The sequence below is a fragment of the Oncorhynchus tshawytscha genome, linkage group LG26 (genome assembly GCF_018296145.1).
Source record: "Oncorhynchus tshawytscha isolate Ot180627B linkage group LG26, Otsh_v2.0, whole genome shotgun sequence".
Lineage (NCBI taxonomy): Eukaryota > Metazoa > Chordata > Actinopteri > Salmoniformes > Salmonidae > Oncorhynchus > Oncorhynchus tshawytscha.
The window spans coordinates 10,653,570-10,725,658 of record NC_056454.1 but is presented as its reverse complement, the minus strand read 5'-3'; the positions used below and the strand labels follow the sequence as shown (position 1 = coordinate 10,725,658).

Sequence of the window (72,089 nt, the reverse complement as noted above, 5' to 3'; positions counted from 1 at the left end):
ATGCAAAACAAGCGTAATAAATAATTCTATAGTACAGTGTTTTCTAAATGTTAGCTCACAACCACTTCCGATTGGATTGTGACCTAAGGCTAGCTTGAAGGTCACAAGAAAGTTTGAAAGACTTTAGATGGGTCATTAACAGCACCAAAGTCACCAAGAAGAGTTGTCAAAAAGAGTAATTGATTCACCAAGTGCCCAAGGATACAGTGGGGATTGTTAAAAGTTGATATAGCACGGTAGTATTAAAATGGAGTGTGAAAGCAAAAGTAATTTGACAAAAGAGGGATCAGAGGCAACATGGTTGACTTGAGTAATGGAACACATACTCAAGGAAGTCCAGAAATATTCTTATATCAAAGTCAATGTCACAACAGTCCCTTTGAATGGGTCCAAATTTGATAGTTAAATATTTTATTGTGCGATTTACTACTAACAAATTGTATAAATGTGTATGCCAACTCCTTCAATCTTGACAAATGATGGATGATGTGCACATCAAAAGATGAGTGAGTGTGTGGAAATAAACCTTCCAAAATACACCTTTGAGAGTGATTTATCACCCCATGTGCTAGTATTGTGACTCAATGAAGAGATACGCTTTTTAGATAGATATTTTTGTGTGACGTATTTGACTAATGCGTATCTCTACTCTAAAACCACACTGTGCAGTGGCCTAGTTGTACCGACTTACCCCTCGTATGGATATCTGGTGATGGGGACGGGAAACAGAATGATGGCAGGAAAGGGAAAAGGGAAAAAGACAAATGAGGAGAAACAATGATAGGAAATTATCAAATTTGCATGCACCACTTCCATGCATAGGGTCCCTGGGGGATCCCTCCCACTCACAACAGCATGTCCTGCTGGTTCTGCTGGAAGACTGCCCCAATGTGTTGGAAGATCTCAGGGGTAAACAGGTAGATTCCACAGTTGATGATGTCACTCACAAAAGTGCTAGGCTTCTCCACATAATGTAAAACCTGAAATAAGAGCAAGAGAAATACTTTCTGGGTCAAGTAATAATTGTAAATATAGAAGCGTGACTAAAATGTGCTGCATCACCTCATTCGTTTGCTGGTTTTCCACGATACATCCATAGTTCATGGACTGCTTTCTGTTTGCCTGCAAAATAAAGAAAAATAAAACAAGTGAGAGACAAATAACGATATCCCATTGTCTCCATCAAGCATATTCCCAACTTTTCCCTGTATTGTTGAAGGCCTAAGCCATAGAAATCATGGATGTCTCCTCACAGTTGTCCCCAGGATGACGAAACTGCTAGACTCTCCGTGTTCCTTCTGGAAGTTGAGCATCTCTGGTAGAGGAAACTCAGAGCACACGTCAGCATTCATAATGAAGAACGCCTCAGGGCCACCAGATAGAATCTGATCTCTGAAATGGTAGATGCCGCCTCCAGTGCCCAAAGCAGCATACTCCTGCAAATACCTACATATTTTCAACAAGTTCATCAATTAGACTACTGTCCATCCATGTGTTCTAGGCTTTGTCTTATTATGACAACGTTGACACAAAATTACTATGATCCTCTCCTTTACCTGATTGAGATTTTGAATTCCTGCTGTGCGCTAGACATGAATCTGGTAAGTTCTTCATTTGGCTGGTAAAAGCCAATTAGCAAAATCTCCTTCATATTTGGCACCTATGGGAAAAATGCAAACCATGTTTCTTTCTACCAATGATGAAGAGAGGGACATTTATTATTTTTGTCAGTGCTAACCTACCTTGGCACATTCTTCAACGTGATGCTGAAGCATGGGCACACCAGCCACTGGAAACAAGGGTTTCGGGACCTCAAAGGACAATGGTCGAAACCGTGTACCTGTATGACAAGTAGGGCAAAAGTCACCTGCTCAGTTGATCATAATTACATTTTGATGACCTGTCTATCCTCGATCAGCACGCCAGTTCTTTCTGGAAATAATTAGAAGATACCTTGGAAAAATTAAAGAAGCTATACTATCCTAGATTATATTATATGGAGTTGAAAGCACCCCTATTCTATTATTTTCTGTTCTATTTTGGTCTAGTGTTGAAAGCCCCAACTTGTGCAATGGGACAATTCAAGTATCTAGCACAGAATGTCTATGCCAGGCTATATTGACAGCTAGCTGTCAGCCTTTTTTCGACAACGCTCATCCGAAAAATTCTTAGATATGGCAAACTGCACCTGAGGGTTTCCATGTTCACGCCACGTCATTCATTAGCCTACAACTAGGGTGTATTCATTATGCAGATTATCTTGCAAAACGTTTTGCTCCAAACGCTCTTCAACGTGACGGAGAAGCGGTTTTCTTAAACGTACATTGTCGTTCATTTTAATTGTATGGTTTCCACGCGTTGCCATTCAAATCTGTAATAGTCTGCGAAGTGTTTGGCACAAGCACCTATCGATTCGGCTATGCGGTGAAGTCCGCTTATTTTTTATGAAGAGAGACACGACTTCACTTCAACTTCCGTTTATGAACCAAACAGAACTCAACAGCGTTTGGAATAAACGGTTTCTGTTGCAAAACGTTTTGTAACAGAATTGTCGTAACGAATACACCCCTAAACTAGCCCTTCAGAGCCAGGCTAGCTAACAGCTAGCTAGATATGTGGCTCTAGATAGCAGAACTGGAGGAATTAACATGTATGAATTTAGTAATTTACTTAACACTCACCTTTCTGTGGGCCTCCAATGAGAATCACAGATTTCAGCATCTTGAATTTGTTGTAGCTAATGTTAGCTGTCTACTAGTAATCTGGATCAAATCCTGACTTTGTCTTCTTCCTGTTTGTTTGTTTTTGCTTAAACGTCATCACGTAAAACGGAGGATTGTGGGAAGTGGTGTTTTGTATACCTTTGTATATCAGAGGCATGTCAAATAATGAGTGGATGAATGCTGTGATGTTATATTCTGCTAGTTGTGACATGAATTATATTTGATTGTAAAACTTTAATGGGGGTATTACATGAATGTATCCTGCTCATCACATTCTCTTCTTCCCACTACTAGGATTCCTTCATGTCTCAAAGTCAGTTCAAACCAGGTCAAACACCTGCTTCACACTGATACCTGTTGTTTCACATCATATTTATGCATGAAAACTGCCTAAGGTCAAAGAAGATCATGAACTTCAATAAAAGAGAACTATACATAAACAGATACAATAACAGAGGAGTTTACTTTCTTATTTGCTCATTAAAATGTAACCTGCAGTAAAATGATCTCCCAAGTGGTTTCTAAAGCACATCTTTTCTACGTTAACTATAACATATGCAAAACCACAGATAGTGTTTGTATCAAACGGATGGAACACCATACTCTGCAATGATCATAAAATTAGATATGAGTCTCTTTGGAGAAGTTAGGCCTCTTCAGCACTCAAAATGTTCAATTAGAGAGACATGCTTAGAGCAGCAGTAAGCATGAGGTTGGATCTGCTGCTATTCTTAACTCCGTGTCATATATGACTTGAATTTGAATAAATCAGCACATGTAAAGTACTCTATCTACCCATTTCCCTACCCTTCACAAGAACCAAAGGATTAACCACTAGGGTGCAGCAGCATAATAAGATTATGACATCTCAGGATGTCAGTACTGCGTATGTTTAGTTAACGACAATGCAAAAAGTCACCTCCAAAATGTTTGGCACCTATGATAAAGATTAACAAAAAACATAATACCAGTAGTAAACTGTCATTGTCTAACATGTGGGATTATATTTTTCTCTATTGATGATTCAATGGAATTAAACAAAATTACACATCAAATAAAATGAAAAAAGTAACCAAAAATGAAGTAAAATAATTATTGGCACCCCTGTTTTCAATACTTTGTGCACTGAGACTTTTCTATAAGGTTTTATGAGATTGGAGAACACATTGGGACAGATCTTAGACCATTCCTCGATACAGAATATTTCCAGATCATTGATATCCTTTGGTCTGCGCTTAATGACTGCCCTCTTCAATTCAAACCACAGGTTTTTAATGGGGTACAATTCAGAAGAATTAGATGGCCATTGCGAAATGTTTACTTTGTTGACAACTAAACCATTTCTTTGTGGATTTTCATGTGTGCTTAGGGGTCATTTTCTTGCTGGAAGATTCACTTGGGGCCAAGTTTAAGCCTTCTGACAGAGGCAACCAGGTTTTTGGATAAACTGACATTTTTGGGCACATTCTTACCATAATTCTGTAAACAATTTAAGATCTTCATACTGTATATCTGGTACACCTGGGTCATTTGGTTTTGTATTCTACATCACTGTAAATATGTGTATACACACACTCTACCTTTCAAAAGCTTGGGGTCACTTAGAAATATCCTAGTTTTTTAAAGAAAAGCATATTTCAAAAAACGCTGTGATCTCGTACAAACACCCGTCTCAACTTCAACAGTGAAGAGGTGTTGCACCAGATCTTCAGTTTCTTGGCAATTTCTCACATAGAATAGCCTTCATTTCTCAGAACAAGAATAGACTGATGAGTTTCAGAAGAAAGTTCTTTGTTTCTGGCCATTTTGCTTCTGTAATCGAACCCACAAATGCTGATGCTCCAGATACTCAACTAGACTAAAGAGGGCCAGTTTTATTGCTTCCTTAATGAGAACAACAGTTTTCAGCTGTGCTAACATAATTTGCAAAAGGGTTTTCTTTTAAAATGATGAACTTGGATTTGTTTACACAATGTGCAATTGGAACACAGGACTGATGGTTGCTGATAATGGGCATCTTTATGCCTATGTAGATATCCATATCCATTTAAAAAATCTGCCGTTTCCAGCTACAATTGTCATTTACAACATTAACAATGTCTACACTATATTTCTGATTATTTGATGTAATTTTGAAATAAAATTGCTTTTCTTCTAAAGCAAGGAAATTTCTCAGTGACCCCCAACTTCTGAACGGTAGTGTTTATACAGTTGAAGTCGGAAGTTTACATACACTTAGGTTGGAGTCATTAAAACTTGTTTCTCAACCACTCCACAAAAGTCTTGTTAATAACAAACTATAGTTTTGGCAAGTCGGTTAGGTCATCTACTTTGTGCATGACATACTCATTTTTCCAACAATTGTTTACAGGCAGATTATTTCACTTATAATTCACTGTATCACAATTCCAGTGGGTCAGAAGTTTACATACACTAAGTTGACTGCCTTTAAACAGCTTGTAAAATTCCAGAAAATGATGTCATGGCTTTAGAAGCTTCTGATAGGCTAATTGACATCATTTGAGTCAATTGGAGGTGTACCTATGGATGTATTTCAAGGCCTACCTTCAAACTCAGTGCCTCTTTGCTTGACATCATGGGAAAATCAAAAGAAATCAGCCAAGACCTCAGAAAAAAATGTAGACCTCCACAAGTCTAGTTCATCCTTGGGAGCAATTTCCAAATGCCTGATGGTACCACGTTCATCTGTACAAACAATAGTACGTAAGTATAAACACCATGGGACCACGCAGCCGTCACACCGATCAGGAGGGAGACGCGTTCTGTCTCCTAGAGAGGAATGTACTTTGGTGCGAAAAGTACAAATCAATCCCAGAACAACAGCAAAGGACCTTGTGAAGATGCTGGAGGAAACAGGTACAAAGTATCTATATCCACAGTTAAACGAGTCCTATATCGACATAACCTGAAAGGCCACTCAGCAAGGAAGAAGCCACTGCTCCAAAACAGCCATAAAAAAAAGCCAGACTACGGTTTGCAACTGCACATGGGGACAGAGATTGTACTTTTTGGATAAATGTCCTCTGCTCTGATGAAACAAAAATAGAGCTGTTTGGCCATAATAAACATTGTTATGTTTGGAGGAAAAAGGGGGAGGCTTCCAAGCTGAAGAACACCATCCCATCCGTGAAGCACAGGGTGGCAGCATCATGTTGTGGGGGTGCTTTGTTGCAGGAGGGACTGGTGCACTTCACAAAATAGATGGCATCATGATGGAGGAAAATGATGTGGATATATTGAAGCAACATCTCAACACATCAGTTAAAGTTAAAGCTTGGTCGCAAATGGGTCTTCCAAATGGACAATGACCCCAAGCATACTTCCAAAGTTGTGGCAAAGTTGTGGCAAAATGGCTTAAGAACAACAAAGTCAAGGTATTGGAGTGGCCATCACAAGTCCCTGACCTCAATCCTATAGAAAATTTCTATAGAAAATTTGTGGGCAGAACTGAAAAAGCGTGTGCGAGCAAGGAGGCCTTCAAACCTGACTCAGTTACACCACCTCTGTCAGGAGGAATGGGCCAAAATTCCCCCAACTGATTGTGGGAAGCTTGTGGAAGGCTAAACGTTTGACCCAAGTTTAAAGGCAATTTAATGGCAATGGTACCAAATACTAAGTGAGTGTATGTAAACTTCTGACCCACTGGGAATGTGATGAAAGAAAAATATAAGCTGAAATAAATCATTCTCTCTACTATTATTCTGACATTTCATTCTTAAAATAAAGTTGTGATCCTAACTGGCCTAAGATAGGGAATTTTTTACTAGGATTAAATGTCAGGAATTGTGAAAAACTGATTTGAAATGTATTTGGCTAAGGCGTATGTAAACTTCCGACTTCAACTGTATATATTGTGGCGTACAGCAGGTCAGCCACCAGGGGGAGACTCGTCGATGCGATGGCTCCATCTGCTGGACGTGCCAGGTCTCTAATTGGGGCTGATTGGGAGCTTGTGAGTAATCAAGGGCTGATTGCTCACCAGCTGTGCAAGGCCCATAAAGCTGCCAGAAGGGCAGGGGAGAGCAGGGGAAGAAAGGACTCCCGTATAGTTGAGGGCGGTTGCAGAGGTATGTGCAGGGAGTACAGTTTTTGTGCCCAATAGGATACAGCAAGATCCGGAGCCCAGAAGACGGTATCCCGGAGAGGGTCTCATGGGGGAGACCTATCCTTTTCTTTTTGATTTATTATTTAAATAAACACCCTTGAAACTGAGCTAATCATACTTTGTCCGTGTCTGATCTGTGTAAACATCTTGACCAAACCCCCTGGTCTGCCACAAGTGGTGGAGAATACGGGCATTCTGATAACGTGGTCAGATCAGGGTTGACGTTTACACAGCATCAGCATGGACGAGTTGATAGCTCAGTTCGTCCGGGCCCAACAAGCACAACAGGCAGTTCAGGAACGAACGCTGGAGGAACAGTGACAGCAAAACATCCGCCTCGTTGAGGAAATCAAGAAGCTGCAAGGAGGAGCGTCTCCTAAATCACATCCCAACCAGTTTTTAATCAAGCTAACAGAAGACGATGACATCGAAGCATACCTCTGTACGTTTGAACGGACAGCGCTACGGGAAGGATGGCCAAGACCAAAGTGGGCTAGTCTGCTGGCCCCGTTCCTCTCTGGGAATGCCCTAAATCTGTATTGGGATCTGAACAACGAACAGGCAGCTAACTACGACGGACTCAAATGGGAGATACTCAGCCGACAGGGGTACAGCCTGGCCCATCGGGCTCAACGGTTCCACGACTGGAGGTTCGTACCCTATGCATCCCCGTGAGCCCATATGAGCGACATGAAGAGGGCAGCGAGTCTATGCACACCCCAGACTGAGTGGGAGCCGGGATGAGTCGGCGACCATTTCAAGGGGATGTAAGGACAGCCCCACTGCTGTATCCTCCAAACCGACAGTCGGCAGTGCCAAAGGACCACAAACCCGTGGAGAGACGGCTGGGGTAGGGCCGACCCGCCACCGACGACCCCAGGTAGATGGAGACCAAAGAAAGTGTTTTGAGTGTGGCGCCCAGGGGCACATTGCCGGGAATTGCCCGGCTCAAGAGGAGTCGATGCCATCAGCTAGCCCTGGACATGAGGTGGGTCACGCTGTAAACTATGTCACCTCCTGTTGGGCGCACCACAAATCAACTGCACCCATGGTCCCGGTGAAGGTTGACGGACACGACACGGAAGCGCTGTTAGACTCCGGAAGTATGGTTACGCTCGTAACCACGAGCCTGCTGAACCAAGAGACCGAAGGGGGTAGGGAGATTTGTGTCACCGTGTTCATACCATATGGACCAACCTCGTGACGCCACCAGGGAGCTGCCAGATTAAGGTGGGTGCAGTACCAGAGTTGCCGGTACCTCTCCTAGTGGGACGGGATTGACCGCTGTTCGCAGCCCTATGGGGGCACGAGTTGAGGAAAAATATACGAGCCGGCCGAAGAAGAGAGCGGGGACGACCCATCGCCTATGCGGCCCGGAAGCAACTGGTTAACCAACCTGTATCGACGGGTCCGGAGTCGGAGGCGGATGGGCTCGTCAAGTCCTTCAATAAAACACTCAAACAAATGCTGCGGAAGTTCATCGAGCAGGACGGGAAGAACTGGGACCAGCTACTACCCCACCTACTGTTCTCAATCCAAGAAGTACCCCAGTCCTCCACTGGGTTTTCCCCTTTCAAACTCCTCTACGGGAGGATGCCACACGGCCTACTGGACATCGCCAAGGAGGTGTGGGAAGCCCAACCGACCCCATTATGCAGCGTGGTAGAGCATGTGGACATCATTGGACTGAGCTTGTTGTCATTGCAGGCAATCCCAATGCTGTGCTTTACAGGGAAGACATTCTTCTCCCTCATGTGGTACCCTTCCTGTAGGCTCATCCTGACATGACCCTCCAGCACGACAATGCCACCAGCCATACTGCTCATTCTGTGTGCGATTTCCTGCAAGACAGGAATATCAATGTTCTTCCATGGCCAGGCGAAGAGCCCGGATCTCAATCCCATTGTGCACGTCTGGGACCTGTTGGATTGGAGGGTGAGGGCTGGGGCCATTCCCCCCAGAAATGTCAGGGAACTTGCAGATGCCTTGGTGGAAGAGTGAGGTAACATCTCACAGCAAGACCTGGCAAATCTGGTGTAGTCCATGAGGAGAAGATGCACTGCAGTACTTAATGCAGCTGGTGGTCACACCAGATACTGTTACTTTTGATTTTGACCCCTCCCTTTGTTTAGGAACACCTTATTCAAATTCTGTTAGTCACACGTGTGTGGAACTTGTTCAGTTTATGTCTCAGTTGTTGAATCTTGTTATGTTCATACAAATATTTACACATGTTAAGTTTGCTGAAAATAAATGCATTTGACAATGAGAAGACGTTTATTTGGGCAGTCTACAATTATATTTCATACAGGTATGGTCATGCAAAAATGTCACAAAGACCTCATTGAGTTGTTTGATGGCCATTTTGAAAAAAGGCTTCTGTGGGGTTAATGTATAAGTTGTGTGATGGCCCTGTATCTACACATCTTTTCAAAGCCCTGTTCTTGCTGTGTGTGCACAATTTGGTGCCTCTATCACCAAAGTTACAATCCAAAAACATAGCTGCCCCAATACATGGAATTCTATGGCTAAACTTCCAACATTCTAATTTCAATGCTCAATGGCACAATATGGGGGATTTTTTAACTAATAGTTGTAGCTGGTGCTTTACAAAGTTTGTTATTTCATTGATCATTTGAAAGGTAATTTCATGGCCTTTCAGAACCACTTGTCAAACTGGTAATTCTGATATGCACCCTAGAGGTCAAACGACAATGTTCTGTTGACCAGAACATTCTGAAAATGAATGGGATGGAGGGATGAAAGAAAGAGTGATTACACAGAAAGCTAACATTGCTGCACTGCTATCACACATTTACCAACTCTCAGGACATAGACTTTCAAACAAATCACTATGCAACATCGTTGGCCCAAGTGAGCCCGATGGTCCAAATTTGGGGGTCTGGCTCATGGACTATTTGGTTTAGATATTAGATACAAGCATCATGAAACTGATGGGGTCACCTTGGTGTCATGATAGGAGCTGCACCAAATGATTGATGTATTATAATAATTGATTATGCTTATGATGTATTAATAGAAGGAGAATGGCTATAAGACCCTCCCCCCACTACATGTATAGGGTCCTGGACCACAGATGAGCAATATATGCATCATAAGGTTTAATAGTGTTCCACAGTTCTTTTCTAGTCTCTGCCTCTTTTAAGAAATGGTCTGAGCAGATGTGTGAGCCATTGCAGTCAAAACAGGGTGTCTGTGAGAAAGCACCTCAAGGCTAAAAGAGATACATAGACAAAGACCCCTACAGGGGAGTAAATAGATATGAGACAAGTCAGACATACCACTGTAAGCCACACGTGAATGGAAAAGTACTGCTGAGCCCTTAGAAAACACGGGACTATTGTTTTCTCCTTTAGGTTTGTATAACAGTATATGCATGGTCTTGGTCTCATGAGTAGAAGGTGTTGACGTAAGCAGTTACATCACTAGGGGTTGACTGCAAGTATATTAAAGCAACTTTGACCTTTTTTATTTAGCAGAACTTACTCTGAAACATGTGTGCTGTGTTTCCATTGTCAACTTCTGTCTGCAATTTCATTAATAAAGGTTTGATTGATTTACTTAAAGAAGATATTGTCTGATTGCCGATTTCACCAATAAGCCAATGATTGACAAGGAACATGCAACCTACCCCAACAAAACCTTTCACAATAAATTATTTTGACTTGGTGAAAATGCAGTTTTTGGACATAACTTGCTCACCACTTTTTCCACGTGATTTCTTCCTTCACAGACTCCATGAAATGACCTCTTATTAAATATTTGGTTAAATTATTAATTTTGTGTATGGTTTCCTCGAAACAAGGGCAGCTCAACTTACCCCTATGACTCAACTTACCCCACTCTCCCCTGATAAGGTCCATGATGTAGTTGACCTTAGGTGTTTTTAACAAGGCGGGTGCATTTACATACAATTGAAGCAACACTAGTGTATTTGGTTGCATGAAAACAGTCCATGGGAAGCCAGAAGTTAAATATAATTCCATTTCAACTCACTGTGCCGGTGGGCATGGTGGTTGGTCATTATGATGGGTGGAATTTGAAACAAAATATCTAAAGGATCAAATTATTAAACAGACTTTCCAAACGTGGGTCTGTGGTAGACCCACTTCCTCTCTGCTTACCTGTAAGAACTAACATATCTATCTGATCATACCACCATTATTCAAGTGCCAATGCCTTTTAGCAAACTCCAGGCGTTAACATTTGTTGGTTGCTCTCAATAGGCTTTTTTCTGGCAACTCTTCCAAAGAGACTATTTTCATGGAGGTGGTGTCTACTTGTAGATTTGGAGACTTGATGACCCCAAGATGAGACCAAGTTCTGTAATTCTCCAACTGTGACCCTTAGATTTTTCTTGGCCTCTGGAAACATCTTCCTCACTGTGTTTGGGGACAAGATACACTTGCATCCTCTACCGGGCAAGTTTACCACTGTTCCAGTGGTTTTAAACTTCTTAATTATTGCCCTAATAGCGGTAAGTGGTATATTTAAGCAACAAGGCCCAAGGAGTTGTGGTCTATGGCCAATATACCACAGCTAATGGCTGTTCTCATGCACAACACAACATAGAGTGCCTGGACACAGCCCTTAGCCGTGGTATATTGGGCTTATATCATAAACCCTGAGGTGCCTTATTGCTATTATAAACTGGTTACTAATGTAATTAGAGCTGTAAAAATAAATGTTTTGTCATACCAGTGGGATACGGTCTGATATACCACGACTGTCAGCCAATCAGCATTTTCAGGGCTTGAACCACCCAGTTTATAATACATTTTAAAAATGTACTACATTGGCTGATCTATGAATGTCAAGAACCATTTTTGTTTGTGAGTTCTTTGCCTTTCACCATGGTGAAGGATGACATTGGGAGATTCTCAATTGTGTACGCCTCGCATCCTCCCTTTTTTTAAACCCATTGGATAGGAAGCCGATTCTAGATTTAATTTTGGATTAGAGATGTTAAATATGAGTCTGGAAGGAGAGTTTACAGTCTAGCCAGACACCTAGGTATTTGTAGTTGTCCACATATTCTAAGTCAGAACCGTGCAGAGTAGTGATGCTAGTCGAGTAGGCGGCTGCGGGCAGCGAATGGTTGAAAAGCATGCATTTGGTTTTACTAGCGTTTAAGAGCAGTTGGAGGCCACGGAATGAGTGTTGTATGGCATTGAAGCTCATTTGGAGGTTAGTTAACACAGTGTCCAAAGAAGGGCCAGATGTATAAAGAATGGTGTCATCTGCATAGAGGTGGATCAGGGATTCACCAGCAGCAAGAGCGACATCGTTGATATATACAGAGAAAAGAGTCTGCCCTAGAATTGAACCCTGTGGTACCCCCATAGAGACTGTCAGAGGTCCGGACAATATGCCCTCCGATTTGACACACTGAACTCTGTCTGGGAAGTAGTTGGTGAACCAGGCGAGGCAGTCATTTGAGAAACCAAGGCTGTTGAGTCTGCCGATAAGAATGTGGTGATTGACAGTCAAAAGCCTTGGCCAGGTCGATGAAGACGGCTGCACAGTACTGTCTTTTATCGATGGCGGTTATGATATTGTTTAGTACCTAGAGCGTGGTTGAGGTGCAACCGTGACCAGCTCGGAAACCGGAGAAGAGGAGAAGGTGTGGTTGGATTGTAAATGGTCAGTGATCTGTTTATGAACTTGGCTTTCGAAGACTAGAAAGGCAGGGCAGGATGGATATAGGTCTGTAACAGTTTGGGTCTAGAGTGTCACCCCCTTTGAAGAGGGGGATGTCTGCGGCAGCTGTCCAAACTTTAGGGATCTCAGACGATACGAAAGAGAGGTTGAACAGACTGGTAATAGGGGTTGCAACAATGGCAGCAGATAATTTTAGAAAGAGAGGGTCTAGATTGTCTAGCCCAGCTGATTTGTACAGGTCCAGGTTTTGCAGCTCTTTCAGAACATTTGCTATCTGGATTTGGGTGAAGGAGAAACTGGGGAGGCTTGGGCAAGTAGCTGCGGGGGGTGCGGAGCTGTTGGCTGGGGTTGGGGTAGCCAGGAAGAAAGCATGGCCAGACGTAGAGAAATGCTTATTGAAATTCTCGATTATCGTGGATTTATCATTGGTGACAGTGTTACCTAGCCTCAGTGCAGTGGGCAGCTGGGAAGAGGTGGTCTTATTCTCCATGTACTTTACACTGTCCCAAAACCTTTTGGAGTTAGAGCTACAGGTTGCAAATTTCTGTTTGAAAAAGCTAGCCTTTGCTTTCCTAATTGATTGTGTGTATTGGTTCCTGACTTCCCTGAAAAGTTTAATATCGCGGGGACTATTCGATGCTAGTGCAGTCCGCCACAGGATATTTTTGTGCTGGTCGAGGGCAGTCAGGTCTGGAGTGAACCAAGGGCTATTGAAAGTAACGCAGGCATTGTTTGACAAAGTAACCGTAATAATATTAACCAATTTGAAAAAGTAATTTGTTACTTTACTCCGTTACTCACAAAAATGATCTGATTAGGTAACACGTTATTTTTTTAAATACGTTGCCCCCCAACACTGATCCCAGATTAAAATCCCACCCACAGCTCTAATCTGGAACGCATTTCAATGTTGGAATCTTCCTCTGCTAACTTCAAAGACACTGGCAGGGTGGGATCACTGATGGGTGGCTATTTTTTGTCTCCTACATGTAGGTTTCATAAACATGAGCTTATGAGAAGTGATATATACCTTTTAACATGTTCGGCATAGATACAGTAGATACACTGTCCGTTGCACCACCAAAAAGACCTGTACATAATGGGAGCATTCAGAAAAGTGCGAAGGCATCCTGACAAAGCCTGTCCTCTGGACCACTGATGAGCCTCTCTTCCACGTCGCCCAGGATGGTGAATACCTTTGGGATTTGTTGCCAGTAAGGAATAACAATGAGGATGGATTGTTCTCTGTACCGTACACAGCTTTTGACCTCTCTGTTGTAGGATACACTGATGTTTGTTTTCCCTGGCAGTGTTGTCGGGCTCCACCTCAGCTGCAAACATCAGGTATTCCTCTGCATACTCATGGCCTGGGAAATACGAGTCCACACACGGAACACAGACATCAATACAATTCTTACAGAAGACTGGTGCAGAGATAGTGTTTCTAATTCCCATGTGTCCGTTTGAATTTAATGCACAGAAAAGAAGGGGGTAATTTCCCTACCAGGCCATAAGAGGGTTTCAGACTGTGTCTAATGATGACAACATTGTTGAGGCACTGCCTTCATACATTTCCCCTGAATACCAAATAAATATTTGTTGAACTCATACGCAACAAATAGACCTATCTACCATCATTACCACGATATATACGACACAGAGGATGAAACTCAAAACAAACTGCAGCATAGTGCAAAAAAACAAAAACTCGAAGTATAAAAATCCTTGTTTTTACTCTTACCATATACAGTGGCAAGAAAAAGTACATGAACACACACCTTGTAAACATTCACAGTGCAGGGTGGGAAAAGTATGTGAACCCTTGAATTTATAACTGGTTGACCCTCCTTTGGCAGCAATAACCTCAACCAAACGTTTTCTGTAGTTGCGGATCAGAGCTTCACAACAGTCAGAAGGAATTTTGGACAATTCCTCTTTACAAAACTGTTTCAGTTCAGCGATATTCCTGGGATGTCTTGTGTGAACCGTTTTCAAGGTCATGCCACAGCATCTTAAATAGGGTTTAGGTCAGGACTCTGACTGGGCCACTCCAGAAGGTGTATTTTCTTTGGTTGAAGCCATTCTGTTGTTGATTTACTTCAGTGTTTTGGGTCATTGTCCTGTTGCATCACCCAACTTCTGTTGAGCTTCAGTTGGCAGACAGACAGCCTCCTGCAAAATGTTTTGATAAATTTGGGAATTAATTTTTCCGTCGATGATAGCGTTTTTTATAGGGAAGGGCAGCTCTAACCAACATCTCAAATCTCATCTCATTGATTGGACTCCAGGTTAGGTAACTCCTGACTCCAATTAGCTTTTGCAGAAGTCATTAGCCTAGGAGTTCACATACCTTTTCCAACCTACACTGGGAATGTTTAAATTATGTATTAAATATAGTGTCACGCCCTGACCTTAGAGATCCTTTTGATGTCTCTATTTTGGTTTGGTCAGGGCGTGAGTTGGGTTGGGAATTCTATGTTTTGTGTTTTTATGATTTTCTATTTCTATGTGTTGGCCGGGTATGGTTCTCAATCAGGGACAGTTGTCTATCGTTGTCTCTGATTGGGAACCATACTTAGGTACCCTTTTTCTCACCAAGACTCTTCCTAGAGCTGGCCACCCGGCCAAACTGAGCAATCGGGGGAGAAGGGCCTTGGTCAGGGAGGTGGGAGGTTAACTTTGTTTGATGGCACATAGCCTTAGGCTTCACGGTTTGTTTTGTTTATTGTTTTGTCGTCGTCGTCATTTTGAATAAAGGAGAAAATGTATGCTCACCACGCTGCACCTTGGTCCTCATCCTTCAACAGCTGTGACATATTAGTTGAAACACACTGTGTTGTCTATTGTTGTGACTTCGATGAAGATCAGATCAAATTTGATGACCAGTTTCTGCAGAAATCCAGGTAATTCCAAGGGTTCACATACTTTTTCTTGACACTGTATACAGCAGTGGTGGAAAAAATACCCAATTGTCATACTTTAGTAAAAGTAAAGATGCCTTAAAAGAAAATTACTCAAGTAAAAGTAACCCGGTAAAATACTACTTGATTAAAAGTCTTCAAATATTTGGTTTTAAATATACTTAAGTATCAGAAGTAAATGTAATTTCTAAAATATACTTAAGCATTAAAAGTAAAAGTGTTAATCGTTTCCAATTCCTTATGTTAAGCAAAACAGACGGCACCATTTTTATTTTTTATTTACGGATAGCCAGGGGCACACTCCAACACTCAGACATCATTTACAAACAAAGCATGTGTTTAGTGAGTCCGCCAGATCAGAGGCAGTAGGGATGACCTGGGATGTTCTCTTGATACAGTGGAAAGTATTCAGACGCCTTGACCTTTTCCACATTTTGTTATGTTTTAGCCTTATTCTAAAATTGATTACATTCTTTTTTTCCCCTCATCAATCTACACATGGGGGCAGCAGTAACCGAAAGGTTGCTGGATCAAATCCCCGAGCTGATAAAGTAAAAATCTGTCATTCTGCCCATGAACAAGGCACTGTTCCCTGGTAGGCCATCATCATAAATAAGAATTTGTTCTTAACTGACTTGGTTAAATAAAAATTTTAACACACAATACTCCATAATGACAAAACAAAAACAGGTTTTCAGTATTTTTTGCAAATGTATAACCCCCCCTATTTACATAAGTATTCAGTACTTCATTGAAGCACCTTTGGAAGCGATTACAGCCTCGAGTCTTCTTGGGTATGACGCTACATGCTTGGCACACCTGTATTTGGGGAGTTTCTCCCATTCTTCTCTGCAGATCCTCTCAAGCTCTGTCAGGTTGGATTAGGGAGCGTCGCTGCACAGCTATTTTCAGGTCTCTCCAGAGACACTACAGGTAACACTTAGCACAGGCCAAAGAGTTGAATCTTGATTTCATCAGACCAGAGAATCTTGTTTCTCATGATCTGAGAGTCCTTTAGGTGCCTTTTGGCAAACCTCAAGCGGGCTGTCATGTGCCTTTTACTGAGGAGTCCCTTCCGTCTGGTGGTGGAGTGGTGGTCTTCCGTCTGGTGGTGGTCGGGTGGCCAGCTCTAGGAAGAGTCTTGGTGGTTCCAAACTTCTTCCATTTAAGAATGATGGAGGCCACTGTGTTCTTGGCGACCTTCAATGCTGCAGAAATGTTTTGGTACCCTTCCCCCAATCTGTGCCTCGACACATTCCTGTCTCGGAGCTCTGTGGACAATTCCTTTGACCTCACGGCTTGGTTTTTTGCTCTGACATTTACTGCTGTATTTAACATTCAGCAAAAAAAGAGCTGGCGTCCTTCCTGGAATAGTCTATAGTTATAAGAAATGCAAAAAAAAATCCAGAAAGCTATTCAAGTCTAGTTTTTCCTGCATGGCACTACAAGAGCTAAGTAGCGTTTTTTTAAAGAGGCCAGTAGAGCACAGGTACTTGCGTATTGCACAAGAGACAAAGGCTATAAGTTAAAAGCTTATTATGCATAACCCATCATTAATTAGATACATATCAGGCTAATACTCCATTGAATTTATTACCTGAAAATGGTAGGCTAGGACATCTATATATGTGGCAATATATCAATCTAGAACAGGATATTCTATTTTGGATGCAATTTTAATGGAGTTGATGGAGAGAGAGTGCTCAAGCATGCACTGATTTAAAGCAACGATATTCGAGTGATGGGCTTTCTTAAAACTCTGCAGCTACAATTAAAAATAAAACGTCTTTACAATTAAAAATAAAGGTGAGGCCAGGGGTTTTCAAACTGACCCCCGAAAGCCAGATGGAGATGGGTAAATTAGACATGAATTATATTACTGTAGCATACGCTATGCTGCAGCAAATGTATGCCTACATGTCACCAGAATAAAAAATTCCAAGATGAGATAAGTCTACATGCATTGTGAACTGCGCTGGCTGTCCCCACCCTGAGCGTTGATTCATCATACAGAGGCCGTAGAGAAACTAATTTCATTTCACGCCATGGTGTTCATATAAATCATTTACAGGTTTCTCGCAGTTATTTATCTCAGGAAAAGATAATCGCGTTCCCGCCATTCAACCCTAATTGACTCCGCCTCTAGCTTTGCAGTGGTCATAGACCCTGCAGACCCACAGAGAGTTGAGGTGGGTGATGGGTCATGGTTATGCCTACTTTGTAACTATTACTTTTTCTCTCTTGAAATAATACTCCCTCTTGAAATAGTTGGGACACTATGAAGTCTATATCATGTTAATAAACAACACATATGGTGAGGTAGGAATACTACAGGCTATACAGTGGATTTCAGGAAATGAGTCACCATCCATAAGGTTATTTGGGCAATTGAGGAAACCCAGAGTAATACACTTTTAGATGCTCATCCATAAATTTACCTCTGGAAGGGCTTTTACTGACTGTCATAATGCCTCATCAGTCGAATGAAGCACAGCAACTGGACGCAAACCATAGTTTGCAGTGCATCAGTACCACTGTCATGGAGGACGTAAACTCAAGCACCGAAGTAACAACTGAGGTGGAACCAACAACAGGAGTGGAACTCACCCAGCCTCCCAGACCTGCAGGAGAGATGAGACTACCAGGGCACAGACCGTATGTGAAGTGGCCTGGCGCCAGTGACAAGAAGTTGTGGGAAACAGTGAATACTGACCTTACCTTGATCCTCGAGAAACTTCGAGGCACAGTGGAGAAGAAGTTGGAGAGGATGGGGGACATCATCTATGAGTACGGGGCAGAAAGCTTTGGAGTGCAAGAGGCAAAAGGCGGGAGAAAGGTTCCAACCCCACCAGTTTCCAGGAGGCAACAAGAAATCAAGCGCCTCATTCAAGAAAGGAGACAGCTTAAGAAACAGTGGAAGAAGGCCTCTGAATTGGAAAAGGAGGGCATAGAGGCACTCATATTGAGACCAGCCCTCCGACACGGAAAGAGGTGGAAAACACAGTTCGACGGGCAAGAACAGCATCAGCCCCGGGGCCAAATGGAGTCCCGTACAAAGTGTATAAGAACGCACCAGACGTCCTGAGGTTCCTCTGGAGGCTTATGAGAACAGCTTGGCAAAAGAAAATAATACCCAAAGTGTGGCGTAGGGCAGGCGGGGTCCTGATCCCTAAGGAGAAGGATGCAGTGAACATCAGCCAATTCCACCCAATCTCCTTACTGAATGTGGAGGGTAAAATCTTTGTTAGGGTCATTGCCCAGAGGATGGCCGAGTACCTGCAAAGGAATGCGTACGTCGATACATCTGTACAGAAGGCAGGAATATCAGGGTTCTCTGGCTGCTTGGAACATTCCAGTATGATCTGGCACCAGATCCAAATGGCCAAGGTGGAGAGAAAAGGGACCTCCATGTAGTCTTCCTCGACCTCGCCAATGCATTTGGCTCTGTGCCCCATGAACTCCTGTGGTCTGCCTTCAGATTTTTCCACATACCGGACACCATCACCACCCTGGTGAAGTCTCACTTTCAGGATCTGCAGTTCTGCTTCACCACCTCGGAGTTCACCACCTCATGGCAGTGCCTGAATGTAGGTATAATGGCGGGATGTACCATTTCTCCGTTGGCATTCATAATGGCAATGGAGGTTATCATTAGATCCTCAAAATGGGTTGTTGGTGGACAGCGAGTCAACTCTGGTTTCCGCCTCCCTCCACTCAGAGCCTATATGGATGACATTACAACATTGACCACCACTGTCCCATGCACCAGGAGACTGCTCAGAAAACTTGAGGAGAACATCAGCTGGGCCCGTATGAAGATTAAACCATCCAAGTCACGCAGCATCTCGATTGTGAAGGGAGTACTCTCTGACCTGAAATTCTTCATCGGAGATGACCAAATCCCAACAGTGTCTGAGCAGCCGGTAAAAAGCCTTGGAAGGTGGTATGATGCAAGCCTGAAGGACAAAGACCAGGTGCAACAGCTGCGCAAAGACATCAGTAGTAGCCTACAGTCCATCGACAACACCCAACTACCTGGAAAGTTAAAGGCCTGGTGTCTGCAGTTTGGTCTCCTACCCCAGGTGTTGTGGCCCCTAGCAGTGTATGAGGTTCCAATCTCAACAGTGGAGAAGATGGAAAGAGGAGTCACAGGCTACTTAAAGAAGTGGCTCGGAGTTCCACGATGCCTTACCACCATAGGCCTCTATGGAGATGGTGTCCTCAAGCTGCCCCTCACCAGTCTAACAGAGGAATTCAAGTGTGCAAAAACCAGGCTCCAGATGACACTGAATGAATCTCGAGACCCAGTGGTGAGCAACAACGCGCCGACCTTGGCAACTGGGCGCAAATGGAGGCCAGGAAAAGCAGTCCAGGAGGCAACAGCAGCCCTCAGACATGCTGACATTGTGGGTCATGTTCAGCAAGGGAGAGGAGGCCTTGGGCTAACTAGCCGTGCTACTTGGAGTAAGGTCACTGCACCAGAGCGGCGGAAGATGGTAGTGCAGGAAGAACGCCATCAGGAGGAGGCTGCAAGGTGGGCCAAGTCAGTCTCTCTTGCCAAACAGGGACAGTGGACTCGATGGGACAGTGTGGAGAAGAGGAAGATCAGCTGGAAGGATCTGTGGGCCATGGAAGCGAGGAGGTTGAGCTTTTCCATCAGAGCAACATATGACGTCCTTCCAACACCAGTTAATCTTCACCAATGGTATGGTGAAGATCCGGACTGTGCCCTCTGTTCCATGCCAGCCAACCTCAGGCACATTTTCACAGGTTGCAAAACAAGCCTCACCCAAGGATGCTACACTTGGCGTCACAACCAAGTCCTTAAAAACCTTGTGTCCGCCCTGCAGGACAAGCGAGCTGCCACCAACTCCCTACTACCCCCAGCAGCATCACACCCCTTACGGACGACCTTTGTCCGCAAAGGGGCTAAACCACCAAAGAGCGGCTCTCCACAATTAGAGCGAGACCAGCTGCATTTGGCCCGCAACTGGAAAATGCTAGCTGACATTGGCCGGCAACTTGTGTTTCCTCCGGAGATCGCAACCACCACCCTAAGACCTGACATGGTGCTCTGGTCCCGTTCGCTCAAGAAGGTCTTCATCATTGAGCTCACAGTACCCTGGGAGGACTCAGTAGATGAGGCTTATGAGCGAAAACATCTGCGCTATGCCGATCTAGCTGCCGAAGCACGGCATCATGGCTGAAACACAGAAGTCCGACCAGTGGAGGTGGGCTGCAGAGGTTTTGTGGCAACATCTACAACCAGACTGCTTAGAGACCTGGGAATTAAGGGCCAGAGCCAGCGTTCGGCAATCAAAGCTGTATCGGAGGCGGCAGAAGGCAGCAGTCAGTGGCTCTGGATGAAGAGGAAAGACCCCAGCTGGGCCCCGAAGTGAGAGGGCCAGGAGGTATGCGGTCAACAATGCTTGACTCAGGGAGGAGGACGCCCCTGCCATGCATAGTCCCATGGGATGTTGGCTATCAGCAACAAGGCAACTCCTATGACTAATTGGGAATGGGACGCAAGCTTAGGATTGATCACCCTGTCGCTGGCCGCCTTTGGGGAGGGTGTATAGTGTGAAAGGCCAAAACACCCTAGGAACCAAAGGTACACTACTGATGATGCGCTCCCCAAATTTCACCAGGCTCACTGTTCATGAACTCTTGGAAGTGCTTGCACAAAGGATAGTAACATCTCATCCTGTGTTCTTGGAATCATATGTGGCACTTCCTCTTGGCTGGAATAAAACCCTCTTTGATTGGATGTAGCCAGCTCTGGTGCCAATCTGGCCTATGTCCCATATGCATACAATGATTGCTTAGTCTGGATTAGGCCAGGGGTTTTCAAACTTTTCTTGCCCAGAGACTGCCGCACAGGCAAACCAGTGACCCAGGACCCCCATCATGTCAGCAAGAAAAAAAGAGTCACGTCTTGTCTTATCATTAGGTGAATGATACTGGCAAGTAGAAGTAATCAACGTTTTAAAATGAATACATTTGGTAGACAGTTTCATTATTTATACCTCCCCATAGTTCATTGGAAGAGGAAGTGTAAACTCTAGCGTAGTGTATTAGCTAGAAAATCATCTTGGCGGCGTAGAGAATGTTCCTGTTGTAAAGCACATTTTCAGCAATTCTACACATATTTCCAATGAACTGAGCATTTTTTTGTTGTTGCACTTGTTGTTGTTGCACAGGTCATTTCCAGTCATTTAACACTGTTTGGCATGAAGCAGAGAGATAATTTGGCGGTTTTAAAGCTATTTTCCTGCAATTATACCAAACAAAAACATAAACGCAACACAACATGTAAAGTGTTGGTCCCATGTTTCATGAGCTGAAATAAAAGATTCCAGAAATGTTTCATATGCACAAAAATCGTATTTCTCTCAAATTTTGTTCACACTTCTTTTTTACATCCCTGTTAGTGAGCATTTCTCCTTTGCCAAGATAATCCATCCACCTGACAGGTGTGGCAAATCAAGAAGCTGACTAAAAAGCATAATCACTGCATTATCACAGATGCACCTTGTTCTGGGGACAATAAAAGGCCACTCTAAAATGTGCAGTTTTGTCACACAACACAGATGTCTCAACTCAAAGTGCAATTGGCATGCTGACTACATGAATGTCCACCAAAGCTGTTGCCAGATAATTGAATGTTAACTTCTCTACCATAAGCCGCCGCCAATGTAGTTTTAGAGAGTTTGGCAGTATATCCAACTGGCCTCACAACCGCAGACCACATGTAACCACGCCACACCAGGACCTCCAGATCTGGCTTCGTGAGCTGTGGGATCGTCTGAGACCAGCCACCCGGACAGCTGATGAAACTAACTGGCTAAATAAAGTTGGCTTTACTTCACATCAAATCAAAGTTTATTTGTCACATGCGCCGAATACATTATAGTGAAAAGCTTACTTACAGGCTCTAACCAATAGTGCAAAAAAGGTATTAGGTGAACAATAGGTAAGTAAAGAAATTAAACAACAGTAAAAAGCCAGGCTGTATACAGTAGCGAGGCTAGAAAAGTAGCGAGGCTAAATACAGACACCGGTTAGTCAGGCTGATTGAGGTAGTATGTACATGTAGATATGGTTAAAGTGACTATGCATATATGATGAACAGAGAGTAGCAGTAGAGTAAAAGAGGGGTTGGCGGGTGGTGGGTGGCGGGACACAACGCAGATAGCCCTGTTAGCCAATGTGCGGGAGCACTGGTTGGTCGGCCCAATTGAGGTAGTATGTACATGAATGTATAGTTAAAGTGACAATGCATATATGATAAACAGAGAGTAGCAGCAGCGTAAAAAGAGGGGCTGGGGGGGCACACAATGCAAATATTCCTGGTAGCCATTTGATTACCTGTTCAGACGTCTTATGGCTTCTGGGTAAAAACTGTTGAGAAGCCTTTTTGTCCTAGACTTGGCACTCCGGTACCGGTTGCCATGCAGTAGTAGAGAGAACAGCCTATGACTGGGGTGGCTGGGGTCTTTGACCATTTTTATGGCCTTCCTCTGACACCGCCTGGTGTAGAGGTCCTGGATGGCAGGCAGCTTAGCCCCAGTGATGTACTGGGCCGTACGCACTACCCTCTGTAGTGCCTTGCAGTCAGAGGCCGATCCATTTCCATACCAGGCAGTGATGCAACCAGTCCATATGCTCTCGATATATTCCTGTAGTCCACAATCATCTCCTTAGTCTTGGTTACGTTAAGGGATAGGTTGTTATTCTGGCACCACCCGGCCAGGTCTCTGACCTCCTCCCTATAGGCTGTCTCGTCGTTGTCGGTGATCAGGCCTACCACTGCTGTGTTGTCTGCAAACTTATTGATGGTTTTGGAGTTGTGCCTGGCCATGCAGTCATGGGTGAACAGGGAGTACAAGATGGGACTGAGCACGCACTCCTGGGGAGCTCCAGTGTTGAGGATAAGCATGGCAGATGTGTTGCTACCTACCCTCACCACCTGGGGAAGGCCCGTTAGGAACTCCAGGATCCAGTTACAAAGGGAGGTGTTTAGTCCCAGGATCCTTAGCTTAGTGATGAGCTTTGAGGGTACTATGGTGTTGAACGCTGAGCTGTAGTCAATAAATAGCATTCTCACATAAGTGTTCCTTTTGTCCAGGTGGTAAAGGGCAGTGTGGAGTGCAATAGAGATTGCATCATCTGTGGATCTGTTTGGGCGGTATGCAAATTGGAGTGGGTCTAGGGTTTCTGGGATAATGGTGTTGATGTGAGCCATTACCAACCTTTCAAAGCACTTCATGGCTATGGACGTGAGTGCTACGGGTGTGTAGGCATTTAGGCAGGTTGCCTTTGTGTTCTTGGGCACAGGGACTATGGTGGTAGGCTTGAAACATGTTAGTATTACTGTCACGAGAATTATGTTCTCAGTGTTCATAAACCCAATTGAATTGATTACTCAGCCTGAAACCCAGAATTTGTAGGAAACTGGTTGGAATGAATCAGACGGAGGCCCAGCTACAAAGTCATGAATGTTTATTTAGAGAGCTCTGCCATGCATATACAAAGACATTCCTTTTATAATATTCTCTTAACCTACACACATACATACACACTAACCTTGGGATTTTCTCATGAAGTCTCACCACAGTTTATTACCTCTCAGCTGACAGTTCCAGTCTCCCCCAGATACGAGAGCTCCTGGAGGGGCTCTCCCTGTCCTATATTATCTCCCCAGAGTTACAGCCGGGTCGGTTCAAACATAGGTTAATGTCCCTCTTCGTTCTCTTTCGACACACACATACATTCCTTTCTTCCTAGGTCTATGCTACATAACCCCTTCCTAATGAACAAACATTATTTGTCATTATATAAAGACAGGGTAGAATTCTGTTAGTTATAGTTCTACATTAAACGTATACATCATTTAGTCATTATTCATAAAAATCCCATAACAATTACAGACTCAATTAGGGACATGTTGAAAATGTCAGTGAAGACACCTGCCAGTTGGTCAGCACATGCCCGGAGCACACGTCCTGGTAATCCGTCTGGCCCCGCAGCCTTGTGTATGTTGACCTGTTTAAAGGTCTTACTCACGTCGGCTACGGAGAGCGTGATCACACAGTTGTCTGGAACAGCTGATACTCTCATGCATACCTCAGTGTGGTTTGCCTCGAAGCGAGCAAAGAAGTGATTTAGCTCGTCTGGTAGGCTCGTGTCACTGGGCAGCTCTCAGCTGTGCTTCCCTTTGTAGTCTGCAATAGTTTGCAAGCCTTGCCACATAAGACGAGTGTCGGAGCCGGTGTAGTATTCAATCTTAGCCCTGTATTGACGCTTTGCCTGTTTGATGGTTCATTGCAGGGCATAACAGGATTTCTTGTAAGCTTCCAGGTTAGAGTCCCGCACCTTGAAAGCGTCAGCTCTACCCTTTAGCTCAGTGCGAATGTTGCCTGTAATCCATAGCTTCTGGTTGGGGTATTTACGTACAGTCACTGTGGGGATGACGTCCTCGATGCACTTATTGATAAAGCCAGTGACTGATGTGGTGTACTCCTCGATGCCATTGGAAGAATCCCGGAACATGTTCCAGTCTGTGATAGCAAAACAGTCCTCTAGTTTAGCATCTGCTTCATCTGACTGCTTTTTTATAGACCGAGTCACTGGTACTTCCTGCTTTAATTTTTGCTTGTAAGCAGGAATCAGGAGGATAGAGTTGTGGTCGGATTTACCAAATGGAGGGCGAGGGAAAGCTTAGTACGCGGCTCTGTGTGTGGAGTACGGGTGATCTAGAATTTTTTCCCCTCTGGTTGCACATCTAACATCTTGATAGAAATTTGGTGAATATCCATGTCGTCGTTCAGCCACGATTCCGTGAAACACAGGATATGACCGTTTTTGATGTCCTGTTGTCTAATTTATTGTCTAATGATTGCACGTTGGAGAGTAGTATTGATGGTAACGGCTGCTTTCCCACTCGCCTTCGCCGGGTCCTGACGAGGCATCCGGCTCTTTGTCCTCTGTACCTGCGTCACTTCCTCTGTGGGGTGTTTGGAGAATGTCCCGTGCGTCCTCCTTGTTGTAGAAAAGAATCTTAGTCTAATCCGAGGTGAGTGATCGCTGTCCTGATATCCAGAAGCTTTTTTTGCTGTAAGATACGGTTGCAGAAACATTTATGTACAAAATAAGTTACAAATAACGCGAAAACCCCCCACATAATAGCACAATTGGTTGGGCGCCCGTAAAACTGCTGCCATTTCTTCCGGCGCCATTTTTAGTACTTCCAGACACAAACGAGAGAACACCTCACTCTAATAATTTGATTCGCCCTTGCAGAGCTGGTTAGGCTGTTTTCATGTTATCTAGAGCGTTGGTGACTGTCACTGTGCTGGGGGCAACAATTTAATTGCGTTTTTTTACGACGTTCGCTGACACCGGTCATATTCAACAGGTATTGTGTGTTCGTAAATTTATCAGCGCTCTGGCACAGTCAGATGAGAGTGCTCTGAAATCATAGTAGATAGCTTGAGTGAATTCTGGCCATCTACTCCGATATCAGAGCACTCTCCTCAGAGTTTGCCAGAGCGCAGAATAACTGATGAATTTACGAACGCTCAACACCCATTGAATATGGCCTGTGTCAGTAAACGTCTGCAAAAGAAAGTAATCTTCTGAAGAGCACTCTGACACTCCAGACTGAATTTACAAACACACCCTTAATATATGGTTCTGGTGTAGCCTATTTAGTTATTTTAAAGTGGTGGGTTTAGCCACAGGCATGATATGAATGTTTACCCTGTTGATGATAACTGATGCTTCTCTAAACCTTTAGGCAGTCATTGAGGAAGACAGGGTGATTTTAGAAGCAATCCTCTGCACACAAAAACACGAGTGAGAACAGAGAGCACCATTGCTTTTAATGGAAATTACCATGGATCTATTCAAATATTAAATGCAATGTAATATTAAGTTTACATGTTCTGTTTAGGTTCATTTCCACACATTTATAATGTGATATAAAGTACCTTTTTTATTAACATTATTCCATTTTAACCCTAGGGACCACAGTGAGGGTGACAAAAGACTTTAAAAAAAAAACTCCACAGCTCATGTCGTGTTTATGGGAAAGCGACAGATAACATCCTTGGCCTCACACAGTAAGTCTTGGCTACAGATGCTTAGTAAATCATGATTCTATCTCTTGACTGCTTTTTGTTGTAGTGAAAATTCTAGTTAAGGCAAACTTTTTTATGGGAAATTGCATGTAACGTGCCCAATTCTGTGATTCAAAGTCAAAGGAAGTTGGAATATGTACTTGATGATATTGAGCCAGAGGGCAAACATGCATTTCACTTGCTTAACAGAATGTCAACAGCAGTTTCCATAGCATTGTCTTTTAATTGGTCTTCTATAGATATCTAGAATAATTTCTTCTTCTCCGATGACAAAATCTGTAAAAGGTTCAATTATTCACTGTGATATCACAGTTTCTCAGTATCATTGGCTTGTATTTACCATGTGAATCAGTAAATATGAATCCATTTATTCAGATTTAGGCCACATGAACTACTGTATATCAGTGGTGTAAAGTACAAAAACACTTGAAACTACAGCTTAAGTAGTTTTTTAGGGTATCTGTACTTTACTATTTATATTTTTGACAACCTTTACTTTTATTTCCCTACATTCCTAAAGAACATAATGTACTTTTGACTCCATATATATATTCCTTGACACCCAAAAGTACTCGTTACATTTCGACAAATGTCTAATTCACACTCTTACAGTGCATTTGGAAAGAATTCAAACCCATTGACTTTTTCCACATTTTGTTACATTACAGCCTTATTTTAAAATGTATTAAATATTTACACCCATAACAACAAAAGGGAAATTGAGCTCAGGTGCATCCTGTTTCCATTGATCATCCTTGAGATGTTTCTACAACTTGATTGGAGTCCACCTGTGGTAAATTCAATTGATTGGACATGAGTTGGAAAGGCACACACCTGTCTATGTAATGTCCCACAGTTGACAGTGCATGTTAGAGCAAAAACTAAGCCATGTCAAAAGAATTGGTTGAGGTAGAATTTTCAATTGGATTTTCCATAGGTGAACTCCAATGAAGTTGTAGAAACATCTCAAGGATTATCAATGGAAACAGGATGCACCTGAGCTCAATTTCAAGAGATCTTCCGGCGCCGACAGAGATGGCCGCCTCGCATCACGTTCCTAGGAAACTATGCAGTATATTTTTAATTTTATGTAGCCAGTGGCGATTTTAGCATGTAAATCTTGGTGGGACAAATTCCCCATCAAAGCCACTCCAAAAAAACAACACTAAACAATGCATTAATTGCACTATAACGGTGACAAACGGCGCCCACAAACTGTTAAGGCCTGCATAAAGCTGTCCCAACAGCAGAACTTCCTTTTCAGCTGAGTCTTGTCTGGCAGCAAAACAGTTCATTCAGCCTCATTTACTGCCTTTAAAAAAAAAACTGCAGTTATGGCTGACTTGCTGAAAACAAATGTGGTTTCTACTGACAATTGAGATGTACAAACTATGGCATAAGACTTGGTCAATAAAACTAATTATTCAGCACTTTTGAAATGTACAGTGACCAAATTCAGAACATGGGCCATTCTTACAGTATTCTCCTTGTACAGCAAGTCAGAACCGTATGATAAATAAAGAGGGCATATAAGCAGACGATGAAAGTTCTTACAATATTCAATGATGACATTTCTCTAAAACAGGCTATAGGCTACATGTGCACCACCATGTCAGAACAGTAGGCTAAGTTATAAGGGGGCAAGAGAACAAATTATTAAGGTGAGACACATGGGCTACTAACAGCTTACTACACAACATACACCTATTATTACTTTCGTAGCTACAGTATGCATCTCTCCCAGGCATATTACATAATTTATTTAATAATTTATTCATACTCACCTTGTTGTGCTGTGCTCACTTGAACAGGAAGGTGGCATGGCGATCCTTTTTGTGGACAAATTTTGTCATCAAACTTTATCATCAAAGTCTGGGATTCTCTGGATTTATGGTGCTTTTAAGACAACTGGGAACTCGGGGGAAAAACAAGGTTGAATCATGACGTCAGTGATCTTCAGGTCGGAGGTCTATGAAGAGGCTAGAGTTCCCGAGTTGGATGACTGTTCAAAACATATTTTCCCAGTCGGTTCCCAGTTGTCTTGAACTAACTGAGGTCTGAGATTTCCCAGTTCCGAGTTTCCAGTTGTTTTGAACAGGGCAGAAGTCATGCTGGATTGACAGAATGGCCAATGCATTCTATATTTTCTGGCACATTGTTTTGCATGTGAATGTTTATCCTTTTAAACTTGGAAAGGAGAACGTTAAACCCAGACTTGGTCCACACACCCACTCCACTGAATAGCAGGCTAGTGATTGCTTTGCAACGCTTGCAGTTAGCCACTGATTGCTTCCAAACCACTCATTATTGAATTTGCGATTTCCAACTTGTGTAATGTTTATGTCCTATGGCCAATGAGCAGTGATACGTTTTATCTAGAATTTCTCTTCATATGACAAGTATTGAAAAGGATTTGCCAGTCGATTGTCGACTTGATTCATGATGATGACTGCTTGTCTAGCTGGCTAGCTAAGATTTTGAAAGTATGATGTTGACATGATATGTCCAATCAAAACTACGGTAGATATAGTGTGATTTGATGCCATTTTATCTGTGACCAATGACCTTGAGCCTTCTTGGATAGGCACTTCTAATGTAACTCTATGGCAGCACCCAAGGGGCTTGAATTTTCGAGCTCTTCCCGTAGATTCTGCATTGACGCAGTGTCCCCATGAGTGACAGAACACTGAGCCAATCACAGCACAACTAGAGAACATTATCAACACCTATGCTCTGTATTTTCCGCTGGCTGCCCCACCACCACAGAATGCGCTGAGCTAGGCTAAAACATTTGCATTTTGGAGCGGCCTTAGACAAGAAATCAAAAGAGACCACGTTTGTCTGCAGCTTTATTAACTCAATGATTTTTTTTGTACATTGTTTGCAAACTCATATGTGACACGTATTAATGCCAAAATAACATGCCAAACCAAAAAATAGATCTGCCCCACCTGCCCTGAACGACTGGTCGCCACTGCCTGTAGACAAAAAATGTGACGTGTAAGTAATATACTAATCTTTACAGTAGCTAACATTAATTGACTTAACACGAATAACCTGTTGTTAAAATCACATTTAGGTTTTACTTCCATGGGCTGTGCTCTGGAATGTCCTGTGGGGAACAAATCGCTATACTTTCTCATCTGTTTCTTGTAGTATATATAAACAAGTTAAGATCTATGTATACCTACAATTGAATAGCTTGTCTTAGTAAGTTGTTTTCATACATTATTTGCTGGCAAAAATACAATAACGGATGTAGCTACCTAGCTAACAACAAATGTTCCCACAACATTAGAGAACGTTCCTGTCACGCCCTGATCTGTTTCAACTGTCCTTGTGCTTGTCTCCACCCTTCTCCAGGTGTCGCCCATCTTCCCCATTATCCACTGGGTACTTATACCTGTGTTTTCTATTTGTCTGTTGCCAGTTCGTCTTGTTTGTTCAAGTCAACCAGCGTTTTGTCTTAGCTGCTTTTTCCCAGTCTCTCTTTTTCTTGTCCTCTTGGTTTTGACCCTTGCTTGTCCTGACTGAGCCTGCCTGCCGTCCTGTGCCCCTACTCTGGATTACCGACCTCTGCCTGACCCTGGGCCTGCCTGCCGTCCTGTACCTTGGCCCCACTACTCTGGATTATCGACCCCTTTCTGCCTTGACCTGTCATTTGCCTTCCCCTGTTGTTGCAATAAACATTGTTACTTGAACACAGTCTGCACTTGGGTCTTACCTGTGCAGTTCCCTGATAGTTCCCTTAAGAGTCTCCTTATGTCAGTACCTAACATTTTCATAGGAATGTTCCAGTGATGTACACATACAATGTGATATTCTGGATTTTTGTTTTAGATTCCGTCTCTCACAGTTGAAGTGTACCTATGATAAACATTACAGACCTCTACATGCTTTGTAAGTAAGAAAACCTGCAAAATTGGCAGTGTATCAAATACTTGTTCTCCCCACTATATATGAAGTTAGAGTTCATAGCCCATTCTTGTGCCATTTTATGAAACATTCCAACAATTGGACCTTATTGTCGTATGACCAATGATGTGAATATCATGTAGCTATGTCTATGCTTACGGCGGGTGGATTTTACATCTTGTGTGTGGGGGGGGGGGACGACATTTAGGTATTCTTGCCATCGTAGTCTTAGTTACTGGGATAATCACCGCCATAGTACTATCCTTCACGTATGTAAGTGCCTCGGTGTAGTCAAATGTTGAACTATTGAAAAAAAAGCTGAAATAATAATATGCTTGCATCTTTTTCACATCAAATGCACTTCAATAGTAGGGCGTATCTCTATTTGTAAGTACACTATATATACAAAAGTAGGTGGACACCCCTTAAAATGAGTGGATTTGGCTATTTCAGCCACACCCGTTGCTGACAGGTGTATAAAATTGAGCACACATCCATGCAATCTCCATAGACAAACATTGACAGTAGAATGGCCATACTGAAGAGCTCAGTGATTTTCAATGTGGCACCGTCATAGGATGCCACCTTTCCAACAGGTAAATTCAATAAATTTCTGCCCTGCTAGAGCTACCCTGGTCAACTGTAAGGGCTGTTAATGTGAAGTGGAAACGTCTAGGAGCAATAACGGCTCAGCCGTGAAGTGGTAGGCCACACAAGCTCAAAGAAAAGGACTGCCAAGTGCTGAAGCGCATAAACATCATCTGTCCTCGGTTGCAAAACTCACTACCAAGTTCCAAACGGCCTCTGGAAGCAACGTCAGCACAAGAACTGTTTGTCGGGAGCTCCATGAAATGGGTTTCCATGGCCGAGCAGTAGCACACACATGCCTAAGATCACCATGTGCAATGCTAAGCGTTGGATGGAGTAGTGTAAAGCTCACCGCCATTGGACTATGGAACAGTGGAAATGCATTCCCTAGAGTGATGAATCACGCTTCACCATCTGGCAGTCCGACTAACGAATCTGGGTTTGGTGGATGCCAGGAGAACGCTACCTGCCCAAATGCATGGTGCCAACTGATTTTCGTGGTTCGGCCTAGGCTTCTTAGTTCCAGTGACGGGAAATCTTAATGCATACTATGACATTCTAGATCATTCTGTGCTTCCAACTTTGTGGCAACAGTTTGGGGAAGGCCTTTCCTGTTTTAGCATGACAATGCCCCTGTGCACAAATTGAAGTCCATACAGAAATGGTTTGTTGAGATCGGTGTGTAAGAACTTGACTGGCCTGCACAGAGCCCTGACCCCAACCCCATTGAACATCTTCGGTATGAATTGGAACGCCGACTGCGAGCCAGGCCGATCACCCAACATCGGTCCCCAACCTCACTAATGCTCTTGTAGCTTAATAGAATTAAGTCCCTGCAGCAATGTCTCAACATCTAGTGAAAAGCCTTCCCAGAAGAGTGGAGGCTGTTAAGCAGCAAAAGGGGGACAAACTCCATATTAATGCCCATGATTTTGTAATGAGATGTTTTCATTTAACTACCGGTAGGCAAGTCAGTTAAGAACAAGTTCTTATTTACAATGACGGCCTACACCGGCCAAACACGGACGACGCTGGGCCAATTGTGCGCCGCCCTAATTGTGCGCCGGCCGATACCACATACTTCTGGTCATGTCGTGTATCTGATACATGTAGGCCTATACATACAGTACAGAAGGTCCTGTGTTTTCTTCCACTCGCAGGTCCCACGGCTTCACATGCTATACGTTGCAATCGGAGCTGTCGTTTACACACTGGTGAGTTCATTGAAAACCCTCAGTATTTCAGAGGGAATTGGAGAAATGTACATTTCTCTTGAACCAACCTGTATGGAATTAACCATTTCTATTTTGACATTTTTAGCACCTAGCTACTCATCGGAAAACGTGAGCTTTCTGTCATCCCAGAGGAGTGTTTTTTGGAGCACTTTCACTTTATGTTAACATCGTCCAGATCTTTATTTTCGTCTTGCAACTAGTTGGCGCTTCCACAGAACAAAGGCAGGAGGATGACGTTCGACCTGGTGTGGATCATCCTTCTATTGTATTTATTCGCCCAATCTGTCGCTGCTCCTAAACAAAACAAAAAATGTCTGTCTTTTGACGCCGTTAACATGGTAACCTTATGAGAGTGCTGCACAATTTCAATTAAGATTACATATATACCACAGTATATTTATTATTCCCCGAATGGATGTTATGAATGCAACAGGCTTGTCTGAATGACATATGACTTGACCCAAGTATTTTTTTCAAAAACTTTGTCCTTACATTGCCTTTTCTCTTGAAACAGTACACATTTAAAACAATTAAATATGAATTGTCAATACATTAAATGTTAAAATAGCTCAATAAACTGTGTGCTTGTATGCATCCATTGATACTATATTACAAATGACAGTATATTCTAACATCGCTTCTCTTAGAAATTGAATGTGAAACACTAGAAAGGGATGAACTTTCCTTGAGATATACATTTCAGAACCCCTCCTTAATCGAGACAAGTACATATCAAAAGGTCTCTGTAGTTCTGCAGTTCGGTCTGTGAAAAAGCAATTATTCCATGGGGACTTAATTACAACCCAATCACCAACCTAACTGATTTAGGATGGAATAGAGGGGGGATGTAATGAAAAAAAGCATGTTCTCATATACAGCTTATCAGTATAGGGACTTTTCCAATTATGAGCCTACTGATGAGTTCTTCCCTTGAGTTGATTTCAGACACTATTCCTTTCAGGTGCCATTTCACCATGGTGCTTTTCCTGACAAAAAGAGCTTTATCATGTCCACCAATTATAAAAAGTATAATGAACCCTGAAATATGTTTCAAACATGACATCAGCCGTCCCCACAGGTAATCAAAAGACTTCTACATTGTTTCTCAAGTAACCAGGCTTGTAGTGATAAAAACGCCCGAATGAATCAGTGGAGAAAAGCAGCACCGTAGCACATTGTCTATAGCAAAGAATGTGTTGAATACGATAGGGGTTGTTTCTCCCATAAAAGAACAAAGTGAAATGTGCTTTTGAAGTTCTTAATACTTTTTACTTTAAAAACATCAAACAATTACAACAAATGTCAGCAGACCATGATTATTTATTAGTCATACCTCTGTAGTGTGACAAAGACTGGTATCAAAGTTGATCTACCCCATAGAAAAATGTTAAGAGATACAACACAAGTTAAGTAATCCATAGGTGAGCCTAAGCCAACACATCCCTTAATCATATTCCACTTCTGTATTGTGTATTAAGACTCTTTCTCCCTTATATTATCAATCTATTTCTTCATGTGTCATTTTCTATTACTGAATACTGTTGACCGTAGTACCTTGGCTTGATTCTCTATTTGTTAATCGCAGTAGCACTTCAGTGTAGTGGCACTAATTTCTCAAATCTGTCTGGTGTATTGGAGATGAATATAGATTCCCCATGTCCTGCATCTGTCTCCAGTGGCGATGGCCGTTCAGGGGGTCAAGCGTTTGGGGTCACGGGGGAACATGGAGACCTGGCGGACATTGTGAAGACCCAGGTAGAGCATGCAGACTCTTTCCAGCCCTGAGGGAGAGAACTCACCGTCACCGTCACAGTACACTAACGATGAGTATATTTAGAGTACCGTTACAATGTTTTTCATAATGACTATATTTGCCATGAGTATATTTAGCATATATTTACATTGGATTTCATATTGAGAGGGTATGGGTTTAGAATATGTATTTAATGTCTTACCAATGCCACCACCTCCGTGTGGGGGAGCTCCGTAACGGAAAGAGTCGATGTAGGACTTGATCTTCTCCAGATCTGCATCAACACTTTACATATCAGCACCAGCCACCAGTGTATTTGTAACATAGTAAAAATATGCTTATTCTCTAGCAATCGCTTGAGAGGAGGGAAGGAAGCATGATTTATTGAGTGACAAATATTGCCGCTTTGAATAACAAGGCAGAGTTGTCTAATTACCAATGTTGTGGTGAATGGCCCTCTCAGTGAGCAGCTGGGCATCGTGGATCCTCTGAGCGCCAGAGAGGATCTCCTCTCCTCTCATGAACATGTCGTAGGAGTTGGAGTATTTCTGAGGAGGAACCATCAGTCGTATAACAAGTTTAGTGAATGCCACAATGGTGTCATGAGCATGTGTTGTGTGCGTTTAGTGACGCGCATACTTTGTCATTGGGGTCAGGCATGGTGTAGAAGGGCCTCACAGCCAGGGGGTACTTGTCCAGCACATAGAAGTCAGTGTCATACTAACAGAAAGGAAACAGAGTTGAGTTAGTCCGCTTTACAGCTAGATATGACCTGCATGTGTACCTACAGGTAACTGCCAAAAATAAAGGAAACACCAACTTTCGTGTCTTAATAGGGCATAGGGAAACCACGAGCCGGCATGGATTCCACAAGTGTCTGGAACTCGATTGAAGGGATGTAACGCCATTCTTACAAAATCATTTCCATAATTTGGTGTTTTGCTGGTGGTGGGAAATGCTGTCTCAGGCGCCGCTCCAGAATCTCCCATAAGTGTTCAAATGTGTTGAGATCTGGTGACTGAGACAGCCAGGGCATATGCTTTACATCATTTTCATGCTCATCAAACCATTAAGTGACCACTCGTGCCCTGTGATTTGGTATCCTATGGGGGCATAGCCATGGTAGCCAAAATAATGGCCTACCCAGCATTTCTATACATGATTAACTCCGAAACCACACCTGTGTGGAAGCACCTACTTTCAATACACTTTGTATCCCTTGTTTACTCAAGTGTTTCCAATATTTGGGCAGCTACCTGTAGATACAGAGAGTAATATAACTACATTTGTTGTCACCCCGAGAAGTCAATGGCATGATAACATACCTTTTCTTTCACCAGACGACCGAGCAACTTCTCATTTGGAGTGCTGTGAAAAACGTTAAACAATTTACTTTAGATCAATTAAAAGATAAACAAGAAAAACATCAGTTCCCGACTTAAAAACAAAGCCGTCTTTATTTGAACTTTACTTGAAGGTGTTATCAACAACATGTGTAAACGTAACACTGCTGCAAACTCTTGACCCGCCACGGACCTGAGGTCCTCCTCGTCTCCCATGTCCACCCCGGCCTCCCGGAGCATGGCCACGCCCTCCGTGTACTCCAGCCTCAGAGTGGGCTCCAGGAACCTGAAGGGCTCACTGGGGTACTGCTTCCCCACCGTCTGGATCTCAGTCTGGAACCTGGACAACATACACACACATAAACAAACAGGCGAGCCAAACATACACATCGCCGAGTCATTCAACGGACACCTGCTACCTCAGCACAGATGCCGTGCCCTTTCAGCGGTGTACTTTCTATAGGGCGTCATCCATGTGTTCCAGTTATAGCCCTGTAATGGGCTCTCTAAAGATTCAACCGTACTCATTCACTTTGCTTGAAAATATGGGTTAGAAGTGCATCGACATCTTACTTGTCTCGGAGCCCTTTGAAGATCTGCACCATGGTGTCGGTGATGGACTCGATCACTTCGTGGTAGTGGTAGTTGAACGCCAACTCAATATCCAGACCTACAAACTCTGTCAGATGACGATGGGTGTTGGAGTCTTCTGCTCTGAACACTGGAATGGAGAACATCTTCAGTTAGTATCAGCGCCATTGTATTTCACTAAGAGGATTAGATCCATCACCCCAGAGGTATACTAGACATCGGAGGCAGCGTCTCAAATGGCACCCTACTCCCTTTATAGTGCACTATTTCGACCAGGGCACACTGATCAGACATACGAGACTGCAGTGGGGGGAGAAGTCATTACTCCCCTGGTTATGTGTGGATCTGGCCAGGTGATGTCCCTGTTGAGCTACCTCACAAAGAGACTGGGGACATTATGCAACCAAGCACAAGCCAGTGAGATAAATGTTTCCTATGGCTCAACATGTGCGCAGTCACAACACCATCTACATATGCATGAAATAATCTGTGTATATGTGGTAATCCGCCCAGGTTTAATATTGTGTAGGTCACTTTTCCTGAATAGTGTTTGTTTGTTGACTACATAACTAGCGACTGATGTATTCAACACAACAGTTTCATTCATTCCCATTATTGGATAGTGTTCATTGGGGAGTGAAAAGGGGTTAGGTGAAGGGCTTAGAGATGTTGTCTTTTCAATATATATCTTTTTATATTTGACACTTTATTCAGATGGCTTGAAACAAAAGGGGAGAGACGGGTCCAGCAGGAACACAGAAGTAAGGGGGACGCGAGGATTGAACCCTTGTCTCCGGAGGGGGGGTAAAGTATATGTGCCTGGCGGGAAGCATTACAGCTAGACCACAGGTTCTGCCCTAGATATTGACTCACCTGGTCCCACACAGAACACCTTGTCAAAGTCAGCACAGATACACATCTGCTTGTAGAGCTGGGGAGACTGGGCCAGGTAGGCGCTGGTTTTGAAGTAGGACACAGTGAAGACGTTTGCGCCACCCTCACTGGCAGCTAGAGAGGAGAAAGATACCTTTGAGTCAAACTATCCCAGAATAGAAGCAACACATGACCCAATATAATATTTTTTAACTAACCTTTGTGACAATTCAATTTCCTAACAATGTAAGCATTTCACTGTTAATCTACATCTGCTGTTTACGAAGCATGTGACAAATACAATTTGATTCGATTTTGATTCCAATTATTAACCATTAAAAGAGATTCTACAGTACTTTAGCTAGTAGTTCTAAAAGTAGCGGTCATGTCCAAAAGTGGTCCCCGGAAAATGCGTATTACAGCAGATATGTGCCCCACTTCATTGCTCTCTCACTCTCTAAAATGTTTATATTTTTTTGTTTTTTAAACTCATTTACCGACTTCGGTACAATTATTTGAATACCATTATGGTTTTTTTCTTTCTGTGAGCTCAATGTGCAGTTTCTGTAGAGATAAATCAGATCAAGCCTAAACTGTGATATGTAGTAGGGAGTTGTAGTTTCCAACAGGCCAATATTCTACATAGTTTAGGGCAGAAAACGTGGTAACAACAATGACCATAATCCATTGCGCGTTTGCCTACTTGTGCGGTCTGTATTGAGCTATAATAAGAACAGTGTAGGAAGACACGGAGGCGGGGGAGAAAACTTGCAATCAAGAGGGACAGAAAGCAGTTGCTTCGCTACCCGAAAATACCTGATATAAGTGATTGATAGTTGGAATTCAGCAGTCATAAAAGCACGCCTTGTTTACTTTTAAGAACTTCTAAAATTGTGATTTTGTCAGACAGCATAGGTAGCAGCTCTATAGAGATGAGATGATGACTAGGAATTAAATAATAAAGTCATCAAATAAAATAAAGTAATGTGAATAAATTATGGTTAATAAGTAATAAGCAGTAATGGGCACTACCTTTCATTTTAGCTTTTTTAAAACTTGTATTTAATGTAAAAAAGAAGAAGATTGAAACCGAAACCCGTGGTTATTTTTTGTAGAATCTAACTGTAACCGAATGAACCTCAAAAAGCACTAACATTGACACATCCAGCCCAAAGCGGGAGGTTAAATTTTTTTTTTTAAACTTAGTAGGCGCCACATTTCTGGAGCATGTCTCTAACTTACATATGAGCCATATTTGACAAAGGTGTTATCCTTTACAGAAGGGTGGTCACAGAGTACATTTTGTACAGTGTACTTGTGATGGGTGTTGGCAGAGGAAAATATGTTTTTTCTTTGAGTAGTAAACACTGTTGATACACAGCTGCTTGCACCTAAAAAGGCGGCAATTTTAAATGTGTCAATGCCAGGCTGGGCTTATTTCATTGGCTCCTACAGTTGAGGAAGTGAAAGGAACACTTGTTACACCCCAGCTCAGTACACTATATGAGGTAGTACATGTTGTGATGTGGTGGAAGGTACAGCAGTAAACAACACTTATGTCTTACGTTGGTTTAAAGCTTATTTCTATAGCTACAAAATATGACACACGCTCATTCATTATGTGCTCACACTTGTGAAGTGCAGTTTAGCTCATCAATAAGAGCACGAATGACCAGACAAAGTCGAGCCGGCACTGCTCCACAAGGTAACTGGTAGACAGTAATCCTACTGTGAATTATCTCAAGGGTATGTGAACTAGAGACCCTATCAGCAATAGAGGAATGAATGGCGTTTTTGAGCTTGAATTTCAACACTGCTCACACTCTACAGCCCACCTTCCATTACCCAAACCCATCTGAACATGAAAGAGCATGTGTCCTTGAGACTAGTGGAAAAGTACCTCGTCTTCCTACTACCTGTACTTAATACAAGTCAAGTAGGAATCTAAAGGCCAATATTGTTCGCCTTTAAACTTTTAATTGACAAATCATGTCCAGTCTGAGACACAGGGGCACGTTGGTGGTACCTGATATGATTTTGGGGGTCTGGATCTCCACAAAGCCCTTGTTGGTCAGGGTGTCTCTAAAGAGCTGGCAAACTCCAGACTGCAGGCGGAAGATGGCCTGGCTGGTTGTTGTCTACCAAAGGAGCAACAAGCAGAAACAACAAGAGTCAACAGAGGTATTACAAAATGCCAAAGATGAGTCAATAACACTGCTTTGAGTCACATCTTGCCTCATACAGTCTCGACACCTTTCATTTCATTAAAGGGAGTGGAAATAGTAAAGGCTTGGCCTATTTCCAAATGGAACACTCAGTTTTACCTTTTTATTTTACTTTTTCAATTGTACTTTTTGCCGTTGATTCAAGTTAGAGTAGGGTGCATTTCACACTAATGTAAGCCTTTAGAAAATAAACATGAGATATAAAGCTTTGTTCTCTTTTTAAAACCTAACATTGGCAAACAAGTTCATCTGAAATTCTCTATTCACATACAAACATAGTCACATATAAAATCAGCTTTGAGCAATCTGGTTGTATACAGAGGTAAACTTAGTTGCATAGAAAATAACCCAATCATCAAAACAACTCGTGATGAGGCACGTCAATGAGCTGGGTATTACACAGAACATCTGGGAAAGAGCAGAGGAACCGTTAAAACCCCCCCGACCCTATGACCGTTGGGCTACAAACAGCATTGTGAATAGGTGTGTTCTTTCTTAGTTCTAAGTTGACTCATTTCTTAATATGACTGGTGTTATTAGTAAGGATTTATTCAACCAGTTCTATCTGGCTTCATGCATCTACATAAAGCCAGGGTCAGGCACTTTGATGAACCTCCTGATTGAAAAAAGGCTCACATTTCTATCTTCTAGACTTTCCCAAAGTCCTGAACGGGAGTTTTCTGTGTGACTATCCTATTGTCAGACAATGAGTCTGGGCCAGTCAGACTTTAGTTCAGGGCCCTGTTAGAAATGGTCAACTGATATTTTAGTCCATGAACCCCCCCCCACCCAGCTCATGGATTATATGTATAGTTGACAGAGGTCAGAAAATAACTACTGCTCTGATGAATAAAAACACTTCTGAAGAACCCTAGAAAAAAACACTAGACAAATACCATACCCAGCGAGCCAACCAACTGCTATGATAGCCTGAGTAGGAACTGACATATCAAAAGTATTTACATAACTCAAGGATTTCCTGTGTAAAACACCTCTACTGTGAGCAGATGGGCGGGCTGTGGTGTCATCATAGATCACTTCTCTTTCGACATCCTCACACCAGGGTGGAGGGTATAAAAGAGAGTGAGAGCAAAATAGCTCAGTGCGTCACTCTCGTTGACATTCAAGTTCTCAAAACAAGTGTCTAACGGGCCATGGCTTGTGGTTTTGGTCACATGCCACCACCACCACTCAGATTGTGACTTACTGCTATTGTCTTTCATTAGAGTGCAGCCATTTATTTTCAGCAAAAATGTCTAGCTAGTATATCTATTTCTCAAAGGGAGTTCCAAAGAAAATTCTGGGAACTAATCCTTCCATTTTCACAACAACTTGGAAAACCCGAGCCTGGTGTGTTAGGAGCTGTTTCATTACTTTTGACCCTTGATTGTTGAGCCGGGTTTGGGGTCTGTGTGAAAACCGCTTTATGGGTTTACTGTTCATTTAAGTGTGGTTGTGATAACAGGCCCAAGTCCATGAGCTCAAAGAGACATTGTGTAGAAGCAGGTGTTGTGACAAAGCCAGTCTGAGGCGAGCGCTAAAGCTGTTTTCCTGCTGCTGCCACATCAGTGTGGGCGCCTCAGAACAGGGCACAACAATGAGACCTCTAGCAACCCTTTCCTTCCCGAATCCCTGCAGTTCTATACTGCACTCTACAAGCAGGCTAACTCAGTGCCTTCCTGCGAAAAGGGACATATGCCGTGATTCTGTCACAAATGGCATCTCATCTTTACAATATCTGTTGATACAAATGTAATGTCTTCAAAACCCAATAAAACTCATTATGTTTCGTTTTTGTGTAATTAATTTGTCATCGAAGAAGGTAACACTGGCTTATGAGTGATAGTGTAGAACTTACTCTGAGATCAATGACTCGGTTGTCCAGTCTGGTGTCCTGGTTGACCGTCGCTCTTCCGTCCTGAGGAGACACACAACAATAATTTCACCACATTACAAAACACTGAAGTATTTAACACATCTGAAGAACATCGGAACAAGCTAAGTGTGAAAACTGTGCCTACGGTGTGATATTCAAAATGTATCAAATGTTCTGTGTGTCCTACAGTACACTGAGTGGAACACCTTCCAAACACTGAGGAACACCTTCCAAATACTGAGTTGCGCACCCTGGATTCACCTGTTCAGTCTACATCTTAGAAAGAAAAAGTGTTCTTAATGTTTTGTACACTCAGTGTATATCTATGTCTGTTTGTTTTTAAACAAAGCAGGTCTATAAGGTTTAAAAATAGAACAGGATAGAACACAATATAAAAAAATATATATTATAACAAAATGTAGTGCAGCAGTAAATATACAAATAGTATGTAAACATTATTAAAGTGACCAGTGTTCAAGACTATGGTCATGGAGCAGCAGTCTCTAAGGTGCAGGATAGAGTACCCGGTGGTAGCCGGCTATTGACAGTGACTAAGGAGCAGAGTAGGGTACTGGGCAGAGGTCGGTGGCAGTTTAAAAGTCTGATGGCCTGGGGATGGAAGCTGTTAACTTCTTGGATATAGGGGGCGCTCTTTTAATTTATGGATAAAAAAAGTGCCCGTTTTAAGCGCAATATTTTGTCACGAAAAGATGCTCGACTATGCATATAATTGGCAGCTTTGGAAAGAAAACACTCTAAGGTTTCCAAAACTGCAAAGATATTATCTGTGAGTGCCACAGAACTCGGGAATGAGCCTGCCCTTTCTATCGTTTCTCCAAGGTGTCTGCAGCATTGTGACGTATTTGTAGGCGTATCATTGGAAGATTGGCCATAAGAGACTACATTTACCAGGGGTCCGCCTGGTGTCCTTTGTCTAAATTGGTGTGTTATCTACAAGCTGCACGCAGTCATCCAGTGAGTGAGAGGAGAGAGGAGGCTTTCAACGAACTATATATCATGAAGAGATATGTGAAAAACACCTTGAGGATTGATTCTAAACAACGTTTACCATGTTTCAGTCGATATTATGGAGTTAATTTGGAAAAAAGTTCGGCGTTTTGAAGACTGAATTTTCGTTTTTTTTTGGTAGCCAAACGTGACGCACCAAACGGAGCGATTTCTCCTAAACAAATAATCTTTCAGGAAAAACTGAGCATTTGCTATCTAACTGAGAGTCTCCTCATTGAAAACATCTGAAGTTCTTCAAAGGTAATGATTTAATTTGAATGATTTTCTGGTTTTTGTGAAAATATTGCCTGCTAATGCTAATGCTAAATGCTACGCTAGCTGCGCTAGCTGTTACACAAATGCTTGTTTTGCTATGGTTGAGAAGCATATTTTGAAAATCTGAGATGACAGTGTTGTTAACAAAAGGCTAAGCTTGAGAGCTAGCATATTAATTTAATTTAATTTGCGATTTTCATGAATAGTTAACGTTGCGTTATGGTAATGAGCTTGAGGCTGTATTCACGATCCCGGATCCGGGATGGCTCGACGCAAGAAGTTAATCAGTCTCTCGGTCCCAGCTTTGAAGCACCTGTACTGTTGCCGCCTTCTAGATGGTAGTGGGGTAAACAGGCCATGACTCGGGTGGCTGAGGTCCTTGATGATCTTCTTGACCTTCCTGTGACACCGGGTGCAGAAGTTGTCTTGGAGGGCAGGCAGTGTGCCGTATGATGGTGCGCTGGGCAGACCGCACCACCCTCTGGAGAGCCCTGCGGTTGCACACAGTGCAATTGCTGTACCGGGCAGTTATGCAGCCCGACAGGATGCTCTCAATGGTGCATTTGTAGGAGTTGGTTAGGGTTTTAGGGAACAAGTCGAATTTGTTCAGCCTCCTGAGGTTGAAGAGGCGGTGTTGCGCCTTCACCACACTTGTGTGAAGGGACCATTTCAGGTCCACAGTGACGTGAACAACGAGGAACTTGAAGCTTGTGACCCTCTCTACTGTGTCCGAGTCGATGTGGATGGGACGTGCACTCTCTGCTGACTCCTGTAGTCCACGATCAGCTCCTTCTGTTTTGTTGACGTGAAGGGAGAGATTACTTTCCTGGCACCACTCCACCAAGGCACTCACCTCCTCCCTGTAGGCTGTCTCATCATTGTTGGTAATCACCCCAACCACTGTTGTGTAGTCAGCAAGCTTGATGATTGAGGCTGGAGACGTGTGTGGCCACGCAGTCATGGGTGAACAGGGAGTATAGGAGGGGGCTGAGCACACACCCTTGTGGGGCTCTCGTGTTGAGGATCAGCGTGGTTGTGGTGTTTGTTACCGTAAGCCACAGTATTTGGCTGGCAGCCACATGCATGGCCATCATATTTCTAATGTTTATCATATAAAGAATGTAGGGCACAATGCTACATTCTTTATATGATAAACATTAGAAATATCATGACGGCCTCTGCCCAGTACCCTACTCTGCTCCTTAGTCACTGTCATTACATTTCCATTGTTTTGCTTAAAGTTAATCTTTCATTTTACCAGAAAAAAGTAGGTTGGATACACTGGATACACACACTATATACAGAGAAAAGTAGCTACACATCAGTCAGAGCGCTGTCTGCTGATCGAATGCCCGTTTGTAAATTCTCATCTGAGTGGAGAAGTGCAACTGAAGGCCAAAATGAGTCTGATGCCGAGCAGAAATGACAAGAAGCATTTAAGATCTGCGTTTTATATTTAGTTTTTCCTGTGTGGAAAAAAACACTGAATTCTGCGTTAACACGACCTCTAAGTTGAAGCAAGTGGCTGAATAAATAAGGTGACGGGGCATTATATAGTGTTCACTTTCTGCCGTGTTTGAGAAGTCCAAGCCCATTGGACGAGTTATCTGTACAGCTGCCACTGCTTGATTTCCTTGAGTTTTTTTCTCCTCTCTGTTCTCGGCCTGTCTACTTCTCCCCCCTCTTCTCCGAGCAGAGCCGGGGGGCCCGTTGCCCTAACGACTCCATACTCCACGCAGACAAAGCGTGTACACTGTACTGTTCTTCCTTCAGACAAGCATGTGTCAAGACTTTGTTCATTAGCACAATGTCTCTCGTTCACATTCACTTGTATATGACCAAACTCGTTAGACCCTACCTACATATGTGTAACTTTATAAGCTGGATTGCCTGTTTTAGCATTTAGTTTATTTTAGTTTGAGCTCGTTAGCATATTAAGCTATGAGCCCCAATGGAAATTCGCTATTACATGTGCTAATTTTGTTAGCATTCTGGAAATAGACACCCAATGGGCTGTTGCGTTTTTGCCGACCCCTTATGTACTAAGCCGGTAATACCGTAAATCCCAGTATGTGAGGAGGACGGTATATGACGATATGAAAATCTGGATAGCGCCCAACCCTACTAAACACCTTCACCCATTTCAAGGAAAACAACAAAGCCACCGACGTGGGCCCCTGCCACTCTTGAGGACTGTGTGCTCCCAATCTACGTGGCCGACGTGAATAAGACATTTAACCCTTGCAAGGCTGCCAGCCCAGACGGCATCCCATGCCGCGTCCTCAGAACATGCGTAGACCAGCTGGCTGGAGTGTTTACGGACATATTCAATCTCTCACTGTCCCAGTCTGTTATCCCACTGGCTTTAAGATGTCCGACATCGTCCCTGTACCCTAGAAAAGAGTAGGTAACTGAACTAAATTACTTTTGCCCCGTAGCACTCACTTCTGTAATCATGAAGTGCTTTGAGAGGCTATTTAGTGACGATATTACCTAGATCTTACCCAACACCTTAGATCCACTACAATTTACATACCGGCCCAACAGATACACATACAATGCAATCACCAATGAACTGTTTGAATACAACCAATTCCAATCATATAAAAGATTAAAAGAGCACAGAAGCTCCTAAATATTAGAACACGATGCCCAAGATTGTCAGGCTTCCTGGAACTCACGTGGGGTTAAAACAGCCTTTGAACACAGTTCACACATCCTGCTCAGACAGGGAGACACAGAGCCAGCCCTCCCCAACGGCAGGTGCTGTAACGGACAGACAGAACAGACAGGCCCAGCCCAGAGTCTCCTCCCCAACGGCAGGTGCTGTAACTTAGTGACTGCAGCTGGGTTTTGCTTGTGGCATAAACACCGACACCCTTCAGCTGTTTCTGAACTGAACCACACTAGAGAGAGGCGACCCTTGAGACAGACACCGACCGAGAACATGGCAGTATAGGACCAACACAACTCCAAAACAACAGCCACAGACATTGAGTGTGGGGACCAAGTCATGCATTTTTCATCCAGTGTCTGTGTTTGAACTGGAACAGCATTAGAAGAGAGGATCATCTCTGAATGCAATGAGTTTGACATTTGATCAGCTACAAAGGGCTGCCTGCGGGAGGCCCAGGAGCCCTGGCCCTCATCCTCACCTCATCCCCCTCTCCATCCGGCCTCACACAATCCTCCAGCTGCAGGGGCAGACGAGGCTCGGCCTGGCTGATCACAAAAATCTGAGACAAGGGGGGGGAAAGGTGATTTAGTTTTATTTATTTTTTTAGAAGGGAGATGTTGGTTCAAATAGATTTACAGTTAGAGTACCTCTACATTCACGGTACTTTCCAAGTTGAACTGCAGAGTGGAAAGGAAAGTACCACAATTCCAAAATCAGAAAGCAAATCAAGTCTCATACAGTTATCTTTTAACCAGTAGTTTCTCTGATTAATAATGAGAGTCAATAGCTGTCCCTTCGTCACAGTAAGTCTGTTGGATTGTGGGTGTGGTCAGACGGAGCATCAGACAGCCCTACCCTCTCAATGTGCAGCTCCACATCCTGCTGAGTGCAGCTCTCGATCTTCTGCTCCACTTTCCTCACCATCGCCTCCACGTCCACGATGCTCTCCTTGTTGATGCTACAGACGGGGGGGATGAGAAGCACAGCGCTTAGAAGTCTACACAGTTCAATTGTAGTCAAACAACTGGGAGGCTAGCTGAGAACTGAAAGTTTCCATTCAAAACCCTGATTGAAGTTCAAACAGTCACAGAAGTGTTTCAAAAGCTGAGAAAATTGTGTTTGTGTGTGTGGGGGTAAACTTTGATTTTTTTTCTTTAAAAAAAATAAAAAAAATCATAACACTGACTACTCTTCCTGAGGTAAAATGTCACAGGATCACATTGTTTGGAAGGTTTCAATATGACCACATTGACAGATATATTTCCTATATTCTTTTGATTGAATCAGTCTATTGGGAGAACGTGTAAAAAATCAAAAATAAACATAATGAGACACCAATATGAACTACAGTAAAACACCAGTGGCCACACAACAATAAGACAAGAGGTTAATCAACTATCTGAAAGAGGCCACCGCTGTCCTTTCTCAATGTTCTAGATCCAACAGAGCCTTATAGAAATATGATGAGCTATCAATACCAATTGTCACATAGCATAGGGCCAGATTGAACAAGCTCAGTGTAATCCTTCACCTCTTCTCATTAAAAAGCAGTAACGAGAGACAGGACAGTGGTGAATGGTGATCCCAGTCAGTCCTCTGCAGCTGCCTCAGTCACAGACATCCACTACGAGGATCAGCTAGACAAATAAAGCCCACATTAATAACCTCCTCCCTCAAACATCCTACCAGCCTGCCTGGGGACAATAAACACTGCCCATCAACTAATGAGTCATACAAGTAAGGCTTTTGATTGACTGGACTAGTGTCTTGTCCACGGGCTGTACTTGTACATCAAGCTGCCTTCACAATACAGAAAAAGGAGATCCTATGGACCGCTCTGGCTCAGACAAGGCTACTTACTATAGTCTTAGCGAACAACGGACTATATATTATAAAGATATGTGAAACCTTTCAATGCATTGTTTAACGCGCTCTAGTAAGAGAAAGTAAAACGAGACACGTAGAGGAAATTGTTGACGGGGACGCAGAGGATACCCTAACCCTAATTTAACTCTGTATGGGGAAGTTTAAATACTATATGTGACAGGTGTTGCAAGCTCTTCTCTATATGTCACCACTAACCTCAATCAACCTTGATGAATATGAAAGGACTCCTGTAATGCAAAGCTTACTAAGCGTCCATAGAATTCAAGGAACGTAGAACATTAAGAGGCTTGATTTGAACAACTTGTTAGGGCCAAGTGTGTGCTTTGATAGAAGCTGAGTGTGCTTTGATAGAAGCTGGTTTGTGACTGATGCTTAGTTATGGATCAAATGGGTAGTATCCCAAATGGCACCCTATTCCCTATATAGTGCACTACTTTTGATCAGAGCAGTCAAAAGTAGTACATTATGCAGGGAACAGAGTGCTATTTGGGAAGGAGCCATCCATGGGGTAAGTGGTTGCATGCAATAAGTGCAATACAATCAACTGCCACATCAAACCACATGACATTACACAAGCAAAGGAAAAAGGAACCAAATCATTTGAGGAATCGCACCACAGGATTTCTATGAAACACACAATCTGATAGACAAGATCAAGCCAGAGCATTAATGTCCTTAAAGAAGTAAAAACCAGGGTCATATTTACTAGGAACCAAGCGAAAGCAAATGGGCCAAAACAGGGGCCTTGCTGAATTTGTCCAATAAGAAACGCGTGTTTTTGTTCTCGGTTGCAAAGAGTTTTGCTTCGGCCTGCACTAATGAATACGAGCCAGCTCTGAAGCAACCTTCAGATTGTATCATTACACACAAAATGTCGAGAGGAAACAGAGTGGTCAAACCACTCTGATACAATTTACAAGGCTGGTCAGAAGTTTCCGTCAATGAGGTGGACCAGTGTGACTTGAGCCTTGGCCTAAATAACTTGTGTGGTCTTTATTTGTGGTCAGTTTCCTTCCCTACCAGTCTAAGCCTGACATAGACCTAGTTCAGCAGGAAAACAAAAAGTGGCTGAGACCTGGTAAGAGCTTTTCTGGGGTCTGTGTGACATTAAGTGGAATTCATTTTTATTACCTTTATTTAACTAGGCAAGTCAGTTAATAACTAATTCTTATTTTCAATGATGACCTAGGAACAGTGGGTTAACTGCCTTGTTCAGGGGCAGAACGGCAGATTTGTACCTTGTCAGCTAGGGGATACAATCCTGCAACCTTTCGGTTACTAGTCCAACGCTCTAACCACTAGGCTACCTGCCGCCCCAAATACGCATGGAAGGTGCGTCACAATCGCTACATGTAAACAACTGGAGACACTGCCATTTTTGGAGACATGTTATTGGCAAAGCAGCGCTATTGTAGCTAGAATAAGAGTGTAGGAGTGATTGTTAATTGTTAATCATTTTTGCTGGCTAAACGTGGGTCTAACTTTAAACAATTCACTTATTTACCGTTAATTAGCCACCACAAATCTCTTTGCTAGCCAACGCGACACTGTCTCCAAGGTGTCTCCAGTAAAGTTAATGTTTTGACAATTGTCTCCACATTCCAAGCGTATTGGACTGATTTACTGATCACAAAACAAGTGGCGTTTGACCTATCTGGTCCTCCTGTTTACACTTCATAGTTTGTAACGAGTGTTAAGAGTCATTCATTACTGTCAGGTGCAATCAAGTCAACTGAAAGAGATGAGAACATATCACATGCTTGGTATGGAAAAGTACAGTATCCTCTTATTGTTATGCTTTTCATAAAAAGCTCCAGCAATGGACTAATTTGACTCTGACCCCAGAATGACTAATGATGCTCAGGCTCTTAACTACCTCTTCAACTTTGATGTACTGTATATATTGTATCTACTCTTATCTGGGCAGGAACGGCTCCATTAAACACTTCTGTACTGTATCCCATCTGAAAAAGTGGACCCTTTTGTCGGGAGCGGAAAAATTAACAATTCTTTCAGAATGTGTGAAAATGAATCGGGAGCCCATTAGGATCCAGCTTTTCCCACCATTGTTTGTCGGGGGCCACCAGGAAATGCAGTCTTGTACTCACTTGGCGGCAAACTTCACCATCTGCTTGCTGGCACGCTCCCCCACGGCGACTAGGGCCTGCACGTTAAACTGCTGCTGACGCAGGACCAAGAAGCACTGCTTCCCTATAATGACCACAACAACACAATAGACATCAGCTGGGTACCTCTAATTGGGTCTAGCAACTCCTAATGCACGTGTCAAAAAAGGAGCCATGGTTCTATACAATGCCAGGTCACTATCTCAGGCCAACATGGCAGAGGTCATATCTGCTTTAGATACCACCTCTCGCCCAAAAAAAAACAAACATTTTCAATGCATTTCCAGGTAACGGTCAGAGAGCAGTGAACGGACGACCCTTTAAAGAAAGTGTAAGGGGGGTCGAGAGCCAATTCCCAAACCACACACCTTGAGACCAAGGTAAACTATCATGCCAACATCAGAGACCACCCAAGTGCTTTGATGTGGTTTCCTCTGTTCATTGACTGGAGGAGGGCCGATTACAAAAAAAACATTCACTTCATCCCAGTGTAAATCAGGATGTTATTCTGCTCTCAAGGACATCCTTCACTGTAGAGTTCAATGAATGAACGGAGGGGTTTTCCTGGAAGGAAGTCGCCACGAGATCATCATAATATGATGGTTTATTGATTAGCATATTGTTAGCACAGATGTGTACGTGCTCGATGTTTCGAATCATTCTGGATGGGATCCGACTAAGGCAAGGCTCACTGAGTTCATTGTATTATAGCCTCAAACTCAGACAACCTCGGAAAATGACTACATTTAATCGAAGTTTGTGGTGCCATTTAAATAACTGAGCTTTGGTCAGTTTTTAAACTTTTCAAAAAGGAACTTGCATGTGCCTGTGTAATACCTACAGAAGAATCTGTACTGAACAAAAATATAAACATAACATGTAAAGTGTTGATCCCAAGTTTCATGAGCTGAAATAAAAGATACCAGAAGTGTTCCATATGCACAAAAAGCTTATTTCTCTAAAATGTTTTGCACAAATTTGTTTACATCCCTGTTAGTGAGCTTTTCTCCTCTGCCAAGATAATCCATCCACCTGACAGGTGTGACATATCAAGAAGCTGATTAAACAGCATGATATTCATTACACAGGTGCACCTTATGCTGGGGGCAATAAAAGGCCGCTCTAAAATGTGCAGTTTTGTCACACAACACACCACAGATGTCTCAAGTTTTAAAGGGCGGTGTAATATGCATGCTGATTGCAGGAATGTCCACCAGAGCTGTTGCCAGATAATTTAATGTTTATTTCTCTACCATAAGCCACCTCCAACGGCATACTGCCAATTTGGCAGTATGTCCAACTGGCCTCACAACAGCAGACCACGAGTACCACACCAGCCCAGGACCTCCACATCCGGCTTCTACACCTGCGGTTTGTCTGAGACCAGCCATCCGGACATTTGATGAAACTGTGGGTTTAAACAACTGGAGAATGTCTGCACAAACTGTCAGAAACTGTCTCAGTGAAGCTCTACTGCGCACTTGTCGTCCTCACCAGGTTCTTGACCTGACAGCAGTTTGGCGTTGTAACCGACTTCAGTGGGAAGATATTCACCTTCGATGGCCACTGGCATGCTGCAGAAGTGTGCTTTTCATGGATGAATCCCGGTTTCAACTGTACGGGGCAGATGGCAGACAGCGTGTATGGCATTGTGTGGGCGAGCTGTTTGCGGATGTCAACGTTGTGAACAGAGTCCCATGGTAGTGCTGGGGTTATGGTATGGCAGGCATAAGCTACGGACAATGAACAGAATTGCATTTTATCGATGGCAATTTGAATGCACAAAGATACTGTGATGAGATGCTGAGGCCCATTGTCATGCCATTCATCCGCCACCATCACCTCATGTTTCAGCATAATAGTGCACAGCCTGATCAACTCTATGCGAAGGAGATGTGTCGCGCAGCATGAGGCCAAGGGTGATCACACCAGATACCTGACTGGTTTTTCTGATCCACACCTCTACCTTTTTTTTTTTTTTAAAGGTATCTGTGACCAACAGATGCAAATCTGTATTCCCAGTCATGGGAAATCCATTAGGGCCTAATGAATTTATTTCAAATGACTGACTTCCTGACATGACCGGTAACTCTGCGAGTTATATAAAACTTTGCACTCTGCGACCCCCATCCCCTAGGTCCCTCACCACCCGGGTTGCAAATAAGGTGAAAAACTCCATTCTGGTACCATGCAGTTATTTTCCTAAATTGTGTACATTTCTAGTAGGTGTTGACCACATTTGCCAACCTGAGGAGAGTTGACTGAAAATAATGTCTATTTCACCAGCCACGTTGGCGGGTGGTCAACTTGCAGGGCTCCACAGTGTGAACGTTACATTTGAGAATAACAATGGTCAAAAGTCAAGTATGTGGAAGTCAGGGTTAGAAAAAAGCTGCAGTAGCCGTTCTCAAAGTTTTTCTGCTGTTCTGTTTCATAGCTGCTAATCGCACAAAGAAATGGGAATCCTATAACCCACCTCGCAAAGTAACACTGCTTGGCAGGAAAGCTGTGCGCACTTAGTGAAATGCTGATAGATTCATTTTTGGAGGCGCTGCACACAGGCATAAAAGTTGGTCTAATTTACTTTGAAACTTTGTCCTCGTGTTTCTTGGCTATTTACATTTAACTAATTTAGCCGATGCTCTTATCCAGAGCGACTTACAGGAGCAATTAGGGTTAAAATGTCTTGCTCAAGGGCACAGACAGATTTTTCACCTAGTCGGCTCGGGGATTCGAACGAGTGACCTATCGATTACTGGCCCAACGCATTGAAAATGTACATTGTTTGTTCACAAGCTTGGTTGTTTTTCAACGTTAGTTTGAGTCTGCTGCTTCAACTGATAGCGAAGAGACGCCCTAGTCAGAACTCAAATCTCACACACACACACAATGACTCGAGTGGACCCGTTACCACGGTAACTGCACGCCCTTAAAGGGGCAGCTGAACTTTTTGGTTAAAAGACTCCAGTAACAAAAACTTAAATTAAATTGAGCAATACACCACATTACTTCTTACGAATACATTTCTTGTTTCAGAAACAATAGAAAGCATGGTCATCTGTTGTTGTGTTTTTTGAATGTAATTATGGCAAATAAATATTTTTGTTGGTTAATTAAAGATCTGAGTGACTGGAAGATTTTTGATCTACCTGCTACAGTGACTGGTGAACCAAATAGTTCATTTTAGGCCCTGATATTTGGCCCAAGGACAGTTGGTGATCTGTTTGGTAAACCCTAAGAATTGGGTACTTTTCCCACCACTGATAAGAAACATGGCTGTGGCCTGAGGAAGTATGTTATGAAGCTGGACAAAGATGGAGAATCTCACCTTTAGCTCTGCTGGTGTGAACCCTGGCACGCACCCAGATCAGCTGGTCAGCCTTCTCAGGTGTCAGCTTCTGGACACGCACCAACACCCTGTCTGGCTCACAGGGCAGAAAAGAGCAACTTTCAATACAACTTAAAAGACCATATACCCCCTTCCCCCCACACACACTCATATTACGAGGAGAACAAAAGTCATAAATATGAAACACTGCATAGAAGTCGCCCCATTCTCTGTGCCTTATGACAAATGGACTCGGCTTTGCCGTGTCACTCTGAGGCATGCTTAACGTTATTATGATCAGCTAGTTGAGACAGAGAGCGGCCTCATGCGCCCCGACGGCTGTGAGCCGCCCATTTGGCTGAACCTGATTCCACCCACATGAAAGGCAGGTTGGCTGTCTCTATCGTTCCTCATCCCCGAGGACAGGCATGCAGGTGAGAAACAAACTTTGTTCTCTGCCATTGGAGCTGAAAGAGCAGGCAGACAGGTGGACGACCCAGTTTCTTTCACGTTTATCTGGGAGCAATGGCAGGCTATTAGTCACCACAATCATCTTTGATATCTAGGCCGTCTCTACTACTTCCACTACTGACGCCATGTCCCTGAGTCACTCAGATATAATCACGTTGTCTATATTACTTAACAAGTAGTAGTAAACATGGTTGTTGAAATGGAGATATCCTCTGTATATAATATGTTTGTTTTGAAGAACAAAGAGGAGGAGGAAGTTGCTGACTGTACTGACCCAGTTTCTGCTGGGACTGGACCATCTGGGGGACACCGTACCGATCCTTGGCAAAGTCCTGCACAAATAACAAATAATCTGCTAAGCATTTAAATACAATAGCATTAAAGGAAACATCAGCGGTGCATAAAATGTAATATTCATTTAACATTCCACCATATAGAAAAGGTGTAAATCAATAAGTAACATCTGAAAACTGAAAAAGTGAATTGATCCTCCAGGATATTTACATCTTCATCTGTGCTTTGTGTGTCAGCAGCCTGAAAACAATAGAGGCAAAACAGTTAGTTAATGCAACAGGACATCCTGATGAATCCTGATAAAGGGCCTTGTATTGGAAACAGCTAGTGGACTGATATTATGACAAATATAACTGATAAACAATGGAACCCCCCTCCCTTGCCCGATTGTGCCCTCCGCACGTCACGTCAACAGCTGTGAGGGGCAGAGAGGCAGATAAAACCCACTGACCAGCTTGGCCTGCTTCTCAGCTTTCTTCGCCGCTTTCTCCGCTTCCTTCTGCTGTTTTTTCAGGCCTTTCTTCGACTGGGCCTGGTCCGCCTCCTCCGCGGCTCTGCAACAGGAAGTCCAGAACAACGCAAAACATTTAAGTCCACTTCCTAGGTCTATTTTTCCAGCTTCCTGTAGGAAGTTTTTGACCAGTTAATTCAAGCCATCACCACCTCTGGCTTGCTGTCCCAATGACAGGCTTTTAAGTTTGTCTACCTTTAATCCTATTGTTTTCACATGCTTTCAAACACAGCAGTTAGCATGTGAACTCTGGGATGGAGCGGGGAAAGGTGTTTACACTGTCACACAGTGAGATGGATAAACACAAAGCTGGTATGAGCTGGGGAGTAGAATAATGCTTTTACTATTCCTCTCTAATCCCCTCAAAAGGAGAAAAGCCCTCGAAATGAATAGTAGATATGGATAACCTTGTTATGATAGCATTCATCTGGATAACTAGTGGTGCCTTTATTTGCAAACAATGTGTTATGCTGACAATTCAATAACTCAAGGGGAGCTGGACAGAATACAATCAGTCTACTGTGAAGACAAATAAGGATGTGGACATTAATTGCTAACGACATAGCCTGGACAGCAACATGGCTCATCAACCTAACAATGGACACAACTATTAGGGAACTAATAGGTTGCTTCAAATTCTTGGTCAATGGGATTAAGGACTACAAGGGTATCAAGCCTACAGTTGAAGTCGGAAGTTTACATACACCTTAGCCAAATACATTTATACTCAATTTTCCACAATTCCTGACATTTAATCCTAGTAAAAATTGCCCGTCTTAGGTCAGTTAGGATCACCACTTTATTTTAAGAACATGAAATGTCAGAATAATAGTAGAGAATTATTTATTTCAGCGTGTATTTCTTTCATCACATTCCCAGTGGATCAGAAGTTTACATACACTCAATTAGTATTTGGTAGCATTGCCTTTAAATTGTTTAACTTGGGTCAAAAGTTTCAGGTAGCCTTCCACAAGCTTCCCACAATAAGTTGGGTGAATTTTGGCCTATTCCTCCTGACAGAGCCAGGTTTGTAGGCCTCCTTGCTCACACACGCTTTTTCAGTTCTGCCCACAAAATGTAACTGGGAGTCATGAGTGCAAACAGCCGAAGATCAAAGGTAAGCGATTTAATTTATTGTTTTTCTGATCGTGAACAATCTACTTGGTTGCTAGCTGTTTGTAATATTTTGTCTACTGAGAGAGATGTTCTTACATAAACGCTTGTTATGCTTTCGCCAAAAGGTTTTATTGAAATCTGACACGCCAGGTGGATTAACAACAAGCTACGCTGTGTTTTGCTATAGTGCACTTGTGATTTCCTGAAAATTAAATATTTTTAGTAATTTAATTTGAATTTGTCGCTGTGCAATTCAGCGGATGTTGATGAAAATGATCCCACTAACGGGATGGGTGCGTCAAGAAGTTAACTAGTAAATAGTAGCCTACAGCAAAGTGTGTTTAAATCAACTTGTTAACAATTTCTGCTGGTTTGTTTTTGCTACCATGTGGGTTTGAGCTTGCTTGAGCCTGCTCACTGAGGAGTGTTAATTCACCGGTTTCCATACATATTTCATTTTAAAACATTTGTCTTACAAAGGAGTTGTTTAATCTAACTGCTTAACTATTTATCTATACATGGAATTGTATTTGGTTTTTACAGGAAAATGCTACAGGCACCATCTGATGCGTGGAGACATTTCACTGCAGCTAATGTAGAAGGAAAAGTTCTGTACATTTGCAAATACTGTGCCAAAACAAATGAAGAATACAACAAAGATGCAGAATCATCTGGCCAAGTACATAAAGTTCCCTCAGCGCTCACAACAAGCAACCTCTGACAAAAGTCCCTCTACTTCTAGTCGAAGTGAAAATGATGAATCAGACACCTTATCGAAAGCAACAGCTCATGGTCCTCCTGGAATAAGAAGTATTTTTGACTCAATAGAGGAACATAGTCAGAGAAATGCTGATGAATGTCTTGCTCGAGTTGTATGCAACTTGTTCACCTCTAATGGTTACAGGCAATGTGTATTGAAAGAGATTTCTGAATATTCTTCGCCCAGCATACACCCCTCCAACCAGACATGCTTTATCTACTCATTTTCTGGATGCAGAGTTCAACAGAGTTCAAGTGAAGGTCAAACAAATCATAGAGAAAGCAGACTGTATATTGCAATCATCTCTGATGGGTGGCCGAATGTTCATGGGCAAAGAATAATTAACTACATCATCTCCACCCCTCAACCAGTATTCTACAAGAGCACAGACACAAGGGACAACAGACACACAGGTCTCTACATTGCAGATGAGCTGAAGGCAGTCATCAATTACCTTGGACCACAGATGTTATTTGCACTGGTGACAGACAATGCTGCGAACATGAAGGCTGCTTGGTCTAAAGTGGAGGAGTCCAACCCTCACATCACACCCATTGGCTGTGCTGCTCATGCATTGAATCTGCTCCTCAAGAACAACATGGCACTGAAAACAATGGATACACTCTACAAGAGAGCCAAAGAAATGGTTAGGTATGTGAAGGGTCATCAAGTTATAGCAACAATCTACTTCACCAAGCAAAGTACGAAGAATAAGAGCATCACAATGAAGCTGCCCATTGGGGTGGTGATGTCATCATGTTTGACAGTCTCCTGGAGGGGAAGGAGTCTCTCCAAGAAATGGCCATATCACAGTCTGCCGATATGGACAGCCCCATCAAGAGGATCCTCCTGGATGACGTATTTTGGGAGAGAGTAGTAAGCAGCCTGAAACTCCTGAAACCTATAGCAGTAGCCATTGCATGGATTGAGGGAGACAATGCCATCGTGTCTGATGTTCAGACTCTGCTTGCAGATGTAAGAGAAGAAATCCGTACGGCCCTGCCCACTCCACTGTTGCACCAAGCAGATGAAACTGCAGTTCTGAAATACAAAAAGCGTGAAGACTTCTGCCTGAAGCCCATACATGCCGCAGCGTACATGTTGGACCCCAAGTATGCTGGCAAGAGCATCCTGTCTGGTGCAGAGATCAACAAGGCTTATGGAGTCATCACTACCGTGTCTCGCCACCTTGGCCTGGATGAGGGCAAGGTTCATGGCAGTCTGGCGAAGTACACTTCCAAGCAAGGGCTTTGGGATGGAGTTGCAATATGGCAGTCGTGCCAACATATCTCATCAGCCACCTGGTGGAAGGATCTTTGTGGATCTGAGGCTCTTTCCCATTGCCTACATCATCCTCCAAATCCCACCAACATTAGCTGGCTCAGAGCGCAACTGGTCCATATTTGGGAACACACACCAAAGCACTCAACAGGCTGACCAATACAAGGGTTGAAAAATTGGTGGCCATCTGGCTAGAGTTGAGGCTTTTTGAGCCTGACAATGAGCCATCCTCAACAAGGCTGGAAAGTGATAGTGAAGATGAGGCCTCAGAGTCTGATGTTCAAAAGGTGGACATTGAGGAGGTGCAAATCAATATTAGGAAGGGGTTCCTAATCAAAATCAATTCAAATGTTATTGGTCACATACACATACTTAGGAGATGTTATTGCAGGTGTAGCAAAATGCGTGTACAAAAAAATGTTCTGGGCTAATAATATAAGAAATAACGCACAAAAAAACAATACACAGCAAAGTTGCTTAGGAGCTAGAAGCAGAGCTGCCATATCTGTCGGCACCATCTTGTTCTTGTTGGGTATACTCAGTGTATGTCTGCTGCAGAGAGACAAGAGAGAGCATGACCCAAACATAATAAATCAGGGGATAAAAAAAAGTGCTAAAAACATGTTGGCTCACAATTAAAAAGATGGAGAACAAGCTATAGGATGAAAAATATGAGTTTTGTCGCAGGTATAGCCATCTAGCGCTAGCTGACGCTACCTACAGTAGCAAAAAAAGAAAAAAATGTAATTGTAGTGATTTTTCACCCCCATCATTAGAGTACATTACATTATACTGTACTCTACTTATGTGGGCTCTACTGTAATGCACTATACTACACTTTTATTTACTGTGCTCTACTCCAACTGTGGTTTGTAACTACTATGATTTCCCATTGTGGCCAATTCAATTGTAGTCATTTTGTTACAGATTATTCGGTCACTACCTATTTGGTAACAGGGTGATGAGTTTTAATCATTTGAAGGGGCAGCTCAGTTTAAAAAAATTATATTTACACACTATGGGATCAAAATAATACTGATATTGTGAAAATTATGATAATGCCCTTTTTGTGTAAGGGCTGTTTTAAATAAATGCCTGGAATTTCAGCCTGTTCAGGTGAGATGGAACTTTTGGCCACAATGTGATCTGATTATAATAGACCAATGACTGTTCCTACGGGTAAGGGACTGGGCTCTAGACCACCCTATCAACCAATCAGAGCTTTGTATTTAAATATCTTTACATTTGATTCATATCCCACACAATCAGACTGAGCATTTCAATGGACAAAGGAGGCTCAGGGAAATAAATGATTAAAACTATCTTTTGGAATTATTTTTCATTAAATAAACACACATTGATTTATTCGATATACAGTGAGGATTTAAAAATAGAATGCTTGGGGGCTTTAATAATTCATGAACAAAGTTTTTACTGATACAATTTAACTAATTGATAGGTCTACCCGTACTTGTTACTTCTGTGAACTTTCATAATCCTCCCTCCTAATGGGGTAGAGAAAGCGTCTTCTCATTCTGTTGGTAACAGAATGACTAGGCAATAATTCCTAAACCAACGAAGAGAAATAACTTCCGGCTTTTACTTCAACATTATTGTGTTTTGATGTACTTTCTAATACCTTAAGACTTTTTCTAGTAGATGTTTTTTTCAGAACCCTTTTCCATCTGTGTGACCAGATATCAAAGCCTTGCTTTATTAATCATTTTTAAGATAGAAAAATGGTTGAAAAACATAACTATGCCTTAATTTCCCCAAAATATAGACTCTTAGCATTCATTTAATACCAAAATGGATATGCTCCTATAAACTTCAAATTGGTGCTCATGGGGTCTTAAACATGGAAATGACCACTAGGCAATCTTTCACCCAAACTCAAAATTCCTGACATTGAATTATGTGGCAAATCCTTAAATTCTGTAATACGATCATAGCATCCCCTGGGAACCATACGAGTATGTCAATAGACAATATAGCCAGGATGAGTGAGGGGAATTAAGCACATTCACACCCATCTACATATCCAGTGGCATTAAAACACAATGAGGAGAGGAGGAAATTGGTGGTAGGACCCCTGACCAGGCTGCAATACAGTTAATGCCATCTAGCTTCACAGATGACATATTCCTCCAAATGGAAGACTCAGGGAGTCAGTCTAAATATGTTAACGGGTGCCATCATGCACAGACGAATAAAGTACTAATCATTAACAGAAAACAAATAATTGAATAAGTTAAAGTAAAATGACATTAACTGATTCATTAGGCACAATACTCATTCTTAACTTTAATGAATAGGCCTAGGCTACTGTACACATAGGCCTAGGCTAACTTTCACTCATTATTACAGTGTTTCCACTTTTTGGGACTTCTGCTGCCCCCATGACACCTTCCCTCTGCTGTCAAATCACTTCTGGACTAGCCTACACCTGCTGTGAGCATGGTCTTCATTACATTTAACCCCGCCAATTGTAGTTGTTTAATGCACAGTAGATGCAAATATATACAGTACCAGTCAAAAGTTTGAACACACCTACTCATTCAAGGGTTTTTCTTTATTTGTACTATTTTCGAATCATGTAGTAACCAAAAAAGTGTTAAACAAATTAAATTAAATTTGAGATTCTTCAAAGTAGCCACCCTTTGCCTTGATGACAGCTTTGCGCACTCTAAGACAGCCCTACAGGGAGGCAGGATTGTCCTCACAGTGACAGACCACGTGTAACAACACCTGCGGGACAGGTACAGGATGGCAACAACAACTGCCCGAGTTACACCAGGAACGCACAATCCCTCCATCAGTGCTTAGACTGTCCTCAATAGGCTGAAAGAGGCTGGACTGAGGACTCGTAGGCCTGTTGTAAGGCAGGTCCTCACCAGACATCACCGGCAACAACGTTGCCAATGGGCACAAACCCACAGTCGCTGGACCAGATAGGACTGGCAGAAAGTGCTCTTCACTGACGAGTCGCGGTTTTGTCTCACCAGGGGTGATGGTCGGATTCACGTTTATCGTCGAAGGAATGAGCGTTACACCGGGGCCTGTACTCTCGATTTGGAGGTGGAGGGACCGTCATGGTCTGGGGCGGTGTGTCACAGCATCATTGGACTGAGCTTGTTGTAATTGCAGGCAATCTCAACGCTGTGTGTTACAGGGAAGACATCCTCCTCCCTCATGTGGTACCCTTCCTACAGGCTCATCCTGACATGACAATCCAGCATGACAGTGCCACCAGCCATACTGCTCATTCTGTGTGTGATTTCCTGCAAGACAGGAATGTCAGAGTTCTTCCATGGCCAGCGAAGAGTCCGGATCTCAACCCCATTGAGCACGTCAGGTACCTGTTGGATCGGAGGGTGAGGGCCATTCCCCCAAGAAATGTCCAGGAACTTGCAGGTGCCTTGGTGGAAGAGTGGAGTATCTCACAGCAAGAACTGTCAAATCTGGTGCAGTCCATGAGGAGGAGATGCACAGCAGTACTTAATGCAGCTGGTGGCCACACCAGATACTGACTGTTACTTTTGACCCCCCCTTTGTTCAGGGACACATTATTCCATTTATGTTAGTCACATGTCTGTGGAACTTGTTCAGCTTATGTCTCAGTTGTTGAATCTTATGTTCATACAAATATTTACATGTTAAGTTTGCTGAAAATAAACACAGTTGACAGTGAGAGGACGTTTCTTTTTTTGCTTAATTTATACTGTATTCTATCATATTCTACTGTATATTAGTCTATGCCGCTCTGACATTGCTCATCCAAATATTTATATATTCTTAATTCCATTCCTTTACTTTAGATTTGTGTGTATTATTGTGAAATTGTTAGATATTACTTGTTAGATATGACACTGTTGAAGCTAGAAACACAAGCATTTCGCTACACCAGCAATAACATCTGCTAAACACGTCTATGTGACAAAAGTTGATTTGGTGCATGATGGCACGGTCAGAAGACATTCGCATGCATGCATGATTAGCTTGCTAATGCTAGCTAGCTCCTACTAACAAGTTAGTTCACTGTCGTTAGTTGCTAACGTTAGCTAGCTGTCACACTTTAACTGTAGCTGCTATGCTTGACTTTTTCTATGCAAAAATGGCCAGTTACATGTTTGCAATTACCTAGCTAGCAAACTAACGTCCGTTTATTTATTGGTAGAAAACTGATCAATTCAATTGCTTTAGAAATCACCTGCATTAGCAAGCCAGATGCTAACGTTAGCAATTAACGTTAAAACATTGAGAAATGAGAACGCTGATCATTTTCTCTTACCCTTGGACAGCGTCTTTAGTCATGACACTTGTGGTTATTTTGGGAAGTTAAGGTGGCTAGATATCAAACGTTTCTTGACTATTATTCTCTGACAGAGTCACCACATCATCTGCTCACATGCATTGGTGGTCGTAGAAGGACCTGATGCAAAGGAAAGGAGTTTCACTCAATCCGGGTAGAAACTGTGGCAAAGAACAATAGTTCCGCCAGAGCTATGGAAATCTCTCTTTTTTTAAATAATAATAATGAAAGATCGATAATATGGATGTTCACACTTTTTATTTAAGCAATAAGGCACAAGAGACAGTGCTGTATCATAAATACAGTCCCAGATAAATGGCATTGTCGAGCCAGAGCAGTCAACCCATTTACCAGTGAGGGCCAGTCAACCAATGCCTCGCATGCCTGATTGCTTTTTTTAAACTGTTACCAACATATTTAAATAACAACGATGTACATATTTTAATGAACGTTATACCATGGCATTGTTGAATAGTTGTTTCTGATTGGCTTGAAGGTCATTCTGGAGCGTGCATTGTTTCCATATAACACACAGTATATATGCATGGTAGAATTCAATGGCTGTAGGTCATATAAAAATGTCAATATACCACGGGTGGCCGGTAAGGTGGAGGTGATATGATCATTGACTAGTCTCTCAAAGCACTTCATGATGACAGTAGTCGGTAGTCATTTAGTTCAGTTAGTTCAATCTTGGACACAGGAACAATGATAGCCATCTTGAAGCATGTGGGGACAACAGACTGAGATAGGGAGCAATTGAATATGTCCGTAAACACACCAGCCAGATGGTCTGAGCATACTTTGAGGATGCGGCTAGGGAAGCCGTCTGGGCCAGCAGCCTTGCGAAGGTTAACACATTTAAATGTTTTACTCATGTCAACCACGGAGAAGGAAGGGAGGCGCAGTCATTGTTAGCGAGCTGCGACTGTGGCACTGTATTATCCTCAAAGCGAAAGAAGGTGTTTAGTTTGTCTGGAAGCGTGACGTCGGTGTCTGTGGCGTGGTTGCACGGTAGAATTCAATTGCTATTGTTTTACATGTTATGTTTATGCTGCAAATCATGGAACAGACCTTCCATGTCAGTCATTATTTTTCCATAGAATGCATAGCACCTCGTTGATTATCCATTCCATGTTCTATGTTTCTATTTGATTATATTTTTTTAACCTTTATTTAACTAGGCAAGTCAGTTAGGAGTTTTAAGAAAATACCCCCCAAAAAAGTATGAGATAAGAATAACAAATAATTGAATGGCAGCAGTAAATAACAATAGCGGGGCTCTGTGTCATGCTCAAAGTAGATGTCCTAACCGACTTGCCAAAACTATAGTTTGTTAATCAGAAATTTGTGGAGTGGTTGAAAAACAAGTTTTAATTCATGAGGAAGTTTTAATGTCTTACCATATGTAATCTTCCGACTTCAACTGTAGGTGTACCTTTTGTCCAGATATGAAAGGGCAGTGTGGAGTGCAATAGAGATTGCATCATCTGTGGATCTGTTGGTGCGGTATGCAAATTGCAATGGGTCTAGGGTTTCTGGGAAAATGGTGTTGATGTGAGCCATGACCAGCCTTTCAAAGCATTTCATGGCTACAGATGTGAGTTCTACTGATCGGTAGTCATTTAGTCAGTTTACCTTAGTGTTGGGCACAGGGACTATGGTGGTCTGCTTGAGACATGTTGGTATTACAGACTCAGACAGAGAGAGGTTGAAAATGTCAGTGAAGACACATGCCAGTTGGTCAGCGTATGCTCGGAGTACACGTTCTGGTAACCCGTCTGGCCCTACGGCCTTGTGAATGTTGACCTGTTTAACGGTCTTACTCACATCGGCTGCAGAGAGCATGATCACACAGTTGTCTGGAACAGCTGATGCTCTCATGCATGTGTCAGTGTTACTTGCCTCGAAGCGAGCATATAACTTATTTAGCTTGTCTGGTAAGCTCATGTCATTGGGCAGCTCTCAGCTGTACTTCTCTTTGTAGTGTGAAATAGTTTGCAAGCCCTGCCACTTCCGATAAGCGTCGAAGCCAGTGTAGTGCAATTCGATCTTAGTCCTGTATTGACGCTTTGCCTGTTTGATGGTTCGTCAGAGTGCATAGTGGGATTTCTTATAAACTTCCGGTAGATAGTGTGGTCTACAGCTTATGATGAGATACTCTACCTCAGGCGAGCAAAGCCTCGAGACTTCCTTAGATATCGTGCACCAGCTGTTGTTTACATATATGCATAGGCCCTCGCCCTGTTTCTTACCAAAAGCTGCTGTTCTATCCTGCCGATATAGTGTTTAACCCGCCAGCTGTATGTTCGTAATGTCGTTGATCAGCCACGACTCGATGAAACATAAGATATTACAGTTTTTAAGTTCCCGTTGGTAGGATATACGTGCTTTCAGTTCGTACCATTTATTTTCAAGCGTTTGAATGTTAGCTAGCAGGACGGAAGGCAAAGGCAGATTAGCCACTCGTCGCCTGATCCTCACAAGGCACCCTGATATTTTTTCGCAAAATCTCTGTTTCCTTCTCCAGCGAATGATGCAGATCTGGGCCTGGTCGGGTGTCTGTATTATACCTTTCCCGCCCGACTCATTGAATAAAAACTCTGAGGTGAGTAATCGCAGTTCTGCTGTACATAAGCTCTTTTCGGTCATAAGAGACAGTAGCAGCAACGTTATGTACAAAACAAGCTATGAACAACGCAAAATAACAAACAAAATTGCATGGTTGGTTTAGAGACGATTAGACGGCAGCCATCCCCTCCGGCGCCATCCTATATAATACAGCCTGGATTCGAACTAGGGTATTTGTGGTGACGTTTGAGCTGCTTTTGAAAGCAAAAGTTGAATTGAAAACATTATTGGCATTGTTGAATTCGATTTTCATAATGGCAAGCTAGGACCGATGGTTTGCTTAGCTAAACTAGAAATTATGTTTGTTTGGTTACCATGGCAACTATTGTAGCTCTCTAGTAAACTTGGTAGCTACTTCAATTGATCTTGAACACATTTCTACCTGCATTTGAACACATTTCTAGTAGAAATGTGTTAAATTATAGGCATGGTATAAAGAAGTAATCAACTTGGGGTAATATGTATTCTCTGGAAGGTCAGTTCCTCTTGGAACTTCCATGTCATTCATTATTTTCCATAGAACGCAGAGCCCCATTATCACATATTTATTTTAAGTCAACTTATACAATTTAATTCTTCCACCAGAAGATGGTTGTTAGTTCTTTGCAAAAGCACCGGTCATCTGTTCTGAACAAAATGGTTGCTATGCAGGTTTGGTTAACTTCTTGTCACTTGCTAGCTATCTAGCCAACTTCAGTTAAGTCAGTCATATCAAATATTGAACATGGAATTGCAGTACACTAGCTGAATTTTAGTTTGTTTAAGCTTTTTTTTTATTGGCATTCACTTGGATATGTCCATGATAATGACATTGATGCATGATTTCGACTGGCTCAGAAAAAGTTGTCTCATCTTGTCTGGGCACCATTCACTGTATGGTTCTACAGAGTTTGAAATTCAAAAGTGAAACATTGTTTCTGAGGTCTGACAGGCAGACAGTGCGGCTTATATTAACTCCCACTGTTAACCACCTGAGCCACGGCCTGTTCACACCACTACCATTCAGAAGGCGAGGTCAGTACAAGTGCATCAAAGCTGGGACCGAGAGACTGAAAAACATCTATCTCAAGGCCATCAGACTGGATAAATAGCCATCACTAGCCGACTACCACCCGGTTACTCAATCATGCACCTTAGATGCTGCTGCCCTGTGTACATAGACATGAAATCATTGGTCACTTTAATAATGGAACACTACTCACTTTAATAATGTTTACATACTGCTTTACTCATTTCATATGTACAGTTGAAGTCAGAAGTTTACATACACCTTATCCAAATACATTTATACTCAGTTTTTCCCAATTCCTGACATTTAATCCTAGTAAAAATTCCCTGTCTTAGGTCAGTTAGGATCACCACTTTATTTTAAGAATGTGAAATGTCAGAATAATAGTAGAGAGAATTATTCATTTCAGCTTGTATTTCTTTCATCACATTCCCAGTGGGTCAGAAGTTTACATACACTCAATTAGTATTTGGTAGCATTGCCTTTAAATTGTTTAACTTGGGTCAAATGTTTCGGATAGCCTTCCACAAGCTTCCCACGATAAGTTGGGTGAATTTTGGCCCCTTCCTCCTGACAGAGCTGGTGTAACTGAGTCAGGATTGTAGGCCTCCTTGCTCGCACACGTTTTTTCAGTTCTGCCCACAAATTTTCTGTAGGATTGAGGTCAGGGCTTTGTGAGGGCCACTCCAATACCTTGACTTTGTTGTCCTGCCATTTTGCCACAACTTTGGAAGTATGCTTGGGGTCATTGTCCATTTGGAATTTGTGACCATTGCGACCAAGCGACCAAGCTTTATTGCAACCAAGCTTTATCTTCCAGACTGATGTCTTGAGAAGTTGCTTCAATATATCCACGTAATTTTCCCTCCTCATGATGGCATCTAATTTTGTGAAGTGCACCAGTCCCTCCTGCAGAAAAGCACCCCCACAACATGATGTTGCCACCCCTGTGCTTCACGGTTGGGATGGTATTCTTCGGCTTGCAAGCCTCCCCCTTTTGTCCTCCAAACATAGCAATGGTCATTATGCCAAACAGTTCTATTTTGTTTCATCAGACCAGAGGACATTTCTCCAAAAAGTTTGATCTTTGTCCACATGTGCATTTGCAAACCGTAGTCTGTTTTTTTATGGCGGTTTTGGAGCAGTGGCTTCTTCCTTGCTGAGCAGCCTTTCGGGTTATGTCGATATAAGACTCGTTTTACTATGGATATGGATACTTTTGTACCTGTTTCCTCCATCTTCAGAAGGTCCTTTGCTGTTGTTCTGGGATTGATTTGCACTTTCCGCACCAAAGTACGTTCATCTCTAGGAGACAGAACGTGTCTTCTTCCTGAGCGTTACGATGGCTGCGTGGTCCCATGGTGTTTATACTTGCGTACCATTGTTTGCACAGATGAACGTGGTACCTTCAGGCGTTTGGAAATTGCTCCCAGGGATGAACCAGACCGGAAATTACTTGTGTCATGCACAAAGTAGATGTTCTAACCGACTTGCCAAAACTATAGTTTGTTAACAAGAAATTTGTGGAGACGTCCTCCCTAGACTGAACTACTTATTTCAGATGCTCCCATGCTATCTCCCAGTTTCCTTCTTCAAAACAACTAACCAAAGCATCACCAAATTTATATGGGGCAATAAAAAACCTAGGATCAAGTTTTCCACTCTATCGAAACCTGAATCTAAGGGTGGTCTTGCCCTTCCCTCCCTTCAATTGTACTACTGGTCTGCCCAAATCCGCAACATGCTAACATGGATCACAAACAGACGAGTCAACGTGGATTCAGATAGAAGCCCAATCCTGTGGTTCATTGCCCTTAAGCTCAATTATATTCATTAATAACTTTAGTGAAGTGGGCAACATAGCCAAAACCTTTGTGATTTACAGCACCCTACTAGCGTGGAGGGACTGTAAGAAATACCTGGGCATTTCCTTTCAAATATGTTCTCACTCGCCTATAGTAGGCAACCCAGACTTGCCAAAAGCTCTGAGGGATGCCAACTTTAATCTTTGGCATACTCTAGGAATCAGGACCTTTTCAGACCTATTTAATCAGAAAACCACTACACTGAAATCCTTTCAAGAGCTCTGCAGTGAATTCGATGTGCCAAGATCCCATTTTTTAAAAATATCTTCAAATTAGACATGTAATTTCCTCATTTACCTCCAAGAGGAGGTTTAGAACTCAGTTGAATGAAGTTGAAACCCTTCTTGTCACAGCACAATCCATTAAAGGCAAAATATCTTACATCTATAGACTCCTTTCTGAGAAAGGAAGCTCCTCCTTTACTCCTTTGAAAATAATCTGGGAAAAGGACCTTGGTCTGACTATCAGTGATGAGTTATGGGCGGAGGTTTGCGACAGGGTATACTGCTCCTCTACCAGTGTAAAAATGAAATTACAAATTAATTACAAATTTTTGTACAAATTTTATTATACTCCTTTGAGACTCCATAGAATGAAAACAGATATGTCTCCTAACTGTAAAAGATGTACCTCTGAAAGTGGAACCTATATGCATGTATTTTGGAGCTGTAGAGAGATTGCCAGATTCTGGCAATCTGTACATACTGCTGCACAGAAAATACTAGAGGTACAGTTTGATATGACCCGGTGTATCTATCTTCTTAATGCCCAGCAGGACTTTGTTCTTGATCCTGACAGAGAGAAATTTGCTTATGACTATTACATACTTTGCTAAGAAATGTATTCTTCTATTGTGGGCCTCTAATACCCCTCCTACATTTAAAATGTGGATTGACCAGGTTGTTGACTTTCTTCCTTTTGAAAAGCTCACTTATGACCTCCACAAGAGACAGCCCAAGTTTGATAGACTCTGATCTCCACTATTCAACTATATTTCAAACTGGACAGTGTGAACGGGGTGACTAGGGAAATGCGCAGATACATGTTGTGTAAGGTACTGTAAAACCTAAAAACAAATAATTGGCCCGTTGTCTCAGCGAATGCTTGAAATAGCTGATAAGAACCTTGATAGTGCTGCTGCAAGTGTTATATGTTTTTTTGTGTGTTTTTATTTTAATTTAGTTTTTGAGTACGTGTGCGTATGTGTGTGTGTGTGTGTGTGTGTGTGTGTGTGTGTGTGTGTGTGTGTGTGTGTGTGTGTGTGTGTGTGTGTGTGTGTGTGTGTGTGTGTGTGTGTATATATGTATGTATATGTGTGTATGTATGTACGTATGCATGTATGTATATATATGCACCAAGGAAAATAAATAGATTAAGAAAAATAAATGCTTTATCATTCATTTTAATTGTATTTTAATTTTAAATTTTTTCAAATGTATTATTATTTTTGGACTTTTTTTAAAGCCTGTCACATCTGTGAATGTGGAATGTGTTTTGTTGGTTGATTGAAAAACAAGAAAACTTAATAAAACTTTCAATTGAAAAAAAATGAAATTTGTGGAGTAGTTGAAAAACAAGTTTTAATGACTCCAACATAAGTGTATGTAAACTTCTGACTATGCTGTATTCTATTCTACTGTATTTTAGTCAATGTCACTCCGCCATTGCTTGTTCTAATATTTATATTTTTCTTAATTATTTTACTTTTAGATTTGTGTGTATTGTTGTAAATTGTTAGATGCTACTGCACTGTTGGACCTAGGAACACAAACATCTGCTAAATATGTGCATGTGACCAATACAATTTTATTTTATTTGAACATGTGATCCACACTATATATACAAAAGTATGTGCACACCCCTTCAATTTTTGGGATGTGGCTATTTCAGCCACACCCGTTGCTGACAGGTGTATAAAATCGAGCACACGGCGATGCAATCTCCGTAGACAAACATTGACAGTAGAATTTATGCCCTGCCAGATCTGCCCCAGTTAACTGGAAAATTCTAGGAGCAGCAACAACAGCTCAGCCACTAAGTAGTAGGCCACACAAGCTCACAGAACGAGACCACTGAGTTTTTTGTTGTTGTTTTTTTCACCTTTATTTAACCAGGTAGGCCAGTTAAGAACAAGTTCTCATTTACAACTGTGACCTGGCCAAGATAAAGCAAAGCGGTGCGAAGCGTGTAGTGTTAGTGCATAAAAATATTCTGTCATCGGTTGTCATCGGTTGCAACACACTACCAAGTTCCAAACTGCCTCTAGAAGCAATGTCTGCACAAGAACTGTTAGTAGGGAGCTTCATGAAATGGGTTTACATGGCCGATTAGCCGCACACAAGCCTAAGATCACCCTGCGCAATTGTCATGTAGGATATATTTCATCTCCAATGTTTTTTGAAAACAAATACATTTGAACAATGAGCACTTGTTGTCTCTCAAATACATCACTACATTTATTAGTTAGCTAGCTATCAAACTTTAGCCATATTAGCATTGACATGAATTCAGTCAAAACACCTCGAAACAAGACATGGTGTCAAAAACAAGATTAAACTATCTGAAACCACTCACATAAGATCCCCTACATTGCATTTTTTGTCATTGTTGGTAGCTATCTGGCCAACCAGAATCACAACAACATACAGACTTTTGCCCCATTGAAGGTGCGCATTGTCTTCGTGACGTTGTCAGCGAACACATCTTTTGTACCAGTCATATTAAATCAGGTACAGCTCAAGTATTTGAAATAAATTAGTATCAAGTAGTTTATGTGTTTGACCCAGGTCCGATACACAGATTTACACAGCGTTGTTTTCCCCCAGTGTGTGACCCCGCTGACATTTTCTTTTACATTAATGGCCTCGGCAACTAAATTACTTTGACACCCCTGCTGGGGGAGCGTGAGTATTTTCACAGGCTGTTGGCCACAGGAGCTCCTGATGCAGGAAACAGTCTTCCTGCTGGTCACTTCCCAACTAAAACAATGTAACCGTTAATAATAGGCTAACGCCCCAGAGGTACCTTGTCTGTTTGTTTTACCAAAGCCCCCAACTCACAACACTGTGACACTTCCATAAGGTTAATATGAAGGTGGTCTTGCTATTCCCCAATAATGTCATCCCACAAGTTTCACCATAGCCTAAGGATAAAATCTTGCAATGGAATTGATTTTTATTCAGTATGTCCCTCGATTGGAACCCATCAACAGTTGAATGCATATTGATAATGTCCCCAGTTTCAGACACAATGTCCTGTGCATGTCAACAGCTCAGCCTTTAACCCCTCAAAAGGGCAAAGCATCCTATCCAAATGTTGACTCAAAGTATTTTGTCAAATGTTTACCTTAAAACCAAAAATATTTGAATTTCAAGTCATTGATTTGTGTTGTAATCAAGGTACATCTAAATTATTCTGTCTAAATTAGAGGATAGTGATGATCGTGATGGTCACATTAAAACTGAATTGATCTTCTGACAAAATAAGCAAATCATTTCTATGTCATTTCAATACAATACATTTCCGATCACATATCAAAGGAATTGATATTCCACCACCAAAATGTTTAGATGGTGTATGAACAGAAGTGCTTGATCAGTGACAAGCTTTGTATGATGGCATGAAGTTGGGGTGTCCTCTAAAGTAGTCTGGAAGCCTCCCATCTGTCATATAGAGCAGGGGTTCCTAAACTTTTTAACTCGGGGCCCCCTTCCAGCATTGGGAAACACTGTTCACACCCCTTTTGTTGGTGGAGAGAATTTTGTAGGTTTAAAGCTTATTTCCTGCAATTCTCTACATTTTGCCATGTCTAATGTGAATTGATGTGTTATTTAAGTGACAAAAAAATTACAGCGATATGGGCTAAAAATCCTAAATATAAAACAATATCTGACATGGGCTAGTTGATCTGGACATTTCTGACAAGTTATAAATATCTCTCTAAGGTATGCAATGGCTAACATGACAAGGTGAACTACCCAATTTCGAAATTGCACTTTGTGCATTCCACTATTACAATTTTCAAGAGTAAGTTTAAAGCCAGACTGAGTTCCTTTAAAAAAGATGTATATTTTTTTTTGTTATGGGGGGGGCCTCCATGTTCACCCCTCGCCCCACAGTTTGGGAACCACTGATATAGAGGTTTCCAGGTGAAGGTTAAGAAGCAGAAGTGGTGAGCACATCTGAACTCAATAGAGTGTGAATGGCACAATTCTCCATTCAGCTCATTCAGGCAGCTGAGCTCTCATGCTAATAGGTGGACCATTCCAACACATTAACAAATGAAAAAGCACTTCTTATTTCATCCTGTTTTATTGTGAGCAGACTATAAAAACCTAGACAAAAAAATAAGCTTCTGGGACTGATGGGGGTACTTGATATGGTAATGCCTCCTATTTGGACTCTGGTGAAATGACTGTGAACACCATAATGCAGTGAAGCCATACAGCTACTTCATTCGCCATGGCATCCTTTGTTGTGGCTGCCTCCAGTCTCCAACTTGATCATCAGCCTTTCATCATTTCAAATGAATACATTCACCATTCACCAATGGCTTAGGAACCATTAACATGTCTGTCTGCTTATTTGTTTCAAATTCTATGGGCCTACATAATCAGTGTGTTCCCTTATTGTATTACTATCCCAATTTTCCTTTAGCCTTTAGATTTCAAGAAATCAATTATTAATCTCAATCTTTGTTTGTCAACATCAACAAAGCACCAATCTGGGATTGGTTGGTGGATGTCGTTCAGCATCTCTAATCATAAACTCAGATAGTTTAAAAATGACATCATTGAGTTGAAACACACTGGGCCATTACGCGCTCGGTACATTATTGGGGGAGGGGTGCAGTCGGTCTTATGAAAACATTGTAGGCAAACTAAACTAAACACCCATTATTCTCTTACTCCAGCGGAAGCCATATGGGTGCTCATTTCGACTCAACCTCAGAGCTTTTGTACTGCCGCGGCTGATTAAGATGTTAAAGTGCACAGATGCCCTTGCAATTACAAGGCTCTCAGTCCTCCTCAGTCAGAGAAGGTGGAGGCATTTGTGTTGGAGACCTGACACACCTCCCCCCTCTACTCAGACCTCTCCTTTGCCCCCCAGGGGACATCAGTCACCCACTTGGAAGAACATTTTTTGGGGAAGAAATCAACACCACACAGCCATCACATGTCCTTTCTCATTTTTTATTTATTTTAGAACATTTGAGAACACACAAAAATGCAATGACTTTGAAATGATACAAACACTTAATAACAAAATACGAAAAAAAGAATAAAAAAACGTTCAGCATGAACGACAGCAATAAATAGTAACTTCTTATCGCACAACTTAAGTGCGAACACAAAGGCAAACAACTATGTACAGATCTTTAGAAGAAAACAGATAGTATCCCATAGCAGGTATGAAGAAGAATTGCATGTCCCAGCATATTGCTAGAACAATGCATCCTTTATAATGATCTGCAAGGAAATGTAGCAGGAGTAATATATACATTTGACAAGTCAATGGCCACAAGGCTCTGCCTGCAGATTTAAAT

At 42.4% G+C, this 72,089-nt stretch overlaps 3 protein-coding genes across 4 annotated transcripts in view; all 3 read right to left on the bottom strand.

Moving 5' to 3' along the window:
• The window catches only part of LOC112225154 (mannose-1-phosphate guanyltransferase alpha-A), a 7,227-nt gene extending 4,413 nt beyond the window's left edge, over window positions 1-2,814 (bottom strand). Inside the window, exons 1-7 of one of the 2 annotated variants that reach the window (XM_024388831.2) lie at window positions 2,682-2,814; window positions 1,743-1,840; window positions 1,557-1,660; window positions 1,254-1,446; window positions 1,063-1,122; window positions 850-980; window positions 692-706 (exon numbers count right to left, since the gene is read on the bottom strand). In XM_024388831.2, the coding sequence (XP_024244599.1) occupies window positions 692-706; window positions 850-980; window positions 1,063-1,122; window positions 1,254-1,446; window positions 1,557-1,660; window positions 1,743-1,840; window positions 2,682-2,721 (641 nt within the window). In that variant the 5' untranslated portion in view covers window positions 2,722-2,814. The remainder of the gene's footprint in view (window positions 1-691; window positions 707-849; window positions 981-1,062; window positions 1,123-1,253; window positions 1,447-1,556; window positions 1,661-1,742; window positions 1,841-2,681) is intronic. The other variant, XM_024388832.2, reaches the window with a different exon arrangement.
• Window positions 2,815-33,631: 30,817 nt separating this feature from the next.
• LOC112225153 (aspartate--tRNA ligase, cytoplasmic) lies at window positions 33,632-61,187 on the bottom strand. Its single transcript, XM_024388830.2, has 18 exons — window positions 61,019-61,187; window positions 53,511-53,613; window positions 53,270-53,299; window positions 53,040-53,097; window positions 52,295-52,387; window positions 48,949-49,051; window positions 45,809-45,911; window positions 45,432-45,512; window positions 40,975-41,034; window positions 38,918-39,029; window positions 36,892-37,026; window positions 36,001-36,148; window positions 35,621-35,767; window positions 35,410-35,452; window positions 34,724-34,804; window positions 34,521-34,632; window positions 34,287-34,358; window positions 33,632-34,112 (listed from the first exon to the last, which is right to left on the bottom strand). The coding sequence occupies exons 1-18, from the start codon at window positions 61,039-61,041 to the stop codon at window positions 34,021-34,023; spliced, it is 1,596 nt and encodes a 531-aa protein (XP_024244598.1). The 5' UTR covers window positions 61,042-61,187; the 3' UTR covers window positions 33,632-34,020.
• Window positions 61,188-71,722: 10,535 nt separating this feature from the next.
• The window catches only part of LOC112225152 (C-X-C chemokine receptor type 4), a 2,032-nt gene continuing 1,665 nt past the window's right edge, over window positions 71,723-72,089 (bottom strand). The window contains exon 2 of the mRNA XM_024388829.2: window positions 71,723-72,089. This exon is cut by the window's right edge and continues 1,210 nt beyond it. The gene's annotated coding sequence lies outside the window, so the exon portion shown is untranslated.

Excerpts from the sequence above, each read along its gene's own strand:
- LOC112225153 (XM_024388830.2), bottom strand. The coding sequence starts at position 61,041 with ATGACTAAAGACGCTGTCCAAGG. Across the intron at positions 35,768-36,000 it reads TTCAAAGGGCTCCGAGACAA|GTTCCAGACTGAGATCCAGA; the intron begins GTAAGATGTCGA and ends TATGTTGTCCAG. Across the intron at positions 34,113-34,286 it reads ACACGGAGGTGGTGGCATTG|GGCTGGAAAGAGTCTGCATG; the intron begins GTAAGACATTAA and ends TCTCTCCCTCAG.